This window comes from Tasmannia lanceolata, unplaced genomic scaffold, assembly GCF_043159265.1.
Source record: "Tasmannia lanceolata isolate RefF3 unplaced genomic scaffold, GAP_Taslan_0.1 ptg000002l, whole genome shotgun sequence".
Taxonomy (NCBI): Eukaryota; Viridiplantae; Streptophyta; class Magnoliopsida; order Canellales; family Winteraceae; genus Tasmannia; species Tasmannia lanceolata.
The window spans coordinates 52,924,200-52,985,147 of NW_027518679.1; the positions used below are offsets into that span (position 1 = coordinate 52,924,200).

The 60,948-nt window shown below is 38.1% G+C and overlaps 5 protein-coding genes and 1 long non-coding RNA gene across 7 annotated transcripts; 4 read left to right on the forward strand and 2 right to left on the reverse strand.

Moving 5' to 3' along the window:
• Positions 1-8,752: 8,752 nt before the first annotated feature.
• Positions 8,753-9,689, forward strand: LOC143886840 (uncharacterized). The gene is made up of 3 exons (XR_013253930.1): positions 8,753-9,100; positions 9,266-9,282; positions 9,401-9,689. It is a non-coding gene; the product is annotated as an uncharacterized LOC143886840 (long non-coding RNA).
• A 13,827-nt stretch (positions 9,690-23,516) lies between these two features.
• LOC143893031 (protein ROLLING AND ERECT LEAF 2-like) lies at positions 23,517-26,299 on the forward strand. The gene is made up of 4 exons (XM_077397977.1): positions 23,517-23,928; positions 24,637-24,870; positions 25,052-25,209; positions 26,072-26,299. The coding sequence occupies exons 1-4, from the start codon at positions 23,517-23,519 to the stop codon at positions 26,297-26,299; spliced, it is 1,032 nt and encodes a 343-aa protein (XP_077254092.1).
• A 2,823-nt stretch (positions 26,300-29,122) lies between these two features.
• On the forward strand, positions 29,123-30,052 carry LOC143886843 (protein ROLLING AND ERECT LEAF 2-like). The gene has a single exon (XM_077390998.1). The coding sequence runs from the start codon at positions 29,202-29,204 to the stop codon at positions 29,916-29,918; it is 717 nt and encodes a 238-aa protein (XP_077247113.1). The 5' UTR covers positions 29,123-29,201; the 3' UTR covers positions 29,919-30,052.
• A 2,621-nt stretch (positions 30,053-32,673) lies between these two features.
• Positions 32,674-33,036, forward strand: LOC143893040 (oleosin L-like). The gene has a single exon (XM_077397988.1). The coding sequence runs from the start codon at positions 32,674-32,676 to the stop codon at positions 33,034-33,036; it is 363 nt and encodes a 120-aa protein (XP_077254103.1).
• Positions 33,037-34,237: 1,201 nt separating this feature from the next.
• LOC143886852 (ATP-dependent caseinolytic protease/crotonase family protein) lies at positions 34,238-38,150 on the reverse strand. Its single transcript, XM_077391009.1, has 3 exons — positions 37,994-38,150; positions 37,698-37,903; positions 34,238-35,367 (listed from the first exon to the last, which is right to left on the reverse strand). The coding sequence occupies exons 1-3, from the start codon at positions 38,028-38,030 to the stop codon at positions 34,588-34,590; spliced, it is 1,023 nt and encodes a 340-aa protein (XP_077247124.1). The 5' UTR covers positions 38,031-38,150; the 3' UTR covers positions 34,238-34,587.
• Positions 38,151-39,297: 1,147 nt separating this feature from the next.
• On the reverse strand, positions 39,298-60,068 carry LOC143878441 (polycomb group protein EMBRYONIC FLOWER 2-like). Of its 2 annotated transcripts, XM_077380735.1 has the most exons (17): positions 59,768-60,060; positions 58,723-58,774; positions 58,475-58,618; positions 54,286-54,439; positions 54,092-54,147; positions 48,783-48,847; positions 45,534-45,586; positions 45,402-45,455; positions 45,259-45,318; positions 44,750-44,796; positions 44,435-44,634; positions 44,142-44,331; positions 43,974-44,022; positions 43,027-43,110; positions 42,738-42,817; positions 41,538-41,627; positions 39,298-39,715 (listed from the first exon to the last, which is right to left on the reverse strand). In XM_077380735.1, the coding sequence occupies exons 3-17, from the start codon at positions 58,507-58,509 to the stop codon at positions 39,592-39,594; spliced, it is 1,341 nt and encodes a 446-aa protein (XP_077236850.1). In that variant the 5' UTR covers positions 58,510-58,618; positions 58,723-58,774; positions 59,768-60,060; the 3' UTR covers positions 39,298-39,591. The 2 variants fall into 2 exon arrangements, with proteins under 2 accessions (XP_077236850.1, XP_077236857.1); XM_077380742.1 differs by lacking the exon at positions 41,538-41,627 and having other exon boundaries at positions 59,768-60,068.
• Between the last annotated feature and the right edge of the window lie 880 nt (positions 60,069-60,948).

Below are 60,948 nucleotides of genomic sequence, written 5' to 3' on the forward strand. Positions count from 1 at the left end.
AGCGGAATCCTCTAAGCTGTGGTGGTGCCACGTGTCAGCCCCTCTTCTATTCTGCAATTTTAAAAAGCCCTTTTTATACGGAAGAAAGCTATTAAATCTCCTATTAAAAGCAATTAAAGCTCCTATTATATCTCTTTCCCTGCAATTAAATCTCCTATAATATCTCTCCCTATATAAAAGCCCACTAAAAAACGTTTTCACTTTCCAATAATAATGGTTATTAAAAGATATCCCATGTCTATCTTGAATACGTTTCAAACAACGTTTCCACTTTCCAAGTCAGTTTACTTGACGCATGTCCCTTTTCCTATTCTAATCGTGACTTTTAGTTTCCTAAAAAATAAGATTTGCCCGCCCTTTCATCTCTATCTGTTATATTTTGCCTTTTCTGAAATTTCCAAAACGTTTATCCCTAATTTATAGCTATTATTCGAAATTAAAATCTCTCCTCACAATCAGTAACTTTCTTCGGAATTCCGAAAGTCTAGAACGCATATTCGGCAACCATTCTATTCTAATATTGTTTTTTCCGATTTTTTATGGCCGGGCCTTCCCAAATCAACATTCCTTTTCAAAAATTGAAAAAAAAAGGAAATAGCGAGAAAGGTATACGTGGTGGTTGCTGAGCCACCTCAGAACCGGTAAAGTGAAAGGATCTCATCATGGTGTTCAGAATTTAGAATTGGTATTCAGGATGTTTTTTTGGCTCTCTACCTATTCTTTCATTCCCACACACTTCCTCTCCTTTGTAAAACCTGAATTTGATTTTTTTTCCTTTTTACCTTTTCTCAGGGATTCAAATCCAAACGCGATTTTCTAGTATTCATTTCTTTCTTCTTTCTATCTTCGCATACATCTTCTGTAGAAAATTTACAGAATGGTATTTTCCAAAGCTACCTGCAAAACAAAGTCATTATAAAGGGAGGTCTGCAGATATGTAATCGCGTTTGAGGATGGCTTGCGAAAGGTTGGTGACATCATCCCCATTTAATTCACTTACTTTTTTCTAGAGTCTTAAGATCTCTTCTTATTTTTGTCATAATTTTTTATTCCTGTTATTGTAGACACTCCATTTTGACTGGACCCTAATAGAGTCGTTAAGATAGAAACACTATCAAACTAGTGTTTTAATGTCCCAAATTTGTTTCTAGAATAGTTTAGGGTCTTATTTAGGTCCTCATAAAATTTTATCGGAATCCGTCCCGGTTTGCCTAGCAAACGAGCGACGTTTGTAGAGTAGTGTAGTGTAGGAATAAGGGTGGCGATTCAGCCAGAAATAGGGGTGCATTGGAACCTGAAAAGCCAGTTCAAATTTGCTGTGGTGGGCTGTCCAGGAAGATATAGGGGTATACGGATTAATGTGTAACGTAATTATGGGGTGTATTATCCTGAACCAGGGCAATTTCATAATTTGCAAAGATGCTTTTCTTCTCCTCCAAGTCACCATTAAGCCCTAAGCTAGGTTAGTGAGATGGTTAGGACTAGGATTAGTTAGAGGGAATGTTAGTTGGTTATGTTTCTTTGATCTCAGCCCTTGAACGAATAAGGTAATTTGGAGGGTTGAGATAAAAAAGAGAGAAGATATTTTTGCAAATTTTTCCCCCTGTTTTCTGCTTGGGCCGCCTCTTATAGAATAATAGTTGACCTAAATTTGCCAAGGGGGATGTTCTGGAAGGTTTGGGGGTATCAAATATATCATTTCTCGTTTTCTTCTTGGGCCCCTCTGTGTGTTAAAAGGTATTAAAAATGCGCTCAAGGTGGTTGTCTCAGAGGAAAAAAAGGGGGGTGGAATTTTTAGTATTTCGTCTCATAAAACCCCGAACGAAATAGGGTTTGAGACACAGAGCCTCATTTTCGTGGAGAGGAAAACCAGAGAAAGGGAACCACCACCACTCTTTTCTTCTTCTTCTTCTTCGTTTCCCTCTACTTCGGCCGGCCGCCACCACCTCTATCCCACCACCTCAACCAGCTCCACACCCATTTCCCCTAACATCCAAACCCACCTCCACCACTTCAGCCACCCACCTCCACCACCACACCATCACCTCCGTCTACACCACCACCTCCATTAAACCCAAACCCTCTTCATCCTCCGACCACCAAAACCTCTACCCACCATCACCATCTCCGGCCACCACCACCACCCCATTCCCATTTCTCTGCAAAAAACCATTACCCAAACCCACTTCGTTTTGCTCAATCTAGCCACACATCTACCATCACTACTCTCTTCTATCGCCATCTTCCACCTATTTCTGCCAAAAACCCATTTCAATCCACCATTTTCTCCGGCAAATCCGCCGGACATCCAACCCGTGTCCACCTCCCATCTTCTTCCCCTCCTGCAACCTCCACCATCTCAGCCGCACCACCTCCTCTGTTCTCCTCCACCAAGCCATCACCAAACCCTCGAAATCCGTCCACCTCCGACCACCATTCTCCTCCAATTTCCGCCACCCATTTTGAAACCCATTCACCACCACCATCATCTCCACTACCTTCGGCCCAATTTTTCACCCCCACCACCATGCCCTTCACCCAAACCCTTTTTCCTAGCATCAACCTCCATTGATTCCAGCGAGAATCTTGCCGGAATCTAGCCGTCCCACCTCAAAACCCACATCAACCACCCACACCACCATCGTATCTCATCTGCTTCACCACCTACACCACCACATCTCAGCAACCCTCTTTTCCTAAAACCCCGCCACCTCTAAAACCCAAAACCCATCTCAAAGCTCCCTTAAAACCCATCACAGACAGAGAGAGAGAGAGAGAGAGAGAGAGAGAGAGAGGGCAAGTAGAGGAAGAAGAAGAAGAAAAACCCGCTCCTTCGGTTCGTTTTCCCACCGAAGCTCCGGCCATCTCCCTCATTTTTCTGGCAATCCCAAATCCTCTGCAACTCCCAGCAATCTTGTCGGAATCCGATCGCGCCCATCATCAATATCCGAAGCTCCCAACCTTATAGACAAGTGTGTTTTCCAGCAAAACCCAACGATCGGCCGTCGTTATCGGGATCCATATCAGCGAAAGAGTCTGAAATACAGAGCCTTGTTCACCCCTGTTTGAGACTTCAGGTAATATTTTTTTTCCATTTATTTAATTCATGTTTTGAGTGCGAATACATCTGTTTAAGTGTGTTTAGCATTGGTAATATCTCCTTGATAATTAGCTGTCAGGAGTCTTCAATATCAGTAGATTTGTGGTTAGTTTTTGACTTGTGAATTCCTGATTTCTTAGATTTTGGATCTATTGACTTGTTAAAATGGTTAGCTCCCTCCTTATGGTTTTGGCATGGTCTTTGGTATTTGGTACTCATAATTAAGAAGGAGGCATGGACAGAGTGGTCTTTCATTTTCTTTTTTTCTTTTTTTATTCTTAGAACTCCAAGCTGCATTTTAAAAGAGAATGTAAAGTTGAAATTAATTTCAGTTTATTCTTTGCTCGGGATTTCGAGGTGTTCTCGAATCACAGTAGCAGGACTTGATCATTTTTTTTTTAGATTTGGATTTACAGTATATGGAATATCTGTGTTTGAATGTCATGATGGTATGCTTATGATTTGCTACCATGACATCATTCAGTCTTGCAGATCCTGAAATGATAATCTAATTGATTCAAGCACATGATTCAATCCTAGAATTTTATAGTGTAAGGAATTATGTTGGGTGGATTGCTTTGTTAATGATCAAGTCCATTTAGCTATTGCATCTGTTGAAATTTTTGTCAACTTAATTAGATCATTTAACTTCCAAAAGTTATTATACCCATTTCCAAAGCTTTCCTGTGCTATGTCATCCAGTTTACTAGTGCTAGTCATTTTACCCAAATCACATGATTATAAGAGCGTGAGCATCTTCGGTTTGATTGCAAGGGATATAATGATTTGATTCCCCCATGCCTTTTGGGATGCGGCAGTGATAGTATTATTTTTCATTGGAATGTATATGTCACTTGCACTTGGCTCATATGTCTTTTCATTAATCTGTGAGTGACTATCATAGGAGTTGGATTCACCGGACTCACATTTTCTTCTTGAGCTAGCGGCCTCCATGAAACATGGGATAGCCTCTGTGATGCTTTCCAAACCATCGGGGAGCCTGGATTTCGTAGCACAAATTCTGTCACAATCCTGCCCCTATTTTAGCATAGATTCTGTCCGTGTTGCTGCCCTGTTTAGCACTTAAAGTCAGCCCCTGAATCTGTCCCAGTTCTTCTACAATGCAGTCCATGAATCAGCCCTCGTTAGCTCGATATTCCGCTCATATTTCTTTTAGCTCAGATTTGGATTTGAATATTGTAAATGGATTTCAGGTACTATGAAAGCTATGTTTATGTATGTGTGCAATTGATTACAAGGTAGCGACATGTGCATGTATGCATAAGAGTGTGCGAACTCTATGGATAGCAATTTTAAGTGTCAGAAATTGACGTGGGATGGAATCCGGAAATTTCTAACTTTTGTTGGTGGATGCTCTACAGTGATGACTTCTCAAGGCAGATATCATGCTGCTGCTTAACTAGGGAAGTCATGTTTGAAAAATTATATTTTGGGTGAGATACTTCAGTCTCTGCAATTGGAAATCAGCAAAAATAATTGAGCCTCATTCCCTAGGCTAGCAGCCTACATCTATTACCCTATCATGGGCTTAACCCAGAAAGTGAGTGCCAGAACTGCTACTTGATTGTAAGTTTACTAGTTACAGATTTATAGCTAGGGGAAGGGACCTGAAGGGCTGATTTTTGTATTTGATTAGGAGCTTAGGGAATAGCATAAGGGGAGAGCTAACCTTTTTAAAAGTTGTACTAATCCGAGAAGTGGAGTATTCTTATAAGCTCGCTTAGGATAAAAGGGCAAGTTGGGTTGGAAATAATCATTATAGTGTTACAAATGCTGATACCTTTTGAAATTTTATATATATATATATATATATATATATATATATATATATTACATGCTTTGTCTGTTCCTTTTAGGATCTGTTCTTTCTTTAGTAAATAGATCTCCCTGTTCTAGAAATGGAACTATTTCATGACCGTATTCCTTCTTGTCTAAGGATTCTATAGGGGTTTCTCTTTCTTTAGAGGTTATTCCTTTTATCTTTTAGAGTTATTGGCCTAGGAAGTTGTTCATTTGTAGCTCTTCTTCATTGCAAGAGCTATGGCGGCGCTAGCCGGAGCCTCTCTTTTTAAGAGGCGTGTTGTGTATCATTAGATAGTCTTCCTTTTTGGAGACCACCTTGGTCTCATAGGAGGCTTACCTAGCCTCAAGTAGAACACCCCTCTAGTAGAGGACTAACTTAGTCTTTTTTTAGACACCCTTAAATATTATAACCCTTATCATTGCAAGGGCGATGAAGGCGCTAGCCCAAGCCCATCCTTAGGGGACTTGCTCAGTCCAAGTAACGCTCCCCTCCTTTGTATATAGGAGACTTGCCCAGTCTCATCAGATGTTTACGTCATTTGTGTCTCGGAGACAAGCCTTGTCTCATATAGAGAGTTTCCCCTCTAGGAGGCTTACCTAGCCTCATGTTAGAGTGGCCTCATCTTTTAGAGCGGGTCTTTGACTTGGTAGTGTTATTAGAGAGTCTCCGACTCATTTGTACTCCCTCCCTGGTGTCATTAGTTAGGAGTAACTCAGTCTTATTAGAGTCTTCCCCGCTTGGGATCTTAGATTGTTTTCTCTGTTCTTGGGGCGCTATCTTTCTTGTTGTGGTTTGTCTCTTTGAGACGCTAGTTGCTTATTTGGGGTTTCCCCTTTAGATTTAGGGCTTTGCCCTAGTTTGTGGTGTTACTTGCATGTTCCCTTTAAGTTTGAAAATATTTAAAGGTTCAGAGCATTGGAAAAGCTTTAAAATCCAAAAACATTAGAAATTTAAAAATATCAAAAATATTTGAAAACTTTAAAAATACCAAAAACATTTGAAAAACATTAAAACCGTTAAATCATTCGAAGTGTTGGGTTTTAGTTAGGAGAGTTCGAGTTTCGAACTACGTTGGCTTGATCCTCTTCTAAGAGGTACGTAGTGCAGCTTGAGATTCTTATCTCAGGTCCAGCCAAACTTTGTAAATAAATATACTTTAACTTTTTTTTCTTTAAAACCGTGTTTTTCAAAAAGCTCTTCCTCTAGCGTTAGGAGTTTCTCCTAGATAGAGAGTTTTAGAGTTAGGGGTTTCTTTTGATAGGTTTTTTATTTTGTTTATTATGTGCTTGTTTTAGAGTTAGGGGTCTGTCCTAGAGTTATAGGAGCGCCTCCGTCCGGTCAGTTGGCGATTCACATCGCCGACTGATGACTAGGTCTAAGATGCGTTAGTGATCCCATTGTTTTCCTTATGACGCACAGCCTAGTTACACATAGGTTATAGGAACCACCTGCATTAGCTTAGGGCTAACCTGCATTTAGTTAGGGCATATAGGGTGTCCTAAAATCTACAATCCACTGGAATTTAAATAATCATTCAAGAAGCTTTAATAACTAGTCCGGTCTTTTAGATCGAGTCTAAGATAGAGGTCTAGGTGTCTTAGGCATCATAGCTTAGAATAGGCGAGAAGAACTACGTGGCCTTGATTCTCGTGGAGGCGGGGATACGTAGGCTTCTTTGGATGAACATCAGACCATCCGAGGATTCGGGCTAAATCGTTTAGAGTCTTAGGATTTGTTGTTTTGTTATGTTGTGTGTTTTGCTATATTTTCTTACCTTCTTGTGCAGACCTATGCCTTTAGGTGTAGCATGTATGTGTTCGTCCACCAGAACTTAGACACCTGTTAGGCATGTCACTCATAACCTAGTTGTTATTAGGTGACACATCTTTTATCTTACTTTATATGTGTTTATTATTTTATCCCCGAGTCATGCATGATTAGGTAGACGTTCACTCGGGGATATTTGTTCCCATTTCACATGATTTTTACCCAAACTTCTTCGAAGTTAATGAAAAATGGCATAAGAGACCAAGTGTTCGCACTCGGACGAATTGGGGGCGCTCTTCGGACCTTCTCCATTCGTCATCAGGCACGGACCTTTGTATCTCTGGTTATCCATTGCAAACAGAGCTTTTGTTTTGGTTCCATGGCGTGTCCATGGATGGCGACTCTGAGTTATTTGTAGATATATCTTGATTTCGAGCCCTGGCTCCGGATCAGGATGTATCTCTTTCTTTTTATATCGCCACTCATGCTATGCTGTGAGGGTGGCAACAGTTTCGAGAGTTCCTTGGTAGAGCTCTCCTTCACGTTGTGGAGATCCGGAGAGTGTTAGGGACCCGTTCCCTCGCCGTCCTTGGATCGGGGTCCACAGTTATCTCCCATTTGTATTTGTTTCCAGCCCTGTTCTTATATTGAAATGCTTGATGTTTACAATTTTTTGTATTTTCAGATGGATCAATGCAACAGGTGAATATGTTGTTTGATTTCTACAATTTCCTCTTATTCATCCTTTTTTTTTTTTAAATTAATTCCCCCCATGTGTATTTTCTTTCTAATTTGCCTTCTTATATTGAATGATGTTTCCAATTTTTTTGTGTTTTCAGATGGATCAATCTGGAGAAGCCTTCTGTTGGAACTGTGAAGAGTGAGATTTATGGGTAATTAGATATTTAAAAAATATAACTTGGCAGAAATATTATATGTAATTTTCTGAATTTTATTTGGACCTGTTTATGTTCTTTGCAGTATCTATTGCCACATAATGCTTTCCGAGGCGTTCATCAAATATATTTCTAAGGAGATCACTAAGGTGGAAATTACTTTCCCAATCAGTTTCATTTTCGATCTCAAACCATCTCAAATTGAAAACTATTTCATTACAGTTTTTCTCATTGTTATTTGGGTATTAAAAAATGAATTGCAAGCTGGGTTCTCGATACAGTTTTCCTAGTACTCTTCCTCATCATGGTGTTGATGAGGTAGCGTTAATTTTTCTTAGATATCCCTTCTTTATCCCTGTCTAGAGGCACATATCTGGCTTAAAATGGATGGCTTGGATCACCCAAACAATGTGAGCCCCCACTGTATTTTAAGCTAGTGTGTAGAGAACTCTCTACACATATGTGTAGGAACCGTTCTCTCTCTCTCTCTCTCTCTCTCTCTCTCTCTCTCTCTCTCTCTCTATATATATATATATATATATATATATATATATATATATATATAAAACCTGTGATGCACGGGCCGACAAAGATCTGTACGGACCACATCACGGGTTGATCCAAACCGTCCATGTAATGGGAGACAACATAAATAGGTTGTGCCCCAAAAATCATTTCCATAGGCTGATCCTAGCCCTCCAATCTATAGAGGTTTCCATAATATGTTGTTCCTCTTAAATCGGATGGTTAAGATCATCCTATAGATTTTTAATTAAAAAAACATAAAGGAGGGGGTAGGATTCAAATTATTTGGCTTTAATGGGTGCCTTTGTTAAAAAGCATAAATGAGGGGTAGGATTGAAAATATGTGTCTTGAATGGGTGCCTTTGTTAAAAAAAGTCAAAAAGAGTGGTGTGTAATTCTACAAAAAATTCCCTTATTTCCTATTTCTACTTTATAGATATAGATATCTAATACTATACAGTAGAAAACTTTCTTCGGAATTCCGAAAGTCTAGAAAACTTTCCAGACGCATATTCGGCAACCATTCTATTCTAATATTTTGCTTTTTCCGATTTTTTTATGGCCGGGCCTTCCCAAATCAACACTCCTTCTCAAAAATTGAAAAAAAGAGGAAATAGCGAGAAAGGTATACGTGGTGGTTGCTGAGCCACCTCAGAACCGGTAAAGTGCAAGGATCTCATCTTGGTGTTCAGAATTTAGAATTGGTATTCAGGATGTTTTTTTTGGCTCTCTACCTATTTCTTTCATTCCCTCACACTTCCTCTCCTTTGTAAAACCTGAATTTGATTTTTTTCCTTTTTACCTTTTCCCAGGGATTCGAATCCAAACGCGATTTTATAGTATTCATTTCTTTCTTCTTTCTATCTTCACATACATCTTCTGTAGAAAATTTACAGAATGGTATTTTCCAAAGCTACCTGCAAAACAAAGTCATTATAAAGGGAGGTCTGCAGATATGTAATCGCGTTTGAGGATGGCTTGCGAAAGGTTGGTGACATCATCCCCATTTAATTCACTTACTTTTTCTAGAGTCTTAGGATCTCTTCTTATTTTTGTCATAATTTTTTATTCCTGTTATCTCCCATTTGTATTTGTTTCCAGCCCTGTTCTTATATTGAAATGCTTGATGTTTACAATTTTTTGTATTTTCAGATGGATCAATGCAACAGGTGAATATGTTGTTTGATTTCTACAGTTTCCTCTTATTCATCCTTTTTTTAAAAAAAAAAATTAATTCCCCCCATGTGTATTTTCTTTCTAATTTGCCTTCTTATATTTTTTTTGAAGAGGGCAACAGAATATGTATATACAGATGAATAAGCAGAACCGAGATGGTCCTGTAGGAACAATGAGAAAAGAAAATATCAAGACAATAACTCAAGGGGGAGGTAGTCAAAACACTCCAGAGCGGCCCGAGAAACACCGCTCTTAGCCAGGGAGTCGGCTGCCACATTGGCCGATCTCCGGATATGCTGAAAGAATTTGCCTTCTTATATTGAATGATGTTTCCAACTTTTTTGTGTTTTCAGATGGATCAATCTGGAGAAGCCTTCTGTTGGAACTGTGAAGAGTGAGATTTATGGGTAATTAGATATTTAAAAAATATAACTTGGCAGAAATATTGGATGTAATTTTCTGAATTTTATTTGGACCTGTTTATGTTCTTTGCAGTATCTATTGCCACATAATGCTTTCCGAGGCGTTCATCAAATATATTTCTAAGGAGATCACTAAGGTGGAAATTACTTTCCCAACCAGTTTCATTTTCGATCTCAAACCATCTCAAATTGAAAACTATTTCATTACAGTTTTTCTCATTGTTATTTGGGTATTAAAAGATGAATTGCAAGCTGGGTTCTCGAGACAGTTTTCCTACTCTTCCTCATCATGGTGTTGATGTTACTGTATTTTTTCTGAGTAAGAAAATGTGGGTTTTCTTTTGGTCTCTCAAAAATGTTTTCTTTTTCTATTATTTAACCAAATAATGTAAATTAAAAGATCAGGTAGCGTTCATTTTTCTTAGATATCCCTTCTTTATCCCTGTCTAGAGGCACAAATTTGGGCTTATTATGTGTTCGGATAACCTATCAAGTAGACGATTCAAATCAATCACATGTCATTTGCATTGTATAGGAGAAATGCTTCAGTTCTATTTAAGAAATGGTTTACCATATGAAGCATTTCAGTTCATGCAGGTACTTCAATAAATTTTGTCTTTTCGATGTATTTTTCGTTCTCTCCGGTCATACGTTTTGTTCATTTACTCAACTTTCAATTTCTCACCTTTAAAAGTAATGAAAAAGAAATCATGGGATGAACTTTTTGTTAACCTCACTGAGCATTTCCATGCTGCAGCTTCTAAGAGAAACCCATGGTTAGATTAATTTTTCTTTAATTTCTATTCTTTCATTTTTTTTTCCACCAATTTCCAGACAAGAAATGCCCCTACCTAAAAAATAATTTTGAACAACCCTTTTTTTTAAACAATGTTTTAAGAAACTGGTTGGAGTTTTCTTGGATCATGGATGGCCTCAAAATGGGATTGTGTATAACCTTTTGCATCATAAACATGTGAAATTATATGGTGTATGCCCTTATAGCTGTACCATAGGATGATCCAAACCGCCCAGTTGTAAATAGGTTGTGACCAAAAAATTATTTCCAAAGGATGACCATAGCCCTTCTCTCTCTCTCTCTCTCTCTCTCTCTCTCTCTCTCTCTCTCTCTCTCATTTTTATATTTGAAGGGTGCTTTAAAACAGTTTTAAAGCATCTTTTTTTCCTCGCCCCGTGCATCGCACGGGTCTACAGCTAGTGATATAATAATAATATATTCCGCCAGCTGTCTCCTTTTTATGTCTCTTGTGCCCGTAATTGTCATAATCTCTGAATTTTTTTACTTTTTCCCGTAATTGTCATATTTTACTTCCCTCTTTCGGTATGTTTTTCATAATTTTTCTATTTGCTTCCATTTTTCCGTAATTTTTCATTTAAAATTATTAGTTTTTGCTATTATGTATTTGCTAGCCACCTTTGAACAAATCGTACTTTTGCGAATCTTTGCAACAAAGGATGTGCTACAAGCCCACAAGTAGACTCGGCGAAGGTGCCTAGCAAATCTCTATAAATAAAAAAATTTCTTCAAAAAAAAGTCAAAATTCCGGTTGACCCACGGGTGTGCTAGCCGGGTGCGGGTCCAAGCCCAATGACCCATAAAATTCCCCCCGTGATTTTGACCCGGCCCGTTTGACCCGTTTCCTCATGATTTACAACGAAATGATGCGATTATGAGAGTTTAATTTTATATAGTGTAAGTCCTCATAGTGTGTTTTTTTTTTTTTTTTTAAGTACTGTATGGCTTACATCGAAAGATGATCCAACCGTCCATTTCATGGGCCACAATGTAAGTAGGTTGTGTGCCAAAATTCATTTCCATAGGATAATTACAACCATGGTTTAAATTTTCAGTTTCGGTAACCGTTTCGGACATTCGGAAAACCAATATTTCGACCGAAATTCTAAAATTCCGGACCGAAATTCCAAAATTTGGGCCGAAATTTTGTAACGTTTTTTTTTCTAAAATAAAAATTGCATTTTCTCGAAATTTCGGACCGAAATTCCGAAATTTGGTAAATGGCAAAATATTTAATTTCGCCAAATACCGGTTTCTGTCCCCACCGAAATCCGAAGTCGAAATTTAAAACCATGATTACAACCCTCCAACCAATAAATGTTTCCTAAATATGATGTTCCTCTATAGACTGCAGGGCTATGATCATCGCATGGAAATGTGTTTTTTGGAAACACCCTATGTACGATGTGACCCATCAATTGGACGGTTTGGATCATCCTATGGTATAAGTTATACAATACTTCTTCTTTTTTATAGGGAGTGTAAGAAATATGTTTTTGGTTTGCAAGTTTTGTCATAAAATTCTTGTTAGAATATATATGGTGTAAGCCCATGTAGTGAAGTATTTTTTTAATAAGCCGGTAGGGGTCCCCGCAAAACCCCAACATACCTATCAAAAAATTAAAAATTGTACTGAATATTTTACAGCCTACACCATAGGATGATCCAAACGGTCAATTTAATGGTCCAAACCATCCATTTCAGGGTGATTTTGACCCGGCCCGTTCGACCCATTTCCCCATGATTTAGAGGGAAATGATGTGATTATGAGAGTTTTTATAGTGTAACTCCCGATAGTGAGTATTTTTTTTTGAAAAAGTACTGTATGGCTTACATCGTAGGATGATCCAAACCGTCCATTGCATGGCCCACAATGTAAGTAGGTTGTCTGCCAAAATTCATTTCCATAGGATAATTACAACCCTCCAACCAATAAATGTTTCCTAAATATGCCATTCCTCTATAGACTGCAGGGCTAGGATCATCGCATGGAATGTGTCCTTTGGGAACACCCTATTTACGATGTGGCCCATCAATTAGACGGTTTGGATCAGCCTATGGTGTAAGTTATACAGTACTATTTTTTTTAATAGGGAGTGTAAGAAATATGTTTTTGGTTTGCAGGCTTTGTCACAAAATTCTTATTAGAATATATATGGTGTGAGCCCATGTAGTGAAGTATTTTTTAATAAGCCGGTAGGGGTCCCTGCAAAACCCCAACTACATATCAAAAAAGATGAAATTGTACTGAATATTTTACGGCCTACATCACAGGATGATCCAAACCGTCCATTTAATGGGCCACGATATAAATTGATTGTTCCCAAAAAATAATTTACAGATGATAATCCTTTGTTCACGCACGTGCATTGCACGTGCGTTTTTACTAGTACATATAAAGGCGGAATCATGGGTTAAGTTCTTCCACCCTTTGCTAAAAATCTCATCTATATCCCAGATGTATTTTGCCTATTCTCTTTAATAATAAGTTATGATATTAACTACTTTCTTTAGGGTAAAATTGTAATATACATACGAAAAGTATCTACACGGGTACCTGTCTATGACAATTACGAAAAAAATACCAAGAAAAGGTAAAGACATATGACAATGACGAAACAATAACTTTTTATTACTCATGCAGGACACTTGCAAAATATTGACAGATTCCGGGCACCTTAAAGGGAACAACAATTATGGAAACCTCTATCGATTGGAGGGCTAGGATCAGCCTATATCGATTGGAGGGCTAGGATAATATTAAATAATATTAATAATTACTGAAGATGAACAATAATTATGAAAACCTCTATTGATAGGAGGGCTAGGATCATCCTATATCGATTGGAGGGTTAGGATAATATTAAATAATATTAATAATTATTTAAAATTATCCCAAAATTTCGGTCAAAATTCTATACGAGAAAAATAGTCGTCATTGATTTAGTCGGATTTCATGCGAAATCCATAAAAATCAATTTAAAAGATACTTTAACTCGGTCAAAATTTCAGTAATTTTGGCCGAAATTTCAGGATAATATTAAATAAGGGATAAAATCCATATTTTTTTGGGATGTTCCTTAAATTTCGGAACGGGATTTCGGGGGGAATTGAAATTCGATCGAAATTTTGAAAATTCAGTTAAATTTCGGAACAAAATTGCGAAGCAAAACGGATTTGGATTTCAATCGAAATTTCAAACCATGCTTAAGAGCAAGATTTTAAATTTCAATTTAAGTTTCGATCGTCTTGGAAATGTGAATGTTTCTGTTTCAGATAAAAAAATTTATGTGAACGTTTCTGTTTCAGATAAAAATTTCGCATGGAATGTGTCCTTTGGGAACACCCTATTTACGATGTGGCCCATCAATTAGACGGTTTGGATCAGCCTATGGTGTAAGTTATACAGTACTATTTTTTTTTAATAGGGAGTGTAAAAAATATGTTTTTGGTTTGCAGGCTTTGTCACAAAATTCTTATTAGAATATATATGGTGTGAGCCCATGTAGTGAAGTATTTTTTAATAAGCCGGTAGGGGTCCCTGTAAAACCCCAACTACCTATCAAAAAAGATGAAATTGTACTGAATATTTTACGACCTACAACACAGGATGATCCAAACCGTCCATTTAATGGGCCACGATATAAATTGATTGTTCCCAAAAAATAATTTACAGATGATAATCCTTTGTTCACGCACGTGCATTGCACGTGCGTTTTTACTAGTACATATAAAGGCGGAATCATGGGTTAAGTTCTTCCACCCTTTGCTAAAAATCTCATCTATATCCCAGATGTATTTTGCCTATTCTCTTTAATAATAAGTTATGATATTAACTACTTTCTTTAGGGTAAAATTGTAATATACATACGAAAAGTATCGACATGGGTACCTGTCTATGACAATTACGAAAAAAATACCAAGAAAAGGTAAAGACATATGACAATGACGAAACAATAACTTTTTATTACTCATGCAGGACACTTGCAAAATATTGACAGATTCCGGGCACCTTAAGAGGAACAACAATTATGGAAACCTCTATCAATTGGAGGGCTAGGATCAGCCTATATCGATTGGAGGGCTAGGATAATATTAAATAATATTAATAATTACTGAAGATGAACAATAATTATGAAAACCTCTATTGATAGGAGGGCTAGGATCATCCTATATCGATTGGAGGGTTAGGATAACATTAAATAATATTAATAATTATTTTAAATTATCCCGAAATTTCGGTCAAAATTCTATACGAGAAAAATAGTCGTTCATTGATTTAGTCGGATTTCATGCGAAATCCATAAAAATCAATTTAAAAGATACTTTAACTCGGTCAAAATTTCAGTAATTTTGGCCGAAATTTCAGGATAATATTAATAAGGGATAAAATCCATATTTTTCTGGGATGTTCCTTAAATTTCGGAACGGGATTTCGGGGGGAATTGAAATTTGATCGAAATTTTGAAAATTCAGTTAAATTTCGGAACAAAATTGAGAAGCAAAACGAAATTTCGTTAGAAATTTCATACCATTTCGGGTTGACCGGATTTGGATTTCAATCGAAATTTCAAACCATGCTTAAGAGCAAGATTTTAAATTTCAGTTTAAGTTTCGATCGTCTTGGAAATGTGAACGTTTCTGTTTCAGATAAAAATTTCGGTAAAAGATAAAGTAATACTATTTTCCCTATTATATGAATAGATCCTAGGTAGTTGTTCTTTTAATCAACTCCAATATTATATTGCCACTTCATTTTGCATTATTTGAACTGATATTTGGGTCCCACGTGCAACCGTGCATTTTTCCGACTAACCTACAAGGGGAAATATCAGCGCCCAATTACTATACACATAGTTACGGTGTATGCATAATATATCCATAGTGACGTGTATTGCACATCAAGATGCACACGTCATTGTGATGTCAGTGTGGTGCATCAGTCAAAAAAAGCATACTTATATACATATAACTATTGTGTATATATGGCTACTGTATATATTTGCATATGATTTGTGCATATGCATAGCTATTGTATATATACACATACAACTGGATCATAGATGGGCTGAATGAGCGGGACCCACCCGAGACTTTCGGTCATCGTCCCGCCCAACTAAACTCATCACGACAAAACTATGTGAATTACGAAATAAAATACCAAGAAGAGGTAAGGACATATGACAATGACGAAACAACAACTTTTTTATTACTCATGCAGGACACTTGCAAAATATTGACAGATTTCGGGCACCTCAAGAGGAATAACAATTATGGAAACCTCTATCGATTGGAAGGCTAGGATCAGCCTATATCGATTGGAGGGCTAGGATCAGCCTATATCAATTATTTAAAATTATCCCGAAATTTCAGCTGAAATTACCGAAATTTCGGTCAAAATTCTATACGAGAAAAATAGTCTTTCATTGATTTAGTCGGATTTCATGCGAAATCCATAAAAATCAATTTAAAAGATACTTTAACTCGGTCAAAATTTCAGTAATTTTGGCCAAATTTTCAAGATAATATTAAATAAGTGATAAAATCCATATTTTTTGGGGATATTCCTTAAATTTCGGAACAGGATTTCGGGGGGAAATGAAATTTTGATCGAAATTTTGAAAATTCAATTAAATTTCGGAACAAAATTGCGAGGCAAATGAAATTTCATACCATTTCGGGTTGACCGGATTTGGATTTCAGTCGAAATTTCAAACCATACTTAAGAGCAAGATTTTAAATTTCAATTTAACTTTCCATCGTCTTGGAAATGTGAACGTTTCGGTTTCAGATAAAAATTTCGGTAAAAGATAAAGTAATACTATTTTCCCTATTATATGAATAGATTTTAGGTAGTTGTTCTTTTTAATCAACTCCAATATTAGATTGCCACTTCATTTTGCATTATTTGAACTGATATTTGAGTCCCACGTGCAACACACATGCATTTTTCCTTAAAGGGGGAAATATCAGCTTCCAATTACTATACACATAGTTACGGTGTATGCATAATATATCCATAGTGACGTGTATTGCACATCAAGATGCACACGTCATTGTGACGTCAGTGTGGTGCATCAGTCAAAAAAAGCATACTTACATACATATAACTATTGTGTATATATGGCTACTCTATATATTTGTATATGATTTGTGCATATGCATAGCTATTGTATATATACACATACAACTGGATTATAGATGGGCTGAATGAGCGGGACCCACCCGAGACTTTCGGTCATCGTCCCGCCCAACTAAACTCTTCACAAAGACAAAATAGGACCAACTTGGATATAGATATCTATACGTACCTATATCTCTATTTATAAGATTTTACATCGTGAAAACCACTATAGTTCAGTTGTTTTCAAAACTAATGTACAGCTTACACCATATGATGATCCAACCGTCCATTAGATGGGCCATATCGTAATTAGCCCAATTTCCCATAGGATGATCCTAGCCCATTCTATGAAAGGGTGTTAAAACGGTTGGGTAAATCCTATAAAAAATGGGCTGTGATTCTCCTAATGCATAGGTTTGAGTTTTTGGGTTTGCTAATAAGGCCCACTAGTTTCATGGGGAGTTGATTATGAGAATTATATGGTGTCTAAAACAAAACATAATTGTAGCCTCTACTGATAAAGGCACCCTGAGCAAAAAAAAAAAAAAAAAAATTACACATACTTGAGTTTTGATTTTGATTTTGATAATGACACCCCTTCCATACATAATCTCCACAGTGCCAAAATTCATTTCCATAGGATAACTAAAAGAATCAATGAAACATGTTTACTGATTATAACGACCACGAGTCTGTTGGAATATACAAGGAATACGCTGTTTTCTACAAATTGATTTACTAGCAGTGTGGATTAACTGATAGATGATGGTTTATATTTCTTTTCTTTTTCTTTTTTTTGAAAAGTAAAAGTTTGTAGCAAATATCCATTTGCTAGAGGTGGACTGGGATGCGTTATAAGGGAAAGTGCACCATCCCTCTACCGGCTAGCTTTTACGGGTGAGTTTTACCCTTTTAAATTCCCTACATATTTTTTTTTGGTTTCGACCGTGCCAATTGATTTCATGACATGGGTCCCTCTGACTTCTGATTGGAACTTTCACAAGTCCTCTCCAACTTATATGGAAAATTAGTTATGTTTTTTCACTTCTCAGTTGGACTTCCTGATCAGGGTGCCTATTAAAAAATAATTTTAAAAAGTTATACTAATTTGTTAATAATAATTTATTCCATTCACAAAATAAAGAAGCAAAAGGTTTGCTCCCTGTGTTGGAATCCCGCTCGCGACTTACCTGATACGCGTGGTGAGTGGATCGTTGCGTGTATCCGTAGGGATTAGTCCTACTCCCGAAGGAGGTGAGGACATCCTACGTCGTCAAAAAAAAGAAAAAGAAGAAGAAGAAGCAGAAGTCTTTACAAAGTCTTAAAATAAACAAATTATAAAATACTTTAGTGGCACTGGACATCTTTTACTAGCATTAAAAAAGTAAATAACTCCTAATATGTTCGTATGGGGCCGGGTGTTACACACTTGGACTTGAAAACAATTCTGGGTCGTTAATTGAACTAGGAAAAGGAGTATTAACGTAATCTCAAAAGAAATTAAAAGACTTCCTAAACTTATACATGGACATCTATTTCCTCAAATAAAAGTACTCTCCTTCCATACATAATCTCCACCATGAGAAGAATTAGGGAGATCTAAATGGACAGTTCCCATATAGTATGTTGTAGTGGGATTTTAAATCCCAACCTTTCCACAGCCATTCTAAGGATTTAATTAAAGAGATAGTACTGTAATCTTCTAAACCAATCTATTATAATATAGAGGTTTCCATAATTGTTGTTCCCCTTAAGGTGCCCAGAATTCGTCAATATTTTTACAGGTGTCCTGCATTCGTAATATCAAACTTTCCGTAATTTGACCCGCACATAGTCAATAAGGAAAAGTAGTTTTTTCGTCTTCGTTAGGGGTGCAACTTGGGTCTCAACCCAACCCAACCCGAGGAACCCATATTTTCCAACCCAACCTGACCTAACCCGATTTCCAACCCGACCCAACCTGATTTGCAATTTCCTCAACCCGACCCAACCCGATTTCCAATTTGGGTTGGGTTGGGTCAGGTTGACCCGATTTGATATGGTACCAATTGTTGACCACCTCATCTCAAGCCGGGTTGTTTTGGATTTTGAGAACCAATAGTGAGTCACCAATAATAAGTTTTTAACTCTCATTCGGTTCTCAAAATCCAAACCCAACAGGGACTAACAATTAACAAAGGGAAATGTTATCCGCACTACTATATTTTGATGATCACACTCCTCACTTTATTAAAGTACGGTATGGCCCGCACGATAGGATTATCCAAACCATCCATTTTGGAATGTGGAGACTATTTCAATGTTGAAAAAGAAAAACACATATACAGAACTTCTTCAAATGGAACCCAAATTCGGGTTTTGGGTTTCCGGTCGGGTCGGGTTGCCCGATAGCCAACCCGACCCGACCCGACCCGATTTCCAATTCAGGTTGATTTTTCCCAACCCAACCCGATTTAAGAAAAAGCTTAACCCGACCTAACCCAAATTCGGGTTGAACTCGACCCGCATGGGAACATCGAAGTAACAACGATGGTTTCAAATTATATATAGTGCTAATGTCCTTACTACCATATTTTATAATGGCACTACTCACCGTATTTTGATGATCACACTCCTCACTTTATTAAAATGTACGGTATGGCCCGTACCATAGGATGATCCAAACCGTCCATTAGATGGGCCACTGCCTACATAGGTTGTGCCCCAAAAATAATTAACATAGGTTGATCCGAACCCTCCGATCTATAGAGGGTTATAGGTTTATCCAAGCCGTCTATGTGATGGAACACAACATCAATCGGTTGTGCCCGTAAAATCATTTCCATGGGTTGATCCTAGCCCTCCAATCGATATAGGCTGATCCTAGCCCTCCAATCGATAGAGGTTTACATAATTGTTGATCCTCTTCAGGTGCCCTGAATCCGTCAATATTTTGCAATTGTCCTGCATGAGGAATATAAAGTAGTTCTTTCTTCATTGTCATATGTCTTTACCTCTTCTTGGTAGTTTTTTCCGTAATTGTCATAGACAGGTACCTTGTGTCGGTACTTTTCGTATGTAGATTATGATTTTGACCCTCAAATAATTTCTCATAGAGATAGATGTGAAATATCAGCAAAGGGGTTAACGGTAAAACAGTAATGCTGACGTGAAAATCCCTGATTAAAAAAAAAAAGAAATTTCCATAAATGTTGTTCCTCTTCAGGTGCCCGAAATCCGTTAATATTTTGCAAGTGCCCTGCATGAGTAATATCAAGTAGTTCTTTCGTCATTGTCATATGTCTTTACCTCTTCTTGGTAGTTTTTTTTCGTAATTGTCATAGACAGGTACCCTTGGTCGGTACTTTTCGTATATAGATTACGATTTTACCCTCAAATAATTTCTCATAAAGATAGATGTTAGATATCAGCAAAGGGGTTAATGGTAAAAGAGTAATGCTGACGTGTAAATCTCAGGGAAAAGAAAAGAAATTCCTTCTCTCTAGCTATATAGTAGTAGATTTGTTGCCTTATTATTCATGCTTTAAAAAGATTAGACTGAAGAGAAGAGTGATCCAAAATTGGATTTGGATTTCGCTTGTTCTAAATTTTCATGGAAAGGAAAAAAAAAACAAGTACAAGAGATATATGGAATAGGAATTCGTTCTTTTTCTCCTCATTGTATTTCTCATTCACTTTAAGAAAATAACAATCCATCTGATGACGCCCAAAATCCGACTGCACGAACTAGCTTCGCAAAACCTATAATCCTGCGCTCACAGAAAAAGCGTCAGCGGGCCCAGAGTTGTGTCTCCGGACGGCCACTTCGACACTCAAATCAGAGACGGGCAATCACAGACAATGGACGGGGAATGGGAGAGGGCTAAGTCAAGTTACCAGACCAAAGAAGAAGAGAGGGAGAGTTGGATCCCCTTGCTTGAGTGCGTAGTCCCCTTTTTATAGGGGTGGAGATCCACGATCTTGGAGATATCAATCGTGCCTTTGATTTCGCCTACGTAGAGTGTGATGGCGGAAGAATAAGATCGTGGAGACATCAATCATACCCTAGATTTAACCCACGTAGAGCTTGATAGCTGGCGAATAAACACATGCAGATACGATTTCCAATGATTCCGGGCGAAGATCGTGGATGGTGATTTAAGAGGGATGTTTTGAATTCAAAAGCCGCGCCTTACGTGTAACGGCCGTCCGGATTTCCCGTTTGGGAGCGAGATCCCCGCAATTGTGTTTGATTCCCTTGGTAGCTCGGTACCGCTCAAGGGAGAAGTATCAAGGAGGTCCAATCAATGCTCGTTACCGAGTGTTGCTGCGGGTACTATGTCGATCCAGTTGAGTAATGGAGAAGGGGTTTGAGGTTCGGTACCGAATATATCGATTTTACGCCTAACATCATCCATACTGGCCATCTCCTCCGGTGCCTTTTTTTTAATAAGAAAAGAAAACAAGTACTACTAGAACTCTCTTCCCTGACGATTTCACAAAACTCCCCAATCTAGCATATCTAGATGGCTTCAAATAAGTCTCGTAATTGATTTGGCAAAACTATGAGATCTGTGCATATCTGGGTAGGTAACTAAAAAATCTCGTAGCATATCTAGCTAAGGCAACGAACAAGAAGAGTCTTCATATTTTGGAATTCCTTGCTTCCCATTGCTGTTAATGTTGCAACTTGTACCACGTCATTATCTTTACCTAATGAGCCAAAAAAACAGCCACGCCATTGCTAAAAAGTGTGGCGCCTCCAATCGGGCCCACTCTTTACCCAAGATCCACCTGGATCAAAGAGTGTCCTTATTGTCATCAATTATCATGTAAGCACCCTGTCATAATTTATGTTTTTTTCCATAGGTTATAAGCTTGGATCTTAATTCATGAAATTTGATATCAATTAATTTGCCACGTAAGTTATAATATCCTACGTGGCAGACATTCTAATTGGTGTAAATCTCCCATTACAAGGCACATGAATTAACAACGAATATCTTTGCACAACCAATAACAAAGAGTCCCCAATGTGACCATGGAAATTCAAGTCAAGCATTATAAAGTAATAATCAGGTTGTGATGGGGAGGCTGTCCACATGAGCGTGATTAGTGAAACCCCCATCCTGCTATATTATAATTAGGGGTGTCAGTTGATCCACTTCGGATCGTATCCATCTATGTCACAGTCATGATCCATTTAAATTTCTTAACGGTCGAATCGGATTGTTCTTCGGATCCTAGTTCGCATGTCACGGTCACGATCCATTTCAAATCGGACCGTCCATCGGAGTGTCCTAGTAGGTCCTGCTAAGCGTTGTACAAAATTAATTTTTTTAGAAAAGTTAGAATGCTCGGTCCACTGTCTGTGTGTGTCTATGCATTTTATTCAAATAAATTAATCATTAATCTATAACTAATCTAAACATTTAAATAAATAAAACAATGATTGTAAACAATAAAATTAATCTAAATTACATATAAGAATGTAGTATTCCCTCAAAACACACCGTCATTGGAAAATGTATCCATATTCAAATGAGAAACCAAGAACTTTGGTTAACAAACCATGAAAATAACATATTCAACAGTAAGGTATTATAAAGCTTGAAAGCATCCATGGGAGAAAATATGTTTTGATCACCACATATTGAAAAACTAATCCAAAATTATTAAAAACAGAGAATGTAAAATACAGGATTACACTAATAGCAGAGATTTCCTTGCCCATTCTCGAGCAGTTGAGCCAAGTTTTCTTCCTTCCACCATGGGTTGTACCACGTCGAAATCCGACCATGGGTTTTGTCCTGCTCCATCCATTTAAAACTTCCACAAATTGAAGGGTTAGGCACAACCTATGGAGAAAATTTTCTTGGACCCATCTACGTCGGGGTCCAACGAATGAAAGGTTTGGATCACCCACTAAATGTGGCCCCACAGTTTTTTATGGTGCACGTGCATTCCTCATAAACTAATATGAAGATAAGAGGTCTATAAAATAGCTTTTAACTTTATAACTAATAAAGAGAAACTCTAGACTAAAGGGAGCCCTTAAAAAACAAGAAAGGGATCTCCTATTGGCTACACATCACCATCATGCAATAGTAACGGCTGAAAAGTCAAACATGATGGTGATGTGCAGCCAATGGGGGAGCTCCCTTCAGTCTAGACTTCCTCCTAATATAAAGATAAGAGATGAGAGTTCTAGAACAATAAGTATGAGAAACTTTGACAGACTCAACTTTAACGTGAAATACTTGGGGTGGGCGCATTACTTCCAACAAGTAAGAACTGCCCTTAGGGATAAAAATATTCAATTTATTTCAACGCACCTCAACAGGTGCCATTAGGGCACTCGATACTAAAACCCTTAGACTAGTAGCAGGAGTGGAGGAAACTTGGTCCAGACCAGTTTCCCCTTGAACGTTTTTCTTTATTTTTGGGCTGATCCAAAACCATTCATTTATCGGCCTAGATGTAGATAGGGTGTGCCCAGAAATCTAAGACTGCGCTCTTGTTCCGAATCAGGAAGCAAATTAAGGGTTTCTGTGAGAATGGTTCACCGCTTGAGGATAAATTCATCCCCTTCAACGTTTTTCTTTGCCAGGTGAACGTAACTTGGCTCAGGTTCAGGTTCGGACCCCTTTGCCAATAGTCTAAAAGCAAGTGGTATGGAAATATCAATTAGTTCTGAAAATAAAAATAAGCATGGAATTGATATTTCCACACCCCACACCCACACCCACCTTCGACCTGGGGTATCATTTCTCAATAATAAAAAAAGGCCACGTCACTCCCCTGTTTATTTTCCTGTTTTGAAATCCTTTTTGTTTGGCCTTGGGAACAAGGTTGCAGTAGACTATTGAGCCAAAACCTCCTTCCCCGATGGGTTGTTCCGCGTCGAAATTCGACAATGAACACCCCGTCCGACGTTGTGAGGACCGCTGGCGACTCATGAAACAGGTCGTCTACTCTCGTCGTCACTTAGCTTCTGCTCACTCCAACTACCTCCAGTCTCTTCTCCTCATGGGCTCCTCTCTCTCCCAATGCCTCTCCTCCTCTCCTCATCTCGAAGCCTCCATGTCCGACTTCCCTTCCCCAACCACCCTTCCCTCTCACATCTTCTCCAACTCAAATGATATTCCTACCGCCTCCTTAAAAAATCGAAAATACTCTCATTTACCCGCTAATTCAAACGATTTGAGCTCCTCATCCGTGGCCTGGCATTGGCAGGACTACCCACCCCCTTCCGCACCGCCATATGAAGAAAGCAGTTGCTCATCCTCCTCCAAATCAGGTGAGAAAATTAGGAATTCTTTTTATTATTGTTATTATTATTAATCTTTTTGTATTAGTCTTTTGAATTGTATTAGGATATATGGACTACTGAGATGGAGGACTAAAAAGAGAGTTTTAAGAAAGCTTTGATGGATAAAAACACTTTTGCTCTTCTTCTTTTTTTTTTGAAATGATGAATCATATTAGAATGGAAAGGGAAGCCCGAGGTGGCACAGCCCAATAGAACAGATTACAAGATAAGTAAGCAGAAACAGAAAAAACACAACAACAACAGAATAAGTTATCTTTCTTGTTCTTCTATGAGTTATCTTTCTTCTGCAATAAAAAAACTCAAGTTACTTAAATTTTATTTTGATTTTGCCATCTTAATTCCTTCTCCCGCTCTACCAGAAGCGAGATCCGATATCCAATTTTCATATCCTTTCTGCCCCTTGCTAAGAGCGCCTCCGACTCATGAAACTAGTAATTGAAGTGAGTAGAGGATATTTCTTCACTCCCATTCCCAAACCAATCCTGAAAGTCATCTATCCCAAAAAATCCAAATGGATCATTCTTTTGTGTGTTTAAAAAGAGAGTTTTAAGAAAGCTTTGATCGAAAAGCACTTTGCTCTTCTTCTTCTATGTGTTATCTTTCTTCTGAAAAAAAAAATGTAAACTCAAGTTAGTTAAATTTATTTTGATTTTGCTATCTTAATTCCTTCTTCAGTTCTACTAGAAGCGAGGCCCGATATCGATCTGGCAGAGACATCGGAGACCGGAACCCCAACTGCAGATGTTGAATTCTCCAATCCCATGAATGTCGTCGGGCACCGAGATCTGATCAACTTCAAGGACGAGATAAACAAGAATTTTATCAAGGCGGCTGAGGCTGGCGGACCCGTCTCTGATCTGCTTGAGACTGACCGGGCTCAGTTCAATCAGAATTTCCGGCAGTTGAAGAGTAAGTAAAGAAAAGAACAAAAATTCTCCAAAGTTGATATTCGGACTCTCTTGTTTTGATGATGATACAGTATACATGTTGGAATGTAATTCAAACAAGGAAGCTAGTGGCCCCACATAAAGCCAAGCATAGTCTCTACAATACACAGGTCTCTAATTTTTGTTTTGAATTTCTGATTCAGAGGCGGTATACCTTTCCAGCAGCGTTCTTAGTAACCCTCCGCCTCTCGCGGTCAAGTACAGACCCGATACGGGTGAAGCTTCCGGCACACGGAAAAGCCACTACTCCACATTGGAGACTCTTCATGCGTGGGAGGAGAAGCTATACGACAAAGTGAAGGTATTTTTCCTATATACCAAAGTGAGCTTTCTGGAAGGGAAATGTTATCAGCACTACTGTATTTTGATAATCACAATTCTCACTTTATAAAAGTACGGTATGGCCCTCACCATAGGATGATCCAAACAGTCCATTAGATGGGCCACAGCCTAGATAGTTTGTGCCCCAAAAATTATTTTCACAGGTCGATCCTAACCCTTTGATCTGTAGAGGACTAAATGTTAGAGGGTTGATCCTAACCCTCTACAGATCGGAGGGTTAGGATCGACGTAACCCTTTTCGAACCATGATCTGAAAATTAGTCCATTACAAAGTTTCTAATATTTGAGTGTGGATCTGGTATTTATTTCTAACCATTGATAGGACAATTAGGATCATCGGGTATATACCATTTTCTGATCATGTAACCAGATGAAGGGTCTGGATCACAATGGCCCCACCTAAATCATGCCATCTAGAGAATCGTGTGAGTTCACTTTTGATTAGAATAAGTTTCTTAGTTATGTTTATTTTTTAGAGTGTTTCTTCTGATCTATGGTTTCTACAGCAGATATTTTAGGTAGTAGAATTTGACTAAGTATTAAAGAGATGTGGGAACGTGTGATTTTTTCATACGTGTATATATATAGAGTCTGTGTATTTGATTTAGAGTATGGAATGAATAAAAAAAGAAAGAGAGGCAGTGACGTTTCCCTCTTCTTTTCTTGTTCTTGGTATTCTTTGTTCATCATACTCTACAAGTGGGCCGTGGGATACTTTTGAAAAATACTCCACTGACTATAGGGCTACACTCCATATAAACTCATTTATTTAAAAGCATATATGAGCATGATGCATGATATTATTATTGTTGGGAGTGTAGGCGAGAGAGAAGGTGAAGATTAAGCACCAAAAGAAGCTTTCAGATTTACAAAATCAGGAATACATGGGAGTGGAGGATGCAAAGCTGGACGAGACCAATGCCGTCGTAAAGACGTTTCAGTCTTTGCTCACGGTCACTTCTCAGGCTGTCTCCACCACCTCCTCAGCTATCAACAAAGTCAGGGACGATGAACTCGCTCCGCAGCTCGTCGAGCTATGTCATGGGTAATGTTTAATTCATTTTAGGGATCTTGGCTGATTAGTCCCTACATGACAAAATAATTTATGAGTAATCCCTAACAAAAGAATACTATCCAAGCAGTCCTACTTTTAGAGAATAATTGATAAAAGGTGAGAAAATAGGATCTCACTACTTTAGACAAAAATCTTGTAAAATCCTACAAAGGTGTTAACGTTTTAGCCAATTTTTTTTTTTTAATAAAAAAGGATCTCTTCCAATATTTTTGAATTTATCCCACACAATTAATCTGAATAATTCCCCCCTTAAATCATTAATGAAAATTTTTCCTAAGAAATAATTTTCAATCAGAAATATTTTTCTTGTAATCCAACCAAGATAGGAATTATCTGGAAAAGTTTGAAAGGAAAAAATATTCTTAAAATTTCTTACTTTATTTACACATGAAGAAAAGATAACTCGAACCGACCCTATTCAATTTTTTATTGGGAGGGGTTTTCAATTTATTATGAAATTCATCTAAATTAACCTAAATCATATCATTTACTTTGCAGTGAAAAATGTTAACAACTTGTCGAATGATTTTTTGTTGAATGATTTTAATCGAAAATATTGGAAGAGATACTATTTTCACTTATTTCCTAATTTATTTCCGAAAATATTGGAAGGAAATCAAAACAGCCTAAAACCGATTAAAGAAGTTGGTGGTAAAATTGCTATTTTAAAATTTTAAATGGAGAAAATGGACGTATGTTAGTTTTAGGTATGTTTTAGCAATTATTTTTTAAAAGTAGGACTTCTTGGATAATATGCTCTGTGGGGACTAATCAGCAAAATCCCTTAATTTAAGTCTTCCACATTTCACTCTAAAATAGTGGTGTTCACTTGTTTTTCCCGAGAAACTAACAGGATTAGGTGGAAAATGTCAAAAATTACATGGAAAATCCCACAAATGACGTGGAAAAGAGTCTTTTCTCGCAAGTGTGAGAAACCATTTCCCACCATTTTGATGAGATTTGCTTTTCCTGCGCCTGTGAACATTCCCGGGAAACCTTTTCCTGCACAGTTTTTCGGGATTTCTTTTCCTTTGGCCACGTCAGTTTCTCGGGAAACCTTTTCTTTTCCTTTCCCGGGAAAACAAGTGAACGGAGCCGTAATGTGAGGAACTGAGGATTGCCTTTATCAAAATCATTCTGTAAGGTGAGTCTAAAATCATCGCTACTCGCATAAATAGAAAATTATGCCACTATCCTTATAAATGAGAAGATGAGTTCATTCCATTGTCAAAATATTGTAGTGCCAATATCATTAATTAGCCTAAAACTGCTAAATAACCAATATATGCATTCTCTTGGGGTTCTCTTGTTTATGGAAAGGTTTTATGAAAGGAGAATTTGAAATGTTCAAGGTTCTAGAAAAGTAGGGGTGGATGTCATTTTCTATGTACCCCATGTTCTAGAAAATGTCACATACCTCTCTCTCTTGGCTGTTCCTCTCTCAAGCTCTCATTCTTTTGTAGTGGATATCTCCTCCCTTCAACACTCTGTTCGTACATCCTAGTGGATATCTCCTCCCTTCAACACACGGCTCTCTCTCACTCCCATCCCTCCTTTGGTAGCTGATGAAGGTGCATCTTGCCCAACGGCACCAAGATCGACAGTCCTCATGGATCTCAAGTCCTAAAAGAGTCCTTCTTTTAGTTTGCTTTTAATTAGGATTTGCTGAGAGATTTTAGGGATTTTTGAGTTTCATTAAGTATCTTTTACGTAGGGAACAAATTTTCTTAGTGTTTTAGTAGAAGTAGGATAGGAGATAAGGTTTAGGAGTTTTAGGAAGTTAGTTTTGGGTCAAATAAAATTCTAATAGAAGTGGGCATTCCGGTGGTTTATAATTGCCATCAAAATCCTATTTTGCAGCGGAGACTCTCTCTATATAATTGCCATTAAGTAATGAAAAGCCAGCACTTTATTTTGAAAAACTTCTCCTTCTACCCATAACCTACCACCACCAAAACCCCTTCCTACAGCATCACCTAAGAATATCCAGAACTCCACCATCTGTCCCATGAACTTTAACCTCTTCTTTCCATAAAGCTTTCACCCTTTTGCATAACAAGAAACCACCCAAACAGCCCCTTGTTCAGCCACCTCTTTATCGTTCTCCTAATAGCTTCATCCCACCCTTCCCTCCCTTATTATCTAGTGTTTGATCGTACAAATACTACTAGACTTTAAGATAGCTAACATTGGTAACCCTAGTTTGCTTCCGAGGGTGGGAATGTCCCTCGGGGAAGATCTTGGAAACCCCGGTGTAGTTATCTCGTGGTTCCCACATTGCCGCATCTAGTGTTTGATCGTACAAAGCAGCCACCACTTAGACTTTAAGATAGCTAACATTGGTAACCCCGGTTAGCTTCCGAGGGTGGGAATGTCCCTCAGGGAAGATCTCGGAAACCCCGGTGTAGTTATCTCGTGGTTCCCACATTACCGTCGTGTGGAGAGGCGAGATGGTCTACGTTGCTTCCGCGTGGAGGAGGAGATTGTTGGGGTTCCCAACAAAAGCAAATAGTCCCACATCGGGAAAGTGAAATGGATGGGAATGGGCACCCTCCCTGTAAGAACTAGCTTTTAGGGGCGAGTTCTACCGGTTAAGTTCCCTAATGGCGGGAATATACTATCTTATTCCAATTTAACCTGATTCCAGCATTGATTCATAAAAAAAATGAAAGGAATCAAGGTTGGGAAATGGCACGGCACAGAATCGAAGGGTGGAAAATTGCGTCTGTTTCCTGCTACTCCAAAATTTTATTGGATTTTTTAAAGGGAGGTTATTTTTTCACCCCCTCTAGGATTATGCGCCCCAATTGCAAAGTGATTTGACAAAAAAGCGTTAAAGTCTGTGGTTTTAATTTATTTCATGCAGGGTAAAGAGTATGTCGAGATCAATGAAGCAGTTCCACGACGCCCAGTGGCACATCGTCCAACAAGCTGGCGGCCTCCTCCTGAACCGCTCGATCTCGAAGCCTCAACTGCACAGCCTCAAGTCAACTCGCCACCTTATTTTGGCCGTCTCCTTCTGGCACTCCAGCTTCTCCAAACTCATCAACTCCCAGGGATACTACCTCCACTCTCTCTACAACTGGCTAAAACTCACCCTAATCCCCTCAGAGGTGGAGAAGCTCTCTCCATCCTGGTTCGAGGAGTTGATCGAGGCTTACAACCGAGTACTTCCCTACGCGACCACCGCGTCCAAAGCCATCAAGAGCTTTGTCCAAGTCATCCATGGGATCTCTGAACAACAGGCGGAGGAGATGAAGACCAAGAAAGAGGTGGAGGATGGGTTGAGAGAGCTCGACAAGAAATCCGAGGAGATTAGGAACATCGACAAGAAATTATATCTCTCGAATTCAAGGGTTGGGATTCTTGGACTTCCAGGTGGTGGTAGCTGGTCCGATGCTCAGGATCCACTGGCGAAGAAGAAGAAGAAGCTTCGAGAGCATCAGAGGCGGGTGGAGGAGGATACTCGGGCGAAGGTTTTCAATGACTTGCACGCAGGTTTGCTCCGCCTGTTTGAGGCGATGACTGAATTTTCCGATGCCTCCGCCCAGGCTCTCGAGAAGTTTTGTGGCTCGCACGACCGTCCTACCTAAAATAAGAGTTTAATTTATATGCGAGGAAAATAATGAAAGGTGCTTGTTTTTTTGCATGCCAAGGCTCTAATAAACAAAATTAGGATGAAAGGTGTTTTTTACATGCCAAGGCTCTAATAAACAAAATTAGCTTACGAGTATTTCTTGGATATGGTTGTCTTTATCAATTGGGTTTGTGAGTATTTTTTGTGGACACCTTATCTATGTGAAGGCCAATCAAATGAATGGTTTGGATCACCCAAACAATATGCCCTCCACTGTATTTTAAGCTATTGTGGAGATAATTTATCTACACTAGTGTGTAGAAACCGTTTTCTCTTGATATTTTTTAGTATAAGTTCTTAAGTCAGGTGTTAATGTATGTTCATGGATGAGAGATTCTAAGACAAGATTTTAAATCAGATGGAAAAGATCTTATTTCCTAAAGTCCTAAATAATTTATTATTTAATCTATTGATTAGTTTATAATAAGAGAAAAGTGTAGCTACACACTCGTGTAGCTAACTTAGCTACACACTCGTGCTTAAAATACAGTGGGCCCCACGTTGTTTGGGTGATGAAACCATTCATTTGAGGGCCCTCACATAGATAGGTTGTGCCCAAAAAATCAGTTCAATAGGATCATCCAACCCTACGATTTGTGGAGGCAAAAATGGATGTGTAAAAAAACCTTCACAAATCTGTCCATTTTTTCCTCCACAGTTTGAAGGGTTGGGATTATCCTATGGAGCTGATTTTTTGGGCACACCCTATCAATGTGAGGGCCTATCAAATGAATGGTTTGGATCACCCAAACAATATGGGCCCACTGTATTTTAAGCCGTCGGTCTAGCTAAGTTAGCTACACGAGTGTGTGGCTTCACTTTCCTCTTATAATAATTAAGGAGTAAATAGGTTATCCCACCAATCACCTATCTATATAAGAGTCCCTCGCAGGCCGGTTGAAAAATTGCTTCTCGATGAACTATTCCGGAAAATCAGATCAAAAATCGAAGGATGGATTATTTTAGGGCAGTGATAAATAGACCTCCAAATATCTCAAATCGACCCCTGTGTTTCTTTCTCTCTCCTCTGTTTTAATAGAAGAAAGTAACGGCAGTTTATTTTTGAGATGGAATGCAAATTATCTTCTAAAACCAGGTACTAAATGACAAATATGGAATTTTAAGGTCTATTTAGCAATAATTTTAGATAGTAAGGGACAGATTGGGCAAAATTCCGGCTGAAGGCTGAAGGGTGATACCACCAAGTACTATTCATAAACGTAGATAGATTATGCTGAGAAAATCTTTTTTTCATAAGATCATCCTGAGGAAATAATTTTCAGGGTACCTTGTGGGCCGATATACACAGCCAAAGACAATATAATATGTCTAAAAATCACTCGTCGTTTTGGATTTTGAGTCAGAAACTGATTATTGGATTCACATTTAAAAACGATTTTGAGTCCCGATGACGCCCAAAATCTGACTACACGAACTAGCTTCGTAGAACCTGTAATCCTGCGCTCACAGAAAAAGCGTCAGCGAGCCCGGAATTGTGGCTCCGGAAGGCCACTTCGACACTCAAGTTAGAGACGGGCAATCACAGACCATGGACGGGGAATGGGAGAGGGCTAAGTCAAGTTACCAGACCAGTTAAGAAGATAGGGAGAGTGGATTCCCCTTGCTTGAGTGCGTAGCCCCCTATTTATAGGGGTGATGATCCACGATCTTGGAGATATTAATCGTGCCTTTGATTTCGCCCACGTGGAGCGTGATGGCGGGGTAACAAGATCGTGGAGATATCAATTATACCCTAGATTCAACCCAAGTGGAGCTTGGTAGTTGGCGAATAAACACGTGGAGATACGATTTCCGATGATTCTGGGCGACAATCGCGGATGGTGACTTAGGCGGGATGTTTTGAATTCAAAAGCCGCTCCTTACGTGTAACGGCCGTCCGGATTTCTCGCTTGGGGGCGAGATCCCCGTGATTGTATTTGATTCCCTTGGTGGCTCGGTACCGCTTAAGGGAGAAGTATTAAGGAAGTTCAATCAATGTTCGTTACCGAATGTTGCTGCGGGGACTGTATCGATTCAGCTGAGTAATGGAGAAGGGGTTCGAGGTTCGGTGCCGGATATACCGATTTTACCCCTAACAAGTCCAAAACTGATTATTTTATTCTTAATTAAACATTAATCAAACTGCTGTGTAGAACTGCACATAAAAAATTGGCCTGCCGTCTTTAGGTGGCGTTATATTTTTGTGTCCTCAAATCAATCATTTTTTAAGTTCTAAATACACAGGAAATGTTAGCAGCACAACCTTATTCTGATATTTGCATAAATCCAGCTATCTTTTCTTCTTTAATGGGCTCATGAGAACTTTTTATGAAAGGTAATAACCTCGATAGCTCTTTAAACAATAAAAGACAAGATGGATTACCGAAAATATCAAAATAATATGGTTGTGCTGATATCATTTCCCAAAAACAAAGGTAATAACCTCTCGCTAAAATCGCCCATTTGCCTTCGTCACCGCAGCCAAAAAAAAACACACGTGTCTCCTCTCCGACCCTCTTTCCCCATGCATATCCCTGCATGTGAAGGCACAAGGCACGTGCCAACTCTCTCGACATCTTTCTTCACGTAACCAACACTCTTCTCTCTTTATATATAAGCCCTTCAAACCCCCTCCCATCTCAAAAATCAGAGACAGAGAAGAAGAAGAAGAAGAAGAAGAAAATCTTAATACTTTTACTAACCTTGTTTCAATGGCGGAACAGCATCCTCCTCGTTCCCACCAGGTCGTTAAGGCTGCAACGGCAGTTACTCTTTCCGGCTCTCTCTTCGTTCTCTCCGGCCTCACGCTTGCCGGAACCGTTATCTCTCTAACGGTGGCCACACCGCTGTTAGTTATCTTCAGCCCCGTTCTGATCCCGGCTGCTATCACCGTCTTTATCCTCACCGCCGGGCTTCTGTCCTCCGGCGGGTTCGGCATCGCAGCCGTTTCCATTCTGTCTTGGATTTACCGGTACTTGACAGGAAAACGACCTCCGGGAGCGGACCAGTTGGAGCAGGCTCGGATGCGGCTCGCGAGTAAGGCTCGGGAGATGAAGGAGAAGGCCGAGGGGTGAGGGTGCGTAGGCTTGTTAAGCTGCATTCACCGTGCAAGAGAGAGAGAGAGAGAGAGATGACGAGTGTTTGTTTTATTTTATTTCGAGAGAGATGACGAGTGTTTGTTTTATTTTATTTCTCTGTCTTTATTGTGGGTGTGTTTTTCTCCCTTTTTTTTCTTCGGCTGTTGGCGTACGTGTTCTGTCTTTGCTATGGTGTCTGAAAATGGGGTGGTAGCTTGTGTTTGATTTATATGCATGTGTTTTTATTCGATTTCATTGTTTTTTAAATTTTCTTTAGTTGGTTACTCGTCTGATTCCGAACTCATACTGTGTTGACTCGGGAATTCCATAGAATAATGGAAAAAATAAAGTATCATCTACCATTAATTTAATATTCACTTTTGGACTTTAACTCTGCCTGTCTTTTTCACAGACTCTCCTAAGCCAGGATAAGGATAAAGGAGGAGGGCAGTCGAGTTGAGTTGAGTTTTGGACTCACAATCGGGTCTCAAAACCCAAAACAAAGAGGACCTTAGTTTATTTCTTTTGGAATCTAAGACATTTAGACACAGTTTTGGACTCACAATCGGGTCTCAAAACCCAAAACAAACAGGGCCTTAGTTTTTTCCTTAGAGATTTAGACACATTTTCCTTACTCTGTCATTATGCATACATCGGAAGCCATCAATGTGCACATTAGAATCCGTTGGGCTTAGATCTAACCGAACCGTGGTTCATAATGAATTATGTGCGTGCAGACCTAATTTACAGTGGAATATGCAAAGCTGGCCATGTTTGTTTTGGATGTTGATAATCGATTTTGAGTCCAAAACAAACAAAAACAGACAGGGTGTCCGGACAATCACTCACTGTTCAAATTCCTATTTCAATCCCATTCACTCAGAAGTTGGATACTTTCTGGGACCGTTTCGATATATGGATTTTACAGTCCTGCATTTTACAAACTACAACTTTGATTTTATAAGCTAAAACCTGGATTTTACAATCCTGAAAATGTACAATCTTGGTTTTTGCTTATCAAATCCAGGTTTTAGATCATTTTTGAAATAGAGGTTTTAGATCATAAAAATCTGTAATCCTGGGTTATAAAACCCTTGTAGTATCTAAACGGCCCCTCGAAGATGCTTTGCCTGAGTGATGAAAGATTGGGCGATTGAGGATGTTTAACCTGATTTCTGCTATAAAAAAAAAAAACTTGCCAATAATATAGAACTAAGGATGCCAATTCCCAGATAAAAGAACAATAGTTAACTTTCAGACAAGCTTTACAATGTAGCAAACTAAAAATGGAAATCCGCATTGAGCATATCAGGTTGGAAAGATCTTGATCAGAACAAAATTTACTTGAATTGAAGCAAATAACCTCCACCAATTAAATCAAAAGCAATACCCAAATCAAATGATTCGCAGAAAAACTTCAGCTGATCAAACAGTTGAGATCATTCAAACAGTATGTAGAATCTTTACAATGTAACCAAAGTAGATTCGCACTGATCTTGACATAACAGAAAAAAAGTTTACTGAGTACCTGAATTTTGCAATCTTATGCTACGTTACACGGTGAACCCAACGTTCAAGGCGAAGCTGCTTTAATGGAGGTCCAATGTTAGGCTTATTTTTTCGGGGACATTGCCACTTTCCAGCAATCTCCAGCTTTTCTTCATCAAGAAAATTGGTTCTTTCCAATAGGGCTATTCTTCTTACTTGAGCTTGGCCCTCACAAACCAAATTTGTATCACATTCTTGCAAAACTAAACTTGCTTTGCCTACACAAATATCTCTTAAATTTCCTTCTTTTTCCGACCAGTTATTCTCTTCATTAGCCATAGAATGCTTTCCAGCCAACAGGCTTTCATGATTTCTCTTTGAAATTAGCTTCTTCTGAGGGGTTTCTTTTTCGATTTTGTGATTTTTTGTTGAAATAAATCCATCTTTGGCAATGTAGTTTCCTCCCTCATGGACATTGCTTCTTGAAAACAACTTTGCTTTTGAATTGGTTTCTCTCTTGGGCGATGCATTATCTTCTTTGATCAAATTCGTTCTTTCCAACAGTTTCCTTTCACAATCATTTCTTTTGGGCAAACATTCCAGAGATTTTGCTTGATTCGTCGCTGAATTTTCAGTACTTTTCGAGTAAACAATATTACATTTTCCAACACATTCTCCATTCAACTCTTCTAGAGATATTTTATGGCATGTGCTTGAATTTCCATGATCTTTTGATAGAATAGAATCACATTTTCGTAACGAAACACCTTGCAACATTTCATCTTCAGTGATCCTTCTTGAAAACAAGGGAATTTCTGTAATTTCAATCAACTGGTGATCCTGTAATTGACAAACAGGGAAGGTTTTTATGGGGAAAAAGATATGAAATACTGCAAAGGTCTCTGTACAAGAAAAGTTGGGACCATAATAATGACGAAAAATAAGAATCTAGAATATTAGAGACATGAATTCAGATACCAAGAGAGGTGAAATCAATAATTTGGTTAATGCTTGGGAAACAAGGATAAAACCGCAACCTTACAGGTATGCAGTCTTACTTTCATGTACTGAACATGAACTCAATTTCAGACCAACGAATTCTTGAATCTTGGTTTTTGGTAGGTAAGCTGGGATTGAACCTCTGACTTCAAGGTTGCGGGCCCCAAGCCTTAACCATAGATCTAAGGAATTTTGACAATTCTTAAAAACTAATGGTTTCATCCTGAGGTAATTTTGACAATTCTTAAAAATTAGTGGGACGTTCATCCTTTACCTTAGGATGGCTTTGCTATAATTAACGCCAAAAGTTGTTTTATCACACATAATCCGTTGACCGTTGACACAGATTTGCATGTTGAACATTGACCATACACATTAAATTATTGTTTATCAATCACAATTTGCAACAAGATAAATATAGTATTCATTTAACAAACTAATAAATGTTAGGATTAAGCAACTAGAACTCTTAAACAAACGTTAGATAATCAAATAATAGTGCATATGTCAATCTAGAATAGTCTTCTTTAGTCTCCAATATGCAGCAAGAAAAAGAGACCAACAGTATACAATGAATAAAATAATGGAAGAAGAGTTTGTTTAGGGTTTTAGGTTTAGGGGAGGAGGGTTAACTATAGACATTAGTTAAATAAGAGTTAAGAGGTGGTCATAATAAAACAAGAGTTAATACTAAAAGAAGAGCTAAATAGTATATTCAATAATAAATAGTATTTCACTTGACACGGTATAAACGCATGTCAACACACCCACAATAAGTCTTACACTTCGAATGGTACATTTACAAGTATCGAAAGGGGTGTTGATATCCATGTTAGAAGTAAATTCAAAGTGTCAGCTAAATACCTAAATCATAGTTTAAAACTCAATTTTTCAAAGAGGTTGTTACCTATACAGCCCTACTTTGCAGAGTACTTGCAGATTAGTCATTGAAAATTAGAGTAGTACTAGCTGCAGATGCAACCTAAACATGCATGTACATTTTCATAGTTCCTGTAATTTTTTTTGGGTTGAAGAGCCCTCCCCCCCCCCCCCCCCCCCCCCCCCCCAAAAAAAAAAAAGAAAAAAAAAAACCTGTTTCATGTGTAAACAAGTTTGATGTGCGTCTGCAGTGGGTGCATTTACTACTTGTATTCTGGAAATTATGAAGGGGCCGCAGTATCTGAGCACTATAAATACACCATTTACCATGTTGTTTGACTTATCGAATCCATTAATTCCATAGCACCTGACATAGATAGGGTGTTCCTAAGAACCCATCTCCATACAATCAACCCAACCATTCGATTTGTACAGGCACAAAATGGACCCATTTTCTAGCCGTCCATTTTAAACCTCCACAAATCAACGCTTCCCATTATCCTATGGAGATGATTTCTTAGGGAAACCCTATCTATGTTAGGTCCTATACAACTAATATCTAACATAACCCAAACAACATAGGCACCCATCCTATTAGAGACTCTAGCTCAGATAACATATCTGAGCTTGAGCTCTTGAGCTGAGATACCATTTGCCTAATTATGAAACACTCAAAAAGTTTAAATTTGCCTTAAATTTTTTTCTTTTGGTTCTGTTTCTTTTGACATAAAATGGGCATAAAACAAATTTGACACTCATTTTTCCACTGAAAAATGGCAGTAAAATTTGATTTACTCCCATAAGTCGAAAGAAACACAGCTTCAGTGTCTTTCATCTAAAAACGATTGTAGTTCCCATGAGTGAAAGTAGTAGTACAAGGGGGAAACACTTATTTAACGATCCACACCATTCCCCCATTGGGGCAGCCAGGGATGGACCCAAAAATCCCCAACATCATACAATCCTAACCCGCTGATTTCTGCATTTGGTTAGTTAAAAACTAATTGTTAGAGTATGGGAGATCTCACCATATCTCACAGTTTGATCTTGTTAAAATCTCACTGTCGGATTAGGTGTTAGATGAGCTAGGGAGGGTAGATTAAGCAAGTATGCTAGATGAGTTAACCCAGATGATGCACTTGCAATTCATCAAATAATGTACGTCCATTGTTTTTCAGAAAAAAAAACATTACTTTTGTTTTGGTTTTTTGTTTTTGTTGTCTTTTGTTTAACTTTATCTTGGACTTTTAAGATGTATTTAAAATGGAAACATGTGAGGACAGGATAAGTACCTTATTTACTGGATGCTCTTCCTGCTCCAAATCATCAAAGCCCATAACATCTTTCTCTTTAGGGTTTTCAAATATCCCCAAATTCGAATTTTCTTCATTTTCTCCCTCAATCTCTTCCGATGAAAAACATTTAAAATCAACGCTGAGATCCAACCCAGGAGACTCATATTCGTAGCTTGAAAACCAGTTCCTAATATCGGGAGGCTCTGAAGAGAGAAAAAAAAAGTTCAGAAGCTCAAAATCTACTCAAAGAAATCACCGAATATGAAGAATGTTTGAAAACTCCGAATGCTAACCTGATGGGAATGAAAGCGAACAAGAAGAATCAGCCATCTACAAAGAAGAAAAGAAGATAAGAAATAGGAAATTGAGAGTTTTGAGTGAAGAAATGTATAGGATCTGAGAGTAAAAACGGGGCGAAATTTGAAAATTTTTGACCCTCCACTGTTCAAACTTCCCGCCTTTAATTTCATCCGAACTTTTGAAGTGTTAGAAGTAAGAAAATACCCCTATTTGCATAGCAGAATTACGGAAATCAGAAAATTGCGCTTTGGTTCATCAAGCAGGTGGGCGTACAAGTGGGACCACCCATTGATCCAAACCATTCATTTAGTGGACCCGTATGGTGCCTCCCGATCGGACAATCCTAACCGACACTATGGATGTTCCCAATTTGAATGTGGATTGTTGATTTTTGATCCTTGCTTATAAATGTCCACCTACGACCCACCCGTCTAATGATTAGCCGTGATTGATTTTTATCTTCAAAACATACCTCCTAATGCTCGTATAGGGATTTGCTAGCCATTTTCACCGAACGCCATTTCGCGGCTGGCCTTTTCATCTGAGAAATGCCACCTCAGATGAATTAAATGAATAAGACAAAAAGTCAAAATGCAAAAGGCAGCCACAAATCCCTATATATAACACGGAAAAGATAATTTTGTATTATATATAGGATTTCCACACCCATTGCTATTAGAGCTATTAGCAAGGGGTTGGAGGAAGTTCCTCCAAACCGGGATGGAGCCGAGTTTTTTTCATTTGAAAATAGAAAAATATTTCTGACGGATTTTTTTTTTCTTTGATTTTTTTTTTTCATTTTACAATTTCTAGGGAAACGATATGATTCTAGTTAATTAGAAGACATATTATCACAAAGCGATGGTCCCGCTAAGTAAAAATTGAGTAAGATTGGTCAAAGTTATCTTTTTGTGTGAGAAAAAAGATCGTAAATTTTACGAATATTTTATCTGGGAGATAATATTTTCACTCCCCCTTCATTATTACTTGCACACTCCCAGCATGCAAGTAATGCAGGTGATTAGGGGAGCGTGCAAGTAATACAGGGGAGTGAAAAATATCATCGCCCTTTTATCTTCCCAAACTTTTTTGGGAAATTCCTGCAATCCAAACAAGGCCCAAGTGTGCAGCCTAAAATCAGCCCGTTCACTGTCACATGAATGGTTGAGATTAGTCTAACAGAAAAACCTTTTTTTAATCTCAGCCATTCAGTGGAAAGTGAATGGCGTGAATGGACTGATTTTAGGTGACACACTTGGTCAAGACAGGTGAAATCAACCCAAGCAAATAAATAAAGAATCCCGAATAAAAAAACACATACACAACGATAAATAAGATTACTCAAAGTAACAGTCTCCAGGCCTGTATAACTTACTTTATACCATGAGATATATGCGTGTAATAAGAGGCCGATATACATTGGTTGATCCCTAAGAATGGAACTCTATAAAAAAGAATGATAATCCCATTTTTACTGGCAAAAAAGGACATGAAGACCCACACAATACAGCATGGGGGATGGGATTAGTAAATTAGATGAGCCTTTTCGTTTAATATGGGACCTCCTCTTTGAAGGCCAAACAATTCTCTGTCAACTTTGCTTTGGATCCGCGCTCTCCTTTTGATAACTTTCAAGAATTAGATTACAATTGTTCATTGTATTGGCATCCAGAAGGCTGTGATTCCACAGTTTTATCATGACCAATCTCCAACACCTGCTCACAACATAAAAAGATTAACTCGAAAAGCTACCGCTGTAAGTATAATCGTAAAAGGCATATATATAGTGATACAACTGACATATGTTCGATCATTTGAATCCAATAGCTGCCAATAACCCAAAAAAAAAAAGTATTTGCAATCTAATGGACTGATCTGAATATCTGATAGTTGCAAACTATGTTTCAAGGGCTTCATAAGAAAAGAAGAGAAGGGAGAGAAAAGAGAATAGAATTTGTTAATGTTGCCCCATGAGCCTTTTTCATAGTGTGCCACCATGAGGATGTTTGACAAATAATTTATGATCCGCTTGGCTCTGCATATACCCCACATTTTTCATAGCAGTGTTGAACCTCTTGAACAGTGATCTAGGCGATTGTTTCGACCAATACAGCACATTCTCCGATCAACAGATGTGCTTTGGCAAAACTGAAAACCAAGTGAAATCTTCATATATATACTTTCTCCTACAAATCACCACGAAGGAAGATATTCTTGACACCAAAATCTTCATATATACCTCCTATAAATCATAATGAAGGAAGGCATTCTTAACATTTAGCTGGTAAAGACGCTGTGATAAATTAGTTGAAATTGATAGGATGACCCTAGTAGAATTCATCTTTACAACCGAACCAAATGTCTCTTTGATAGGCTATCTCATCCGCCTGAGTAAAGCATTTAGCAACAAAGCCTAGCCTTATACCCTCCCACTAACCCATCAACCTAATTGTGCAAACCCATCCTTCAATCTCTTAGAAATTTCCACTCAAACCATTACAATGTTTCCTTTGATGTCAACTTTAAAAATAGAAGGAAAAAGACTAACTTCTTATGGAGGATGATAACAAGTTACTCGTTTTTTGTAATTTCAAGATGCGTTGTTTCGTAGCCAAGAAATTTAGAATGTTGTACTACAGTTTTCGTCGTGGATGATGTCAACAAACCAAGACTGATTTTCCTCTCCTTTTCTTCTTTTTCTCATTGTATTTTTCATTTTCTCCTCCATAAGCTTTTTTGTTCTCCTCTTCTTCCACTTCCCTTTTCCCTCTTCCATTCTTCCTCTCTTTTTCATCTCACTTCTTGCGCAAGTGAAATGGGAAAATGGTATTTATTATTTTAAGAAAAATAATATATTGTTCATGAAAACCTATGTTGCATGGATTCTTTGCCCCCCCCCCCTGCTGAATCCGTGTCGACATGTCTTCGCATCCGAATCGGACATGGATTCACGTGGGACACACCCGGATTCTTGTCGTAGCCGTGTCCCATATGAATCCTGTTTTTTTTTGGGCGAATCCAATCCATCGTTGTCTCTTTTGAAATGCGAATCCTATATATTTTCCCTTCGAACGTATTTTCTTCTTAACTTTTTTTATATGAAAGCACAACCTGTACCATTTTAATAAAAACCCTAGCGCCTCGACCCTCGAATATCTTCAATACAAAACTCGCCTCAACCCTCTACCCTCAAAATTTTCATAAATATATATGCATAGGCACATATATATATATATATATATATTATAATTTATAATTTATTTATTTTATTTATTTAAATTTTGAAAATTTTATTTTATTTAAAAATTACCGAATCCAAATCCTACTTTTGGGGGTTTGCCGAATCAGACACCTCGAATCCGTGTCGGATCCCAACACGCGAAAACGAATCCATGCAACATTGATGAAAACAAAATCAAAGGAGTCAGAATCATAGAAAAAGAGGGTGCCCATATGAGTTTCCACAAATATAATGTGTGTGGATGTATGTGCACATTATATGCATCGATCTAAATTCTGTGAGGAAGAAATCACTACCAAATCAGAGCAGGTGCCTGCACAAGGTCTCGTCCATGCAGCCTTGAGAATGCCTCACATGCCCATGGGATGTGACCATCTGCCAACACCCTGCAAACATGAAAATGACACCTTTTCTTTTAGGAAAAAACATTGACAAAAAATTAAGGGAAATGTTATCAGCACTACTGTATTTTGATGAGGGCACTCCACTCCTCACTTTATGAAAAGTACGGTATGGCCCGCACCATAGGATGATCCAAACCGTCCATTAGATGGGCCACAGCCTAAATAGGTTGTGCCCCAAAAATCATTTTCATAGGTCGGTCCTAACCCTCTGATCTGAATGTTAGAGGGTTAGGATCGACCTATGGAAATGATTTTTGGGGCACAACCTATTTAGGCTGTGGGCCATCTAATGGACGGTTTGGATCATCCTATGGTGCGGGCCATACAGTACTTTTCATAAAGTGAGGAGTGCCCTCATCAAAATACAGTAGTGCTGATAACATTTCCCAAAATTAATCACTGCAACAAAAACTATTTCTGGTAGGCCTAGTAAACATGTGTGTTCTGGCTTATCTGCAGAGGCATGTAGTTTTAGTATGCAACACATACTGCCACACAACTAAGTTGTTCAAAATATATGATTTTTTTTTAATGGTATGTTCAAAATATATGATATACTATAGAAGTTCCATAATTTTCCAATCGTCCACATGTTGTGATTGTAATCATCAACAATACCATGAATGTTTTTTTTTTTCTTTTTTTCTTTCTTGAGAACAAAACAAAACCATGTATGTTACTACTTGCAAATCAAGAAACTGATCTACTAACAATGGATCCGACTATACAATGAGCTATGACACCATTATCAGTGTTCACTTTAATTTTCTCTATTCATAAAACTGGTTGCAAAGAAGATTCCTTACTATCTCCAATATATAAAGGGAATCATAAACAAATAGATAAATATAGAAAAGAGGAACCTACAACATCAAATGGAGTCATAGACTTCTGTTTTCCTTGAACAACAGAGGTGAATGGATTCAAAGGAAATTTATTAAGGCCCTGTTTGTTTCAGATTACGACAACCGATTATCAGCCCCAAACCTATTACTGGGCTCAAATTAAATGCAATTTTGAGCCCAATAATAGGTTTGGAGCTCACAATTGGTTTTCATAATCTCAAACGAACAGGGCCTAAATGGGGAGTACCTTTGCTTCCGCACAAATGAATTCCAGAGGTGCATGATATGTTTCTCATCTTTGGTGACATCCACAAAATCGTCAAGCATCTGCAATATGTTACAGGCATGTCACATTATAATCTAATAGCAATAGGATTCTGGAAAGAATCAATCTTGTTTTATCATTATGATTTTTAAAATCATGGCTGTGTTTTAGGTGACCATCTTTTGACAAACAGAACCAAAAAAATAAAATAGCAATAATAACAAAGAGGGAAAAGACAAAATGGAAATCCAATGTAATAACTAAACCATACCCTCCGATCTTCAAAATCAGCAATGTCATCTTCAACTTCGTCCTCACTATCACGATCTGACAATACTTGATCTAGTGCCATTGGCTTCAAGCACAATTAACATTCCAACAGGTCAACAAGATTGTGCACCAACACTAATTAAATCTACTACAATTTATTAAATGAAAAGGAGAAAGTAAAGTAATCATATTTGCACTGACTCGTATTGTCTTCAATTATTTAAAGAGTTGTCATAGGTTATTACAGTTCCCAAAAGGCTCTGAAAAGCTAATTAAAAAAGAAAAGACAAGCTGGTTTGTGCAATTATTAAAACACGGTTGTGGTGATATCATTTCCCGGTATATATCCATCACCACCTCGATCACCTCTGTTGAAAATGTGGTCGATTTGTCTGCCTAGTACTAGATACATGTTTGTTATTATGGGAATCAAATGAAAGGGATGGATTTAGTACAAGTTTTTCTACAAAACAGAACAGAATAATGTCTTCAATATGTTGGTCCGATCCTCACATGTCTTGAACTTATTAAGGCGTTGGTTCGATGCTCACATGTCTTGAACTTATTAAGGCGTTGGTTTGATGCTCAAATGTCTTGAACTTATTAAGACTCCAATTCTACTTTGTTGCGCCACTCACAGTGAAGACCATTATCGGCCTCGCTAACTTAATCAAAATTGTCCACACACATTCCAAGAAAGATCATTGCCATTTTGAGGTGGTGTTCAAACCACATTAACCAACGAGGCAAAAACCTCCATGCTGAAGTGTGCACATTGCAATAGAAAAGGGATACAAATAGAAAAATGCTAGGATGTTCATGATAGAACCAAAAGTACATCACGAGTATGAGCCTAAGGGCAAAATTACAAACAAAAATTCCTGAAAATGAAGCTCCATATAAAGGAAGTAACAGAGTTTTCAAAGGGGCAAAAGAGTGACCTATCACCTGAGCCCTACGAGAGTGAAAGAATTGTCGCTTTTGTAGAAGTGCGCAGCTGGAAAAGTACAAGTCAATTGCAGCCACACAACACAAAAGACATTTTAGGACATGGTAAAATGGATTTCAGAATATGCAATGAAATAATCCAGTAGAAACTTGCATGGATTAACTTACTTTCTCGGGTCAGCTCGTTCGGCAGATAATTTCCCTGGGATATTAGTGCTGGATGCAACAGGTTCTGTGCAATCGGCAGAACAAGGATTCTCTAGACCACAGCTTTCAGATTTCTGCCTTTTAGAATAAAAATGATTATCCCCGGAAAACATTTTGGAACCTTTTTCCTCTGCTTCGTTATAACAGACATCTGAACCATTAACATTGATTTGTCAGTGTGTCCCAAAAAGAAAATGACAAAAATAGATCAAACAGGACATACTGTGCTACTATGAACACTATAGTTTACCAACCATTCTCAAATCTTTGAAGAGAAAACTCATTTGAAGGCTCGGAATCTTTAGAAGTGGTTGTAGTAGGCATGTGAAAGGAACTTGTTCCCACATCCCTTTCCAGATAGACCTCATGAGAACCCTCCCTGGCTGCTTGCGGATGAACATGGTTTGCATTTTGAACTAGGTTCTTTGATCTTCTACATCTGTGTGGCTTTGAGCTTCCCATACAATTCACACTTGTATTTCAACCAACTAAAACACATTTGCCCATAGAAAAACCTATTCTCAAGTACCTATAGTATGATCAGGAACCAGCAAAAAACAAGAAATTACCAGAAGAAAAATATCTGTAACCTTGGGTCAGCTCCATCTGCAACAACCTACACATGGGAGATTTTGAGATAAATACTATGGAAAAATGATGCTATCTCAGGCTTATACTCATAAATGTTTGCATGCAATGTTGGTTGCATAGGCACACAAGCAGCCTATCTTTATGGAACTTGCAAACAATAGTACATAACAATCCAAACCAAATGAGGAAAAGCTGTTCACAACTCACGAATTGCCTAATCATACTAAACAAGGATTATCACACAAAAAGCAGATACAGTATGACAATCATGATTCTCTACGTTGTCACATCCTTTTCAGATAACAAGATCATCTTCAAACAAAAGCAAATATATGCTGGAAGAAAACGAGTTACGATGGACGGGAATAACTACTATGATTATGCCTCTTAGATTTTAAAAGACTGCATTTGTTCTATATGCACACTTTCAAAAAACGGTAAACAAACAAGAATTATAATTTCAAAGAAGTTGATTAAGAGTTTTAACCTCAGATCTCCGAAAATCAGTTTTGACAGAAACATTCACAGCCTGATACTCGTTGGTTACCTGCAAAATAAGCACCCGCAAGTTATGTCTGAATGGGAAGCATAATGGTCAAAATGTCACTAGAGTCCCCAACGTTTACCAACCCAAAACTCAAAATTGAATAGGTCATGAGATGAGTTCAAATGATAACGCAGACCCTGCAAAGTACAAATAGAATTAGCAATATATAATAGCATCTTATCAACAGCCAAACCAGGTACGGATGTAGATTCCACCTTAAAGCTTGCACACTGAACCAAGCAAAATGGACAAGAGAAGTCTTCAGTAACTGTCAGTCAAGAAAACATAATAAGTCAGAACCTGAAAGCACTAGGTTTAATATGGGCAAGATTGAGAAACACACTTCACATTCGCAACTACATAAAGTTCTCTAGAAAAAGGAAAAAAGAAGATAAACATAGCTGCAGTACAGAATCCCATGTTCAATAAATGAACACTGTTAAAGTATACTCAACAACTCAACAAAGCCTTTGCCCCAAACTAGTTGGGGTCGGCTAACACTGTTAAAGTATAAAAGATTAAATAAAACCTTCTCTAACGGCTTATGCTTTGGAGTAATTGGTTGTTTCACATGGTATCAGAGCAATTGGCATGGTTTCAAAACTCATTGATATTAAAAATCCACATGCAATGGCCAACCCAAAAGTGGGGCCACATGTGCCACATGTAGGCCAAATCTAAAAAGAGGGGCCACATGTGAGGGGGAGGAGTGTTAAAGTATAAAAGATTAAATAATGCCTTCTCCAAGGGCTTAAGCTTTTGGAGTAATTGGTTGTTTCAAAAACACAAACACAAATAGTTCACCACAAACACAAATAGTTCACCCTGTATAAGGCCAACCAAGCTAAAGGAAGTAACAGGTAGACATGAAGTAACTCCTAACAAATCAATTAATGCTTTGATTTGCTGAATGAGACCCAGATTTGTTACATGAGCAAAGTCAAATTAAAATCAATAAAGAATGGAATTCAAAACGAGGACAGGGTTTACACTCAAGAAACATGGCTTGATAGCAAACTTACATATGCAACATAGATTGAACTACTCACTGAAACAACACATTCCAAGGAAAATACTTGTAGGTTAAAAGGATAACTCCATAGATGACGAGTTCGCACGATAAATAGTAAGATTTGACACTATAGCACACACCATAATTATGGTAGATTTGTCTTAATGCAAATATTGTCATTAAGACTAAACGAGTATGTGTTTTCAGCTCAATTAGAAATGGAGTTATCTGAGTCCGTTGGAATATGTTTCACTAACTTCTTCAAGAACGTAGTCAAAATAACTGTGGAGTTAGAAAAGCTGGTTTTAAATATCTAATCCATGATTGGCTAGGAAATTGTTGGGAATAGGGATTATACAAACTTCTAGAAAGTTGGATGAGCAGAGTTGCCGCTCTCCTGATTTACTGAATTTTAAAAACTGTGGAGTTGGAAAAGCGGGTTTTAAATCTGTAGTGTCCTACTCAATGAAAACATGATGCTTTCCTTCTGCAAGTCCAGCAGGAAATTCCCAAGCACTTAATGGATCTGGTGGACCTCCTTAAGTCCAAGCTCTGTTCTGGGCCATTGGATCAGCTGAATATCGAACCTTCTCCTTTGAGGGCTGGAAATAGGAGTCCTCTAATTAGATTCTCTTCCCTTACTATTCTTACTCATGCCCCTGGATCGTCGCCAATTCAGTCTGTACAATATTCATCGCATCTTCAACCTGATCAAGACACGGCTGGTATTTCTTCTCTGGATATTGTTGTTGTTACTCTGGATTTTTCGGAGGAGAAACCACAAATGGAGAATCATGAATCATGCGAACTCATCATCTGTTGATTTCTGCAACTTGAAAGAGGAAGAGGAACAAGTAGAAGAGGAAGATGTAGACGAAAAGAGAAGGAAGAAGAAGGAAAAGAAGAAAGGACACCAGAAAAATTGGAAAGCGCCGGAAAAATGGAAAAGAAAAGGGAGAAAGAAAAAAAAGAAGAATCAGCGCCAGAAAAAATGGAAGGTGCCAAAAAATGGAAAAGATGAAAGAAAAAAGAAGAATCAACGCATGAAAAAATGGAAAAGAAAAGGAAGAAGGGAAAAAGAAGAATCGGAAGGAAAAATATAGAAGTTGGAGTCGACTCAGTAAAAGATGGGGTTGATCAATAAGCATGGGGTAGACCAGGTAAAAGAGAGGATCGACTCGTTAGAAGTTGGGGTCAACTCGGGAAAAGTTGGGGTCGACTTGTTAAAAGATGGGGCAGCTCGGAAAGGTTGGGGTTGACTTGATAAAAGTTAGGGTCAACTCAGTAAAAGATGGAGTCGACTTGATAAAAGATGGGGTGACTCGGAAAGCATGGGGTCGACTAGATATAAGTTAAGGTCAACTCAGTAAAAGTTGGGGTCGAGTAGGGAAAAGATATCGACCCCGTCTTCTACTTAGTCGACCCCAAGTTTTCTGAGCCGATCCCAAGTTTTCCGAGTCGACCCCAACTTTTACCGAGTTGACCCCAACTTCTACTGAGTCGATCCTCTATTTTACCAAGTCGACCCCATCTTTATCGATCAACCCCATCTTTTACCGAGTCGACTCCAACTTCTATATTTTTCCTTCCGATTCTTCTCTTTTCCTTCTTCTTCCTCTTCTTTTCCATTTTTTTCGGCGCCTTCCATTTTTACCAGCACCGATTCTTCTTTTTTCCTTCTTCCACTTCTTCTCCATTTTTCCGACGTCCACTCTTCTTTTCCCTTCCTCTTTTCTTCTTCTTCTTCCTATTTTTCTTCCACTTCCTCTTCTTCTTCTTCCTCTTTTCCATTTTTCGGGCGCCCATTCTTCTTTTTCCTCCCTCTTTTCTTCCTCATCTTCCTCTTCCACTTCTTTTCCTTCTTCCTCCTCTTCTTCTTCTTTAATTTTTTCCGTTTTTCATTCATTTTATTTGATTTTTTAAATAGAAAATAAATTTCGAATCTATAATATACACTAAGCAAGAGTTTTTTCATTGGTCATTTGTTTTTTCCATCGAAAATTTTTATAGGATTGTTTTCATAGAAAATAATTTCCAATAATTTATAAACTCATTTTCTATAGAAATTGTTTTCAAAATAAAAAATGTTTCTCTTTTTTCAAAGAAAATTGCAAACCTACTAGACCTTAGATATTTTTTCCATGGAATATTATTTTCTACAGAATTTTTTTCCAGAATTTTTTCATAGATCGAAACATCCTCACAATCTCCACCCAAACTCATGCATAGGGTGGGACCCACCATTTTACAGCTAATGTCTTTATTGGGTGGGGCCCACCATCCACCCAAAACCCATGCATAGGGTGAGGCCACCATTTCACACCTCATGTTTTAATGAGGTGGGACTACCATTTTACACCCATGCATAGCATGGGCCAGAAATGTTACTATATACATATACATATCCATATATATTATAAAAGATAAGTCATAAGAAGAAGTGATAGCCTACCTTCAGTCTTCTGCAGTGTGTTGTTATAGTACCTATAGTTGAAGATGACAATCCCAGATCTCAATCTAGATAGTAAAGATAGAAGAAATTAGATAAAGAGATTCTAATATTATGCCATAATAGACAATTGTGTTAGAGATTAAACAAATATGAATGGATTGGAATTGTATAACAAGTAAATGAATCATTAAAATTATCATTTCCTTCTAACAAGAGGAAAAACTTTGCACCAGTTTTGAATTCAAAATAATAAGTAATCTAACGTTCTCACAGTTGATCATTTCAAAGAATTCCATCATTCAACATGTTTCATATAAGGATTTCAAAGAACTTTCAAAACAATGATTGCAGGAGAGACAAATTGCGCACATATACACTAATAGTAATAATGAAGCCTTCATTACGGAAAGGTAGCATGCAAAGGCTAGGAGGCTAAATAAATATCAAGATTAGCTCAGTGTACCACAAAGTACGAGGTGTAAGAGAAAACAAAAATATTAGGAAATAACACCAAGAATTTTATAAGGCATCTTATTTATCAGGTAACAGGTTGTCAGCGAGGTTTCAAATTTCGGTTTCGAAATGCGTTTCGGTCCTCACCAAAACCAAAATTTCAGCTGAAATTTCAAATTTTCAGCAGAAATCGGACGAAATAAGTTTAACGGCTATTTTATCTCGTAGAGAATTTTGGCCTAAATTTAAGCCGAATAGAAATCCCTTGAATTTCGGATGAAATTTCGGGATAAACGAAATTTCGGTCTCGACCGAAATTTTGAAATTTGGGCCAAAATAAACTATAGTTTCGGGTATTTACCGATTTCGGTTTCGTTCTCTACCGAAACCCGAAATTTCGGATTTCGGTCGAAATTTAAAAACCATGTTGCAAGCACTACATAACTGCAAAATATTTTAGGGACCTTTATCCGAATCAACAATTCGTGAGTAACCTCTAAAAGATGGCAATTCTTTCTCTCAGCTACCTTGTTTTATTGAGGTGTATGCGAGGTTTTAATTTCGGTTTCGGAATGCGTTTCGGTCCTCACCGAAACCGAATTTTTTGCCGAAATTTTGAAATTTTGTTCGAAATTCGACGAAATCAAAAAAATGTAATATTTTATCTCATAGAAAATTTCGGGCGAAATTACCAAAATGTTAAATTATGAATAAAATCCTACTTTTAAAGGGATTTTCCTAAACTTTCGGACCGAAATCTCAGGAAAACGAAAGCTCGGTCTAAATAAAGTAACGTTTCGAGTTTACTTAATTTCAATTTCGGTCCGGAACAAAACCTGAAATTTCGGGTTTCGGTCGAAATTTAAAACCTTGGGTGTATGAGAACAGGAAGTTTGATCTAAAATTCCAATAGATCCAAGATAAGACTGTAATGAATTAGACGAGTATTCTTTTGGATTATCAAATTGCAGAAATTGGAAAACTTCTTTTAATTTCTGCATGAAGTAATTGAAAGATGGAAAACAACTCAGATCTATCTTTCATTAATAGCCAAGTCACTATCGAGCGATCATCCACAAATGTTTAAAAAAAACTTATTTTTAATGATAAAAAAAAATTTGCATGAAATTAAGATAAATAATTATATTAAGGAAAGGGAATGGGAGGGGGAGGGACCGCGACCGAGACGGTCAATAGAGCAGGAAAAACATGATAATATACACAAGAAACAAAAGACTCACACAAAAACAATTTTCTCATTTGTGGGGTATAACATTTATAACCATTTTGTGTGCATGTGTACCATAGAAAATGCAATTAATGGCATGGGAATCAAGTTACCAAAAGCAAGTCCTAAGCACTGAAAGAAACAGACACATCCAAAAGTATGAGGTGTAAGAGAAACCACAAACATATTAGGAAATAAGACCAAGAAGTGAAGAAGGCCCTTATTATAGGTTGTGAGCACTACATCACTGCACAATATTTTAAGGACCCAATTCTGAATCAACAATTCGTGAGTACTCTCCAAAAGATGGCGATTCTTTCTCTCAACTGCTTGTTTTATAGAGGTGTATGAGAACGGGAAGTTTGATCTAAAATTCCATTAGATTCAAGATAAGACTGGAATGAATTAGACAAGTATTTATTTTAATTATCAGATTGCATAACATGAATATTAACATCAAACTTCTTTTAATTTCTGCATGAAATAAATGGAAAACAACCAGATCTATCTTCCATTAAATATAGCCAAGTCATCCTCAAACAAGCATCCACAAATGTTTAAAACAAAACTTTTTTCGAATGACAGAACTATATTAAGGAAAGGAAAAAGGAGAGGGAGGGCCCGCGACCGAGATGGTCAATACAGCAGAAAAACATGATAATATACACAAGAAACAAAAGACCCCTTCGAGGGAGAAGAAAATCAAAGATCTTCAGACTTTCCTCGGCAAAACCATCCCTGGCAAGCCTATCGGCCTCACTATTAGCTGATCTTCTAACATGATGGAAAGAGATGGATGACCCAGCTACATGGTCCATGATCTCATCCATCCAAGGTGTGAATCCCCCCCCCCCCCCCCCCTGTTTCCGTGTGGGGGTGCAGGAGACTTCCGTTCAACCATCTTATCATGTTAAGGGAATTGCCTTCCACTGTTACTCAGTCTAGAAGTGAAGGCTCCAAAATCCATATACCTTGGAGAACAGCTCTTGCATCTACCTCATTTGAGTCTGCAATTCCAATGGGGCCCGAGAAGGACCATTTTGTTGAACCATAATCATCTCTTAGGGCACCCCCAATACCAGAAGGCCCAAGGTTCCCCAAGATAGAGCCATTGAAATAAGCTTTAGCTAGCCTTGGGCAGGAGGAACCCAATCTTGGGCAATGGCTACTCTTATTTCACTGCCCCCAACAGACCTCTCTCCACCCATGCCAAAGGTCATATGCTGAAACAAACCAGAAACTTGGAAGAGTCCTCCTGCAGGTAATGGTTAAGGCAACTTCCTTCAAGAAAATGAACTGGGGGCTTTTTACTAAGCCCCTAAATACCCTGGTGTTTCTCTCCTTCCAGAGTACCCATATCCTGGCTAACATTATCACATTCCAGAGAATTCTTCCTTCTTCCGCCAAAGGACTATAGACCAGCATTCCAGCAATTCACTCAGAGACATACTAAATTTGTCCATGATTCTACTCCACACATAGCCAGTCTGCAATGAACATATGATTCACCGACTCTCCTACTTCCACGCACAGAGCACAATGATCTATAATTAAGATTTGGCGGTTGTGAAGATGGTCCACTATGAAAATTTTGTCGAGGATGACCGTCCATCTAAAGCATAGTTCTAAAACTCACCATTATGAAACTCCTAAACAACTTCCACCAACTGTTACTTTAACATCTCCCAAAACTCCTGATAAAACACTATTGAGAGGCCTTCAGGTGATGGCTCCTTATCATTTTCCATGCTAAAAGCCACCCACTCAACTTCTTTGTCCAAATATCTTTTAGTTATGAGCTTTTGCTTAGATAAGAGACTTAGATTGAAGAGCATCAACCTTGAGCGGGCACACAAGGCATGCCGTTTCTCTGGTTTCTTTTTCTTCCTCTAATAAAATCCCCGCATATCCACACACACAGGGTACAGAGTGCCATGTTTTGATAAGTACACTAACTTACCTTGTCTTTTATTATTTAACCAGCTGTCAAAGGTTAATATAATTCCCAAACATATATATATATATATATATATATATATATATATATATAATTCCCAAAAAAAATCAAAATATGGCAGTGCAAAGACAGTGAATCCGTGCATTTATCAAAATATGGCAACGCCAATGTTAGTAGCCTAGACACACATACATACATGCATAATATATATATATGTGTGTGTGTGTGTGTGTGTGTGTGTGCATGTCGTGTGTGCATGACATGTTATTCTCTGACAAGAATTGAAGCCAAAACAAGAAAGAAGAGCTTTTGTTCTCAAAATTTTATTGTTTTATCAGAACTTAAGGGAGGATGTTATGCTCCAAATATAACATAGCATAGCCTGATATCACCCATTAAAAAAGACATAGCCTGATATAATTCAAAACGAATGCTTAATGTGAACATAAAGTAATCTTCAAAAGCCTATGAGCAGCTAGCAAGTAGACAGAAGGCCCACGGAAGGAACATCCTTCACTCCCTCTAAGTGCGTGTTTGGCGTACCGTTTGGCATTTGAAACACCGTTTTGGGGCCAAACGGCCGTTTGGGAGTGTTTGGGTGCGGAGCCACCGTTTGAAACGCCGTTTGAAACACCGTTTTGAACGGAGTTTTTGGGCTTTGGGTTTTTATGTGTTTGCCCTCACCAAAACCCATTTTTACACCCTTTTTTTAAGTACACTAACTTACCTTGTCTTTTATTATTTAACTAGCTGTCAAAGGTTAATATAATTCCCAAACATATATATATATATATATAATTCCCAAAAAAAATCAAAATATGGCAGTGCAAAGACAGTGAATCCGTGCATTTATCAAAATATGGCAACGCCAATGTTAGTAGCCTAGACACACATACATACATGCATAATATATATATATATGTGTGTGTGTGTGTGTGTGTGCATGACATGTTATTCTCTGACAAGAATTGAAGCCAAAACAAGAAAGAAGAGCTTTTGTTCTCAAAATTTTATTGTTTTATCAGAACTTAAGGGAGGATGTTATGCTCCAAATATAACATAGCATAGCCTGATATCACCCATTAAAAAAGACATAGCCTGATATAATTCAAAACGAATGCTTAATGTGAACATAAAGTAATCTTCAAAAGCCTATGAGCAGCTAGCAAGTAGACAGAAGGCCCACGGAAGGAACATCCTTCACTCCCTCTAAGTGCATGTTTGGCGTACCGTTTGGCATTTGAAACACCGTTTTGGGGCCAAACGGCCGTTTGGGAGTGTTTGGGTGCGGAGCCACCATTTGAAACGCCGTTTGAAACACCGTTTTGAACGGAGTTTTTGGGCTTTGGGTTTTTATGTGTTTGCCCTCACCAAAACCCATTTTTACACCCTTTTTTTCCCTAACCCCCCCCCCTCTCTCTCTCTCTCTCTCTCTCTCTCTCTCTCTCTCTCTCTCTCTCTCCAACTTCCCTACAACAATGCCCTTTTTGGTCATTTTACCACTAAAACTCCGTTTTGGGGCATTTGCAACCAAACACACAATACCTCCGTTTGCCGTTTAAAACGCCGTTTTGATCTGGCCAACCAAACATGAAAACGCCGTTTTGCAAAACGGCATTTCAAACGCTATTTGAAACGGTATGCCAAACACACCCTAAAGGTAAAAAGTACCTCTTTTTCCGTCTTGCTTGTATTTTGTAGTGCAAACATCTCTGAAGAAATGAAGGCTGCAGCAAAAAAAAATTCATTCCAAATCTAAAATCAGATTCAATCCAAAGAAAATACCCTACAAAGCAGGATGAGGAAAAGAGACACAATCTATACAACAAGAAGCTGCAAATATCACATAAACAACAGGAACTTACATTGTGTAAAGCACGGCGTTGAATAATATTATAGAGTTCAACAGGCTTGCAATAAATTGACAGACTTTCTTCAGCAGCAATTGCCTCTTCTACAGACAAATGGACTCGAGAATCTTGACGACACATTTGATCAACGGTCCTAGAATGGCTGCAACTGAAACCAAGATTCCGGGAACATGCATGTCATTTTACACCATTTTTGACAGTGACTTTATGCACGTCATTTTACATAAAGCATTTGAGCATTACAAAAGTAAAATTACAAGTTCCTACCCAACCAAATTCCTAGGACTGTAAATTTGCAGTTAATTTCTAGGAAAATAAGCAGGTGGTTGCATTAAAGAACCATTGATTTATGATGGTGGTATTCAGCATAAAAAGTGGTTGTCAAGGCAACAATGTAACCATAAACAACCAGCTAGGGTAATTTAGTATTCGTGATTTTTATTTTTTTTTGAGTGGCAATAAATTTCATTAAAAAAAGACCGAGATGGCCCAGAATAGAGAAAAAGAAAAAGAATACTGTGTTCATGATTATTGATTGTATATATGATTTTTAAGTGAAGATTGGTCCATCCATCACATCACCAAAGAAATTGGCCTCAATCTTCGGTTCTCAATCACGTCATGGTCGAGAATTAGGCAACATTGACTTATTACTTTGGGGTCCAAAGTGCCTAGTAGCCTTTGCCTCTTGCAGTGAGACTATCTGGCAGCAGGGTACTTGGTACACTTCTCTGAGTTCACTGATAATTTAGTCCTCATGAGCTTACAAAGCACAACTGAGGCAGATTATTACTATTGAAAACCAAGACATCTCTAATCTCCCCAAAACTCGATGTGCATCGAACGAAAAGATGAGATGTACGAAACACAAAGTAAAAAAAAACACAAGATTTACGTGATCCGACGATGTGGCTACATCTACAGAAAGAGAGAGTTTCACTATTTCGATAGGGTAACGTTGGCTCTGATACTAGATAATGCGGGTGATTAAGAGGGAAGAAGAACAATCTAGAACACAAGAACACAACCCAGATAAGAAGAAGGAAAGAGGAGCAATGCTCAACCAAATTAATATATTATCAATAATCTAAATTTGTCCAAAATCCCCCACTTCGTCTCATACAACACATTCTATAGAACCCTAAAGGAATATCTACACAACAATAACTACACAGAGGAATATCTACACAATATTGACTACTACAATTCTCAACACCACAACTTACTAGACTTGCTTATAGAAACACAATTTACTAGACTTAGTTAATGCAATTCAACTTACTAGAAACTAGTTAATGAAACTCAACTTACCACTTAATGAAATACGACTTACTAGGACTAAGAAACGAGGTAGTTGCAGAAAAGTATTCATTACAAAACCACCTTGAACACTCCACCCAAACCACCTAAGCGTGACAAGGCTGCCAAGTTGGCACTGCATCGGAGTTACGAGTTATTATTGGTCTCATGCCGATCTGATATCCCATGTATAAAATAAAGTTACATCGTTGTGCAATTCAATGATGTTGCCTACCAAATATTATTATCTACATTAATGAAATGAAATACAACTCATAACATCTTTCTATTTTTTTGTAGTTTCGACCATTTCAGTTGAAATTCGAGAATTTACGAAAATAATGGCGTGGAAAGAATTCATTGATATTTCATATCAGTGGGGATGGAAACGGAAATATTTTGGTCATTTCAGAGAAATTTCAGGGAAATTTAAAGCCATATTCACGTCATATCAACGGACAAAATCATATAAATACAAGTATGGTATATGTGACCTAAACATTGTAACCCTAATGCTCTATTTGCTAAAGCATGAGGCCCAAAACCATACCATGTCAGTTCTTTCCCGAATTTAAGTTATAATGTACATGGGTGCAGCTAGTATATGTTTTGTGTAGTGACATATTTGTATACCAACGTAATAATCTCTTTATTGTCCGAAGCTATTAGGGGAGGAACTCCTGCTGGATTGGGTTCGGGCTGAGACCAACCCTGACCCAACCCGAGGTAGCATTACCCCAACCCTAACCCGAACCTTAGGTTGACGAGGGTCAACCCTAACCCAACTTGCCTTTAAACCTCTTAACCCAAACCCAACTTGCCTAACCCGTTTTGCCAAATCAGTGCGGGTTGGGTTCAAGTTGGCTCGAGACAAAAAATGGAAAAAAAAAAAATTTGATATTGGGTTTGGGATCGGGTCAAGATTGGGTCTCAATAAAATTAGGTGGCAGGGTTCGATCGGGTTGTCCAAGGCCTCAACCTTAACAGAACCTGGAATTAAATACCATAACCCAACCCAACCCAAGCCAAAATCGGGTTAAAGCTATGATTTGTGGACACGGACACAAGTGTCACGTCTCAACACGGACACGAATTGTCGGCCAACCCCAAAAATTTAGAAACAGGGACACCACAAAAATAGAAAGTATATATAACCATGCTTTGTGAATACAGATTCGTGTGTCCAGTTTCGACATGGATACGAGTTGTCTAACATGGCAACATCTACAAATCTAGAAATGCCGACATGTACATACGTATAAAATTATTGATTACCATCATAATTTGAAAGAATATAAAAATGGTTGTTAAAGTATAAAAGATAAATAATGCCTTTCTCCAACAGCTTAAGCTTTTGGAGAAGTTGGTAAATTAACATGGTATCAGAGCCGAAGGTCTCGAGTTCAAACCTCCCGGATAGCAACAATCCACATGCGATGGTTGGCCCAAAGTGGGACCACATGTGCCACGTGTTTGCCAAGTGGGCCACACGTGCGGGGGAGTGTTAAAGTATAAAAGATAAATAATGCCTTTCTCCAACAGCTTAAGCTTTTGGAGAAGTTGGTAAATTAACAATGGTATTCATTTAACAAACTAATAAATCTTAGAAAATTAATCAACTATAATCTAAAACAAACACGAGATAATCAAATAATAATGTATTCATCAATTAAATCTACTTTTTGAGGAGATAAAGGACTGTTTGGGTAACTCCTCTATCTCCTTCCGACACATTAGGAGGTCGGCTAACAGGGTGGCGGATAGGCTGTCCATAGGAGTTCTCTTAGATGCTTTCGAGCAGTTTGATTTTCTTCCTCCCTGACATTAGTGTCTTGCTATTTCTTGCTTGCCTCTTTGCATTTTTGCTTCATTTCTCTCACTTGTTTCCTTCGCTCTTGTATTCAGACCATCTTGGTCTTTTTACAATGAAATTTAGCCATAAAATCAATTAAATCTACTGTTCTTCCCTCCAATATACATAAGGGAGATCAATATGATAAAATGAGTATAGTATTGAGACAAGTGTTTGTTTAGGGGAGGGGATATAACAACAAATATTAGTTAAAGAAGGACTGAAAGAAGAGTTTATAATAAAAGAAGAATTTATGATAAAAGAGATAAACACTTCAATAATAAAACAGAATGTCACACTTGACACGGTACAAAAACATGTCAACGCGCCCACATTAAGTCTAACACTTCTAGCAGTACGTTTGAAAGTGTCCAAAGGAGTGTCGACACGTGTGGACACGAGTGTCGTGTCGGATACAGCAGGACACACGTGCCGGCAATAAATTCAAAGTGTCGGCTAAATCATAGGGTTAAAGATATCGCGTTCGGGTTGGACCTGACCCAAGTTGCACCCTTAGAAGCTGTACATCAAGCTTATTTCAAGCGACTTCATCTAAAATAATAAAGCAACTAATACACATTTCAAATGTTGAACCAACCATTCTAAGTCATCTGGAACCATATGCACAACCTGTAATATCCACTATGGGTCCAGTAATGAACCGCTGAAGTGCACATTTTAATGATTGCTAGTGAGAGGGTGAAGTTCACAACCTTGTCAAAAATATATTCATACCATTGAGATTTGTTTGGTTGCATTTCTTGCTCAATTATTAATTAGGGAGCTTCATGCTTTCATTAATAAGTAGTACCGTATATCTTCACCTAAATCTCTTACAAATAAAATGTGCGTCATGTATCTGTATAGACGGGAAAATCTGCAGTAGCAACATCATTTACGAGAAAACATAGACTGATAAATCTGGATGATAATTCAAACTTAATGAGTCATTAATCCTTGACAGAGTATGAAAGTATCAGTACAATGGATGAAAAATAATCCAACTTGGAGGTTAGAAGAAAGCAAACATACGTGGTTTCGTGGGCCACCAAAGGTAAGCCTGGCATTCTGGCAGTATGATCTAGCAATATATTGTAGCTTCATAACTTTTTTTGAACTTCCCAAGACAAGTCGCAAACAGTAGTTTCACAAACCACCAAAGGAAAACCTGTCATTCTGGTGATACAATGCCCAAATATATTGTAACTTCATTGCTCTTGAAACCTTCCCAAAATATGGAAGTGAATATAAGCTAAGAGGTAGAATTTCCTTTTTCAAACCTGCTCCAAATGTGCACTGTTGGATTTCACTGAGTTTGCCCAGAAAACCTTGCTGCAAATGACCAGTGTTGGATTTCAATAAGCTCGAACGAATCCAGAGTGCAAATGTGCTATCATATGTGAAACAGCCAATTACTCTAAAAGCTTAAGCCGGTGTTATTTAATCATTTATACTTCAACACTCCGTCACTCCCCCTCACGGGTGGCCACTCTTTTTTGGGCTGGCCGTACACGTGGATTTTTAATACCAAGGAGTTGTTGGGTTTTGAACCCAAGACCTGCCATGAAGCAATAGCTCTGATACCATGTAAAACACCCAATTACTCCAAAAGCTTAAGCTGTTAGAGTTGGTGTTATTTAATCATTTATACTTTAACACCATACCGTTATACGAACAGCAAAAATGGTAAGCATGACAGGATCAATAAAAAAAAGTAAAATGTGAGTAAATATAATGTTATCCAATTGCCATGAATCAATAGTCGTAGGCCATAAAAAGCTTGATTGTGAGGAGAACACTGACTCCCTAATACTCAATTCAGAACAGTGCTCTCTAACTGGATCATTAGGTAGCAGAAAGTAACTATTGTGGGTAATAAAAATATGGTATCAGAGTCACCAATCACTTAAATGTGCAAGGGATGCAAGCAAACAGAATAAACAGAAAAAAAAAATCTCTAGATACAAAACAATAATGTAAGAAACACAGACTCCCTAATATGCAGCATGAAATCCCTCAACAAAAAATCCTTAAAACTATAACAAAAATCTAAACACAGACTCCATAATATGCAGCATGAAATCTCACAACAAAATCCTTAAAACTAGCAGCACGAAATCTCTTCACAAAATCCTTAAAACTAGAACAAAAATCTCAACATACAAAGCAATAATTCTATAAGCCACATTACAAAACAGCGAGGAAGATAAGTACAAACTTCGAACGATAATCGGATCGAATCAGATCTAGCTCCCAAATCATAGAGCAGGACAAAAAAGAGATCTGAGAGAGAGAGAGAGAGAGAGAGAGAGAGAGAGATCGTACCCCTTTGCCCTAGCTAGGGGTCTGAAAATCCAAGGATTTTTAGCAATCCCTCTGTTCAAAAGGACAAAAAGCGAATGTCGGAGCGGGGAAGAAGATTTCAGAAATTTCCCTACCTGGGACTCGTTTTATACGTGCAAGGAACAGAAACTGCAGGGATACGGATGTAAATATATCAAATAGAGATGGTATTAGATATGAAGGATTCTCACAACTGGTCTCCTACTTTTGGAACCGAATAAACCCGACGAGGAAAAAAAGAAAGCGGTATATCTCCCTTTTCGATTACTTGGGACAGCCAGCAGCAGGGATCAAAGACTGCAGAGGGCTGATGTACTTCACGTCAGAAGGGTTCAACGGAGCTGATTGGTACGTACACTGCTGCTCGATGTCCCAAGTAATTAATCATCAAAAGGGTCATTCGGAAATTGTGAAGATTTGATTTTGTACCAGTCTCCAGCCTTAGGACGACTGAGGGGTGCAGCTCGGGTCGGTTTTTTGGCAATTTGGGTTGAGCTTTTTACCTTAAAATCAGGTCTGTTTCGGTTTATTCCAATTCAATTTTAACCAATGCTCAACCTAACCTGACCCGACCCAAGTTGCACCGACAAGGTTGATTTAAATGGCAGGTGGAGTGTTAAGTGCCTAAATGGGATACTAGTGTGGGAAATAAATTAATATGCTAATATATCTAGTAGTTATGATAGATTAGGATAGTCTTTAATTTGTTATTTCTATTCTTATATAAGATCTTTCTATGTTTATTTTTGAGTGCTTTATATAATAAGCACAGGTTATTATTATTGATGGAAATTAATGAAGAAACTTATTCCATAAATTGTGTCTCTGCACAAGGAGGAACAACCCTTCCCTCGAAGTGGGTCAAGAGGCTGACGTTCCCTCTAAGAAGATCAATCATGTTGCGAATCGATCTCGGGTTCGTAACATTCGAACTCACGTCATTGGGGAGCATGTCCGTGACTTTAAGCCACATCCATCCAGGTTCCATCTTCTGATAGTTCTCAATGTACACCATTAACATCATCACTGATCTTTAGGAAGACGTCTCCTGACTTATATTTTATGTTAGAACCAGACGAATCTGGCCAATAGAACTTCAAAACTGCTCTTCCTTGTTTTGTAGTCGGAGGGAGAAAGGGAGGTCAAGTAGGAGAAGAAAAAAG

Bases quoted from the DNA above. Each gene is read 5' to 3' on its own strand.
- LOC143878441 (XM_077380735.1), bottom strand. From the start codon at position 58,509: ATGCCAGGCTTACCTTTGGTGGCCCACGAAACCAC. The intron at 44,332-44,434 runs GTTGGTAAACTA...TTAATGGTTCAG, and splicing joins TCTTCAAAGATTTGAGAATG to ATGTCTGTTATAACGAAGCA. The intron at 43,111-43,973 runs GTGATAGGTCAC...TTGTGCTTGAAG, and splicing joins TTCACTCTCGTAGGGCTCAG to CCAATGGCACTAGATCAAGT.
- LOC143893031 (XM_077397977.1), top strand. From the start codon at position 23,517: ATGGGTTGTTCCGCGTCGAAATTCGACAATGAACACCCCGTCCGACGT. The intron at 23,929-24,636 runs GTGAGAAAATTA...TTCCTTCTTCAG, and splicing joins CTCATCCTCCTCCAAATCAG to TTCTACTAGAAGCGAGGCCC. The intron at 24,871-25,051 runs GTAAGTAAAGAA...TTTCTGATTCAG, and splicing joins GAATTTCCGGCAGTTGAAGA to AGGCGGTATACCTTTCCAGC.
- LOC143893040 (XM_077397988.1), top strand. From the start codon at position 32,674: ATGGCGGAACAGCATCCTCCTCGTTCCCACCAGGTCGTTAAGGCTGCA.
- LOC143886843 (XM_077390998.1), top strand. From the start codon at position 29,202: ATGTCGAGATCAATGAAGCAGTTCCACGACGCCCAGTGGCACATCGTC.
- LOC143886852 (XM_077391009.1), bottom strand. From the start codon at position 38,030: ATGGCTGATTCTTCTTGTTCGCTTTCATTCCCATCAG. The intron at 37,904-37,993 runs GTTAGCATTCGG...TTCTCTCTTCAG, and splicing joins TTCGCTTTCATTCCCATCAG to AGCCTCCCGATATTAGGAAC. The intron at 35,368-37,697 runs GTACTTATCCTG...TGTCAATTACAG, and splicing joins AAGAGCATCCAGTAAATAAG to GATCACCAGTTGATTGAAAT.